Source organism: Vigna angularis, chromosome 8 (assembly GCF_016808095.1).
Source record: "Vigna angularis cultivar LongXiaoDou No.4 chromosome 8, ASM1680809v1, whole genome shotgun sequence".
In the NCBI taxonomy this organism is placed as follows: domain Eukaryota; kingdom Viridiplantae; phylum Streptophyta; class Magnoliopsida; order Fabales; family Fabaceae; genus Vigna; species Vigna angularis.
This window is the reverse complement of record NC_068977.1, coordinates 15395303-15458919: the sequence shown is the minus strand read 5'-3', so window position 1 is coordinate 15458919 and position 63617 is coordinate 15395303. Positions and strand designations below refer to the sequence as shown.

Here is a 63617-nt window from a genome sequence, read left to right as displayed (position 1 = left end):
TTTTCACTATGTGAGTTCGATAATTAGTAGAATTTGGATAATCTTCTTCAGAGTTCTCATTCAATACATATCTTATAATCGTTCAACATAGTATTTTCTCCTTGGATATAACACAAGAATTAACGTAATAGCTAGCTTCCCTTGCTTGGGCTTGGGCTTTTATCTCAAGTAAGCTCCATAGACTTTACCACACATAAGATATTTTTCTTGTACAAAGAAAACTCAAATCAATTATCTAAACATATTCTAATGATCACATATAACAAAGATTCATCTAGAATCCAAAAAGAGTCACATGAACAAAGTTCCCATAGTAATAGAAACCTCCCTAACCACCAAGAGCTTACAAGAATACGGGTGTCATATATGAAAAGTGGCCTAAACTCACATATTTTAAGCCTTATCTAGGTTATCTAGGTTTTCGAAACCTTATATTATGAAGGATTTTGATCAATTTGGATGAACATAAGTCAACACCCATGGTTGAAAGTAAAACACACATTTAAATTATCAATAACTTCCAAGATATCTTGGGTGACAAAAGATAAACTTTCAATATAAATATATATATATATATTATAATAATAATAATAATAATAATAATAATATTATTATAATTATAATTACAAATAAACCAATTTGGTAGAACGGTTTTTTTAATGCCTGTAGTTTGACCTTTGTAACTGAATTGTTTTAAAAAAAAAAATCGACGTTTTTATTCGTAATACGTTAGAAGAATTTAACATACCAAAGGATTCAATAAATAATATTAGTATAAAGGTATACAAATTTAATTGTTTTTGATTTATAAATTAAATAATTCATTATTTGAAATGGAAAAATTAATAAATATAAGTTTAAACCATCGTTTGGTCCTTATATTTATATGTCAATCTCAAATGAGTCATCAATTTTTTTCGGTCTCAATCGAGTCATAAAATTGTAAAAATGAGTCAAAATTTTTATAACTGAACTAATTTTCTGTGCACCACGTCATCACAGGAAACCGACATCAGTAATAATTTAATGGAGTGAGCTTAATTGGTTCATTTTTACAATTTTATGTACTCGATTGAGATCGAAAAAAAAATGATGATCCACTTGAAATTGACACACACATACGAGGATCAAATGGGGTTTTTAAACCATAGATATATTTATTTATTTATGTGATTCGTTTTCGAGGAAAATTTTAATTTCCTTTTTTATTTTATGTTTTTAGAATTTTATTTAAAGAGGATAAATCACATTATAGTATTTTCGAGTAAGTTTTTTAATATTAAAAAATTATGTGTTATATATAAGTAATAATATTTTGATGTTTTTATTTCCTAATAACTTATAATTTATATAATTATTTTATGCAAAATTTGTTTTGTTGAACAGTTTATTAAATTTATTACTTTTTTAAAAGATATTGTAATCTAAAATATTTATAATTTAATTGTTTTTTATTGAATAATTTCGCCTAACACAAAAATGGTATAAAGTAGTGTTTGATTTGACCATTAAATCTCGTTTAAATTATGTACTGAAAATACGTGTTCATATTTATCTAGAGAAATCAATTTGAGAATTAAAAATTACAAAAATGAGAAAAGTAGGGAACCTACCGATGAAATTGTCTTGAAGGAGGATTAATTAAAGTTGTTTTGAACAGTTCGGGTTTTATGAGGAAAAGTTAATAATGCATAAATAATCTTAGGTGTTTGTTATATTATTAAAATTACAATTTTATTCACCTAAATCACTTTAGACAATAAACTTACGTACTGTATTGTTATTATAAGATTTCAATAAGAATATATATATATATATTTCATAAAGTCAATTCAAAATAGATTTATATTAATTATTTTTAGACTAAATCATTCTTAAATAAAAATATGAATGATAAGAATAAATAAAAAAATATAAATGTAAGAAAAATTATTATCGTTAATTAAAGTAACTTTTTTTCATACTTTGATAATTTAAGTTATTCGTGGTCAAAACCTATCTCTATTACAATGTTTTATTTTTCTAAATGTCTCTTGTAAAATAATGAGATAAACATTTTTCTCTCTCTTATCAGAATTGGAAAATAAAGATGGCTACAAACTACACAATCATCTGTTTCCAAACATAATTAGTTAATTAATAGATGAGAAACATTCAAAGAAAAAAATGTGAAATTTTAAATTTTGAAGAATAATCAAATTTTTTAGTAAAAATAGTGCTGATATCTAAATTTAAAAAAATTAAATTAATTAAAGAGGTGTTATTTTTTATAAAGATGTAAGAAAAAAATAATCAAGTTTTATAAATATAATGAAATGAGTAATATCTAAAACATTATATGAATTATTTCATGCAAGCTGTAAATAGAAAATTGTATAATTATTTTTCTTAATAAGTAGGATTTCATGTCAAACCCATATGCTGACCTCTTCATCCTCATTATTAGTTACTAATTATTATTACTTAATAATAGGATGTTTTTTCTTTTAATTAATTTAATCATGAGTTTATGGCTTTCTGAAGGTGGGAACTACGACTCTTCATAGCCAAAAAGTTTGAGGGAGTCAATTTGAAAACTTCAATAAAGGTAGTAATAGGGAGTTTCAACTTTTCCTTGTTCAACATAATTTCTTAATGATAATTAATCACACTCTTAATTTCTTTCAAAATGAGGTATGCATAGTCTATTATCATTATTGTTAGTAATTGCTCTATCTTTTCGTATAATTGAAAAGTCTTGTAAATATAATGTTGATAATTTCTGTAATGATATTAATTGAAATTGTAAATAAAAAGTTATATTAAATAAGATAAAAACATATTAATAATATTAAAAAATAATTCTCTTTCAATTGTAATTATTATTTCGTTTTGATTGGATTCTATGTTTGGATATGAAATATTTTGAGAGCGAAAATACTGAACGAAAAATAAGGAACAAAGAGATAGAATGAGTAATTAAAACATTGATAAATTGTTCAGTTGTTTAGTTTTAGAGATGTAGAAAATAAATTTAAGAAAAAGTGAATATACGTTACAAGGACATTTTTTTTATATATTTAAATTGAAAAGAGAAAACATTTTTGTAATATTCAATAATAAAAATTCTCTTTGGATATGGAGAAAAGAAAGAAGAGATCAAATTTGTTAGAACCTATCTAAAATGATCAAGTTGTAAGTTTCTTATCTCTTTTTTACATCATAAAATTTTCATATATTAAAAATAAATATGTTTTTATACGAAAAACTTGTGTTTCTATTCTTCTGTTTAATCAAATTAGTATAATGTTATTTAATAAGTTGTAATGATGTTTTATATTGTGTTTAGATTTGGATATTGGTTGTGGTATAGTCATAATAAGTTTATAAGTTTACGAAATTTTTAATCATGTTTTTGAAAAATTTTAATCTTTGATACGTCTAAGTGACTCCTAGATTTGGAATGTTATAGTGTGTATGTGTGAATATATTTTCATCTATTACCTCTCACTAATGAGAATCTACACTTAAAAAACATCATTTACTCTCGTGTAACACATAATCATCATAGATTAAAAAAAAATAACACAAACCATATAAACAAGGTAAACTAGTATTCTTTTGAAGTATAATATTTATAGAGTCACAATCACACATTTTTACATCACATTCATCATCTAATTAATATCATTCAATAATTAAAAACATTTAATCATCACTAACAATTGATTATACTTCAAGAAGACTCTTAATTAAGCTCAAAATTTTGTTTCATCTACCTTCACTCAGAGAGTTACATATTAGGAAACTAAATCTTTCTCATATGATAGGATAAATTCCTTTTGACCTATTAAGAACGATTATTTTTTACACCACAAGCTAGGTCACAAGAACGTCTGTCGGCTCTCATCACCTAATGTTCTTTTTTTGTATGTGAGTTCAATATTAATAAAATAAAGATAAACTTTGATTTGGAATCCTCATTTAATACAAACTTTTAACATTGTATTTCCTTTCTGGAAATAACTATGTTAATACACATAAATATTGAATCAACAACTGAAGTATATTATGGTTATACTCTTAAATCTACACTCGACCATACATAACACAAGATAACTTTTCATAAACTAGGAAGTCTTTCAACTTGTTTTATTCGATTCCTTTGTATTTTTGACAAAGTATAATTATGAGTACTATATTTCTAATGAAATTTTGCATAGTTTTAGATATTTATTAATGCAATTACTTTTATATATCAATTTAATTTTTAGGTTAAAACCATCAGTTGGTCCTCGTATTTGTTTTGAAATCTCAATGGACGTGGAACAAGCTTGAGGAGCTGTAGAATGTGATGATAATTAGATAATGAGATTAATGGTTAGGTTTAGGGTCAAGTTTGACTTGTGGTTGAGGTTGGAGCATGAGTGAGTGTTGGGGTGTACCTATGTATGTGGTTGATAAGCATGAGAGTGTTAGATAGGTCTACTAGTTGTACCTAGTAAATCCTCGTTCTATCTACGAATAGGTGCTTCCTTTTGTCTTGTCTGCATAGGAAGGGTTGTTCAAGTATTGAACCTTCCTTGTGCGAAGGTGATGGTGTTTTCCTTGTCCTTGTGTTGGCAATACTGAAGTTTCATTGTAAAGTAGTATTAATTTGATAGCTTCGACGACATCGTATAACACCTACCATGCGTAAGTAACTATGTAGGATGACCACATACGCAACAATCTAACAACTCATTAGCTAATGAACCACTACAAACAAAAAACTTAGTTTATCGACAGACAATATCCATCAGTAATAACAAAAATCTTTCGATAATGCTAATTTTTTGACGAATTTCCGAAGGCCAAAAGTTCGTATGTAAATACCTTCTCGAAAAAATTACCGATGGATAATGGCCCTCAATAATTATCGAGAGACTTACGCCGTCGATAATTATTGAGGACCATATTCGATCGATAATGTTTGCAGGTTATGGTTTTCATTACCGATGGCCATCATTCGTCATTAATGAGGTTAATAAATGTCCTTTACCGACAAACTAATCCATGGGTAATTTCATCGATAACGTCCAAGAAAGGCTTATGTGCATATGGTAACATTTGTTACCCACCTCAATAAACCTACCAAGAAAATACTCAATGCACACAAAATTCTCAATTCAAACAATGCAATCAATTGTGACAATTCTTACAATTTAATCATGAAACATAATCCATATCATTAAAATGCATAATTATTGTATCATACAAGTAGAAAATAAAATAAATAAGTCTTAAAATAAAAGCCTACATAAATGTTTGTAAAAATAGTTCATCAAATCCTAATAATCATTATAGTCATTTGAATCATGTTCTTCTTCTCAATGGTGTTGAGGTTGTTGTTGGGGATATGGCTGCACTAGGTGGACTACATTGATGTGGACTGATTTTGTCCTTGTTGAGGCAACAATGTCTTGACCAGGTTTTTGAGATTCTCAAATCTTTAAAAAAGTGCATCATAAGCCTGGTCACGAGCTTATAGTTGTTGTCTGAGGATGACATTGCTCTATTTAGAAGTGTTGGTTGCAGATGGTTGGTTCTTTAATATGCCTCTTCCAGCATTATAACTGGCAGCATCATTTCTTCTTTCCACCGACGACATCAACCCAACATTGTGTTTTAATGATGTCATCGTCATCAGCATTTACTTCTGATGCAACATCAAGAGTAGATCTCACCTCTGATTTGGCCTATGTGAGTTAGGCAAAGAAATCTTCCTATTAAATAATATACAAAGCGTTAGTTACATCAAATTAAAAGTTTAAAAGGAAATAAATAGTACAAGTTTCAATTTTGTTAAACAGTTGCCTTACAATAGTCTTCCGAGACCTCTCATCAACATATGTGTAAAATTATAGAAGTTATATATATATATATATATATATATATATATATATATATATATATATATATATATATATATATATTATATTTCAAAGTACATAAATTATATCATAATTGATAGAAAATGAAAGAAGATTTGTACTATATGAATGGCATGCTCATATGTGGTGATTGAACCATCTATGTGTAGTACACCACCGTTTTTTGAAGCCCTATTTCTTTGGGTGGTAATCAGGTGAATTCCAATATGCCAAAAATAAAAAGTTTCATATGTGCTCCCCTATCCAATAAGGGTGTTTTCCTGCAATCCATGCATTTGTCAACATTTCTAGTAGTCTGTGAGATGCTTTACTGTGGAATTTTTTCTTAATTACATCTTCATGCTCAACTCTTTATTGTACCTTTTGTTGTTACAATAGATAATGTTAAAATAAAGGAGATGGACTTCAAATTTGAAATGAATAGAACATGATTAACTAACATGATGTCTTACCTTAAATATTTGCCATAAGGGTTCCTTGTCCTATGTAGGGATTTCTCCCCATGATGGCCAAGGCTAAAGAAATTTTTGCGTAATAAACCTTGTGATGTCCTGTGAAACAACTCTAGAAGAAAGAAACCTGAATACAAATACAGGAAAGTTATGAATCTACAGGCAAAGTAAAACAAAGAATGTAATGAAAATTAGTTAGGAAGAAGATTTAGTATTACCCTTGACCATAAGGTTCAATGGTAGGTCGATCATGAGGAACAAGATCAACAAAATCAGTAGGATCATTAGATGGATGGTGTACATCTGGATATGGAACTGAAGATGGCATGGATATATAAGGAGTGTGATCAGTAGATGGTGTCGGATCCAAAGGAGGATCTGGTGTGGGCCCTATAGTAGGAAGTGGTGGACATGATGGCCCAACGTTAGTTGAAGTAGGGGCACGTGGGGTTGGTAGCATGTAAGGAACCCTTATAATGTATCGGGCCTACCTCCTAGGCTTTTTTACAACCTTTCCTTTATTAGTGTGAGAAAGACCCTTTCCTGACATTGTTGCAATATGAAAGTCTAAAAATAAATGGCAAAAGACTGTAGATGATTAATTAACGCATACATACAAAATTGGTATTTAATACATGATTGTATTTGATTTTTTTAGTGTAGGGTTACAACAATGTACTTTCATGCTTCTGTACATGTTTGAATTTCAATTTGTAGTGATGGCATAACACAAGGTTTGTTCTAATTTAATAGTCATTATCGTCCTCATCATCATCTTCATAGTCGTCTTCTTCATTATCCTCAAGTTCTTGTTCTTCCTCTTCTTCTTCATCTTCTTGTATTTGTCCTTCCAACTCTTCAACATTACCATCAAAGTCATGCAATGCAGAACACCTTCAACTTGAATAATTTCATTGACATATGACATTTCATCAACTTGGTAAGGGATATCCTCTTCGACATCATTTGACTCAATGTGACCTCTAGGCTTGGTTTGTATTGCAGCACACCAACCCCGTTTGTCAATTATGTGAAATGCTGGATATGGGACATAATATTTGAATGGATCAAAAGGGCGGTATCTTAAACTTATTTGAATTTCAACAATATTATACCTAGGATCCACTCTTGTTCCACTTCTAGAAGCATTAAACCATTACAATAAAAAAGAACTACTCCAGCTCATAAATTTTATGAATAATCCCATAGAAATCATCACAACCACCCTCTGTAAGGCCTTTCACGAACATACCACAATTAGTTGTCTTCTTTCCTTTGGACCATGCATCAATGTGGAACTTGTACCCATTGACAAAATACGTGTGTCATTCTTTGATGCATCTCATGGGTCAATTTGACAAATCCCTTAAATCTTGAATTAAAGGACCTATGAACCTACAAATACGTCAAACGAGCATCAGTTACAAGTATTATACCAATTAGTTATAAAGTTAACGAAAAAATATAGATACTTGATATCTAAACCATTGAGCGAACTCAGAGTGTATTCTAGCATAAGCGCTTCCTTCTGCGACTTGTTCAGCCACAAGAAATGACCTTCTAAACAGATACATAAGTCACTAACTATAGATATATAATGATTGGAAAGAACAATTAAGGTTCAGAACATACTCAAGGTACGATTTCACTTCAGTGCAATTGATTAATACGTGCACATGACTAGAATTGAATTCTACATCAATTAACCAATAAGTGAACTCATTGCTAGCGTGACGTCTAATTTGTCAAAACACTGATAAAGTTGAATGACCTACTTTTACATTTATCATTTATCCCAAAAAATCAGCTAAAATATTTTTCTTAATTATCCGAAAATTTCATTCACATTACGCGGAAAGAAAATGAAGAATCTAATTAGATGTTCTAAATTGAAATCCAAAAGAGAGGTTAAGTGCAAGAATTAAACTCTACGCGTTATGAAATGTGTGGGCAATGGTGCCACATGAGTGATGACGTTCCCTTTAGAATTTTAGAGATCGTAATCTCAAACCCCACCACATGATTCGGAATAAATTCCGCTAAAGCTTCCTATTTTTTAATTCAACAAGAACTTTGTTGTCTTTTTACTCCCACCACACTAATCTTACTAATATCTCTCCGTTTTATATTTCAGATTCTAGGCTTGTAATAAAAATAAACAACAATCAAATCATGAATTTGGATTCCTTTCTAATTTTTTGGGGTTATTTCTTTTTATATTTCTTTAAAATATATTACTTTTGAAGATATAATTTTTTACACAAATAGGATACTTAGATCTAAAATTTACTGAGATAGCATATTATGTGCGAAATATTTATATAATTAATTCGATTTTATTTTCAGGTTAGAATTTGATTTTGAAGATCCGAATTCTGGATTATTTTTTACATTTGTTTTTTCAAAAATCTCTTCTTCTTTTTAATTGAAAAGGAAAAAAAATTAACTTCAGTTTAGAATTTGATTTCTCGATATTTGAATATTTTAACTAATTTTTTTCTAATCATAGTTCAAAATTCAGCTGCCCAAAAATAAAATTTCAATGAGAAAACAAGTATACTATCTCCATAAATATTTTCCAAAGTCTACTAGCTATATAAATATTTAATTCATGCGTTATTTTGGTGAAAAGAAAAATCTAGAAACAGGTACCAGAAAAATTTTTTACAAGAAAAGCCTAAACTCATTAAACACACATCATTTTTACTCGGAATTTCTACAATTTTTTTAGTTTAAATCATATATATAATTGTATAAAATGTTGTTATTTTTGGGAAAAATCTAAATAATAAAGTACACCGTGTGGGCCCCTCTGAGTTATAGCCTACGCCTAGTTGATTATAAATAATATTATGACAGAAAAATATAGAAAATGGGGTTTGGATTGCAATGGAAGGCTTGGAAGCTCTTTATCTTGTCCTTAAAACTGTTTGACTTTTGCTGAACGAAACACAACCAAGAAGCAAAACCAAAGCATGGTATGTGTGTGTGTTGTGTGTTCATAATAACCCTAAAAATGGGTGACGTTTTGTGACGTAGAACGTGAAAGATGATCCTGCTTCTATGCTTGGTCCCTAAGGAGCATATGAGGAAACATCTATGACCTAATTAATACCTAAGACCATGCCTCCTTCATTCAACCATTCTCCACCCTTGGATCAGCACCATGTGATGTCATCAACCACATCATTGCTAATATGTTTTTTTTTTATTTGTTAAGACTATTTAGATGACTTTAACTTTTTCATACAGCTCATTTTCAAATTAGATAATAAGAAGTAAAGTTTAACTTTTTCATACCCATAAGTTAAAAATGATTTTTTTTTTCAAAAAAAAAACTTATGAAAGAGTTTTTATTAACTAATTTCAGCTTATAAATAATTTTTTATTTTTTTTTCCTCTTAAAAGGATATTATAAGAGAAGTTTGTCTAAATATTTAATCCATATATGTGGCAAAATTGCACAATACATCCTAGGATGAAGGTTTTGTAACATCATTTTCTATATGTTTGGAAGAGTGTTTTTTATAAGTACTTTCGATCCGGAAAATAAAATAAGTTTCTCTAGTTAAAATTTACTTATGTACAAGTTAAGAAAATAATAATTTAAAGAAGCTATATAAGAGAATATTTTATAAATTAGTTTATAATGTGATTCTAGTTTTGGAAGAGGTTATGATTTTAATTTTCCTTCCAATTTTTGCTTTCTAGAAGTTATTGTGAGAAACTCATTTAAACATATAATTTATTATTAAATTATAATTCTATGAATCAATATGATTCTAAATTGTATTTGGTGAGGATAAATTTAACTATGAAAAGTAAACTTTCTGATCAATTTACACTATTTCACGTATATTAAGGGTTAAATAAATTGTTTTTCCTTTTTGAGAAGTAAGGTATCGTTAGATTACATATTTAAAGATCAGATAAATTATATACCTTTTCCTAATGAATTCTTTTTTACTCATAGTTTATGGGGTTAAATATATTTTTAATCCCTTAAGTATCACACGATTTTAGGTTTAGTCCCTACTCGAAACTTTGACTGCTTTTAGTCCTCATAGTTTTGAAACTGTTATAAATAGTCCCTAATTTTGGATGGCGTTAATTTTTGTTTGACGTGGCTAACGGCCAGCCCACGTCTAATGTCAGATATGAGTTTATTCTCTCCCACGTTTTCTTTTCTTTTTATTCCAAAATTGCACACATGTCCCTGGTTTCTAATGTTTACACTTCACATGGCAGATCCAAAGGTACCTCTCCCAATAAGTTTTCCTTTTTGCCACTGGTTTTTCATTGGGAAGGGTTTCGTCTTAGCAACAGGAAGGGAAAACTGGCGCATTTTCGCAGACGCAACAAACCAACAAGGATATCCTGTTTGCAAGAATAGAGTTCGCTCAAGGTCATTACTGTGTTTCGACAACAGGTTTGATTCACAATTAAAGAGGGAAAAAGGCACAAGCAATAAAGAAAAAGGAAGGGAGATCAAACTACTTGTCGTGTATCTTCATATGATAGAAATGTTTCCCAACCCTCATTTGCCATATAATCACGTCGAACAAGCTCCACCTCCTCTGGCCTAATTTGGTGGTGAATATCTTACAGAGAGATAGAAAATGTTTGTGGGTTGCTCCAAAATGGTATCAGAAAATAAATTGTGTCAGCAGTCTTTGTTACACAAAATTCCCAAACAAAATCAGCTCTGCACAATAACCTGGATTCCAACTTCCCTGGTCCGAACATCACGACATTTCAATCCCAAGTCTTCCATTTGAGCTAATGCTAGCTCCCTCAAATTCCCTTTCTCAACCCCGGAGGTAACCAAAGGCATAGGAATATCCCGCTGAACTCTATAAACATGTGTCCATGGTCGTACCATTGCAAGGATCCTTGCTATGATGTCCACAAGTTGCTCTGGTGGATAATTTCTATACCTACAATTTTAGTAATGATTTTTTATCTTCTACAGAACAGTTGAATTTTTTAAAGAAAAAAGAGAAATTAAAAAGTTTTGGAAAAAGTAGTCCAATAAAAATAAATATTTGAAATACCTGCCAGTTTTCCAAAGCTCATAAAGCCCTGTTCCACGTCTATGTCCTCCACGTGGCTCAGCTTCCTGGAGCGCGTCGACTTTCTGGCGCCGTCGAAAAACCAGGCGGAGCGGGTGTGCTTCCTAGCGTGGGACACGGTAGATGAGGTGGGAGAGGAGGATTTGCGAGTGGCCGAAGACGACGACCAGGTGGCGATTTGCGGAGGAACGAGAGAGCTTCTCTCTCGCGCACGGCCGACAACGATCCCTATGATGATTGGTGTCGCCGATGACGCCTTGGACTGAACGGAAGGTCCGACACGGCGGCTGGTCCGATGAAGGCTAGGCTCTGTCGGAGAAGACGAACGAAGTTCTCAAGCATAAGCAATGTGACAGAGAGTGAAGAGACAAGCTGGCATAAGATGTGACTTCGCCGTTTGCCACATCTACTAAAAGTTAATGTCGTCCAATTTTAAGAACTAATAGTAAGAGTTTTAAAACTATGAGGACTAAAAACCATCAAAGTTTCGAGTAGGGACTAAACCCAAAATCGTGTGATACTTAAGGGACGAAAAACATATTTAACCCTACTTTATGATAGGCTAAAATTTATTATAAACCACAAAATTATAAAAAAAAACAATTAAATAATAAATAGAACTCATTTTTGAACTTCTATAATATTCAATCAATAAAAAAAGTGTATTAGGAAATATATCACTATATTTTTCGGATCAGTTTTTCGTTAATTACAAGGGATGAATCTAATCCTTGTTTCTTCAAGTTAATATAATAAATTTGCGGGCATTATAGGTAGTGGGTAATATAGTTTTGCTATAAAGCCATCCAATTGCTTAAATAAGTGTCTTGAGAGAACTAATTCATGAATTAATTAATGGAAGATCTAATTTGAGTGTATTAATTAAACATTACATGAAGGCGTGTTGGTATTAATATCTCTTAATTATGAACAATTTTCTTTTCTAAGTTCCTTGATTACGGCCTGTTAGCATTTTCTTTAAAGTTATAATCGAGAAAAAGTACACTAGTAAAAAAAGGGGATTGGAAAGCGCTATATACGCTTCGGTTTAAGCAAACCCGAAGCGTATAAAAGCGCGGTGGCAGAATCGTAAATAAAACTTACATATATGCCTCGGTTGCTCCAAACCCGATGCCTAAAGCATGATACTAACTCGGTCCTGCACCAAACCGAAGCATAAACCTACCAGCTGATGTGACTTCCAACCTCTGATAGATGTTACTAACTCGGTTTCCACGAAACCGATGCCTAAAGGAACCTACGAACTCGGTTCTAAGCAGAACCGATGCATATGTCTCTGCTTCAGACCTGCCACCCACCTGCCAGACAAGACTTGCCATGCTACTAACTCGGTTCTGATTAGAACCGAGGCGTAAAAGTCTGCTCCACTGCCAACCTATGACGTACACGGTTTGTGCTTAGCTACTGATGGAATGAATCCATTTGGTAATTTAAGTACCAATCACAGTTGTTGGCCCGTTATACTGATAATTTACAACTTATCTCCTGGATTGTGCATGAAAAGAAAGTACATGATGTTGTCAATGTTAATATCTGGTCCAAAGCAGCTTGGAAATGACATCGATGTTTATCTAAGGCCACTAGTTGAAGACTTGAAGTTGTTGTGGGTTGATGGGGTTGAAATATTTGATGCCTTTGCTTCAGAAACTTTCATGATGCATGTCATGTTATTTTGCACTATTAATGACTTCCCAGCTTACGGTAATTTGTCGGGGTACAGTGTGAAGGGTCATAACGCATGTCCTATATGTGAAGAAAACACTGCAGCTCAACAATTAAAACACGGAAGGAAGACAGTGTATATGCGTCATCGGTGATTTTTACAATCTAATCATCCATATCAAAGGTTAAAGAAAGCATTCAATGGAGAACAAGAGAAAGACAATGCACCCATTCCACTTACTGGACTTGAAGTTGTTGAGAAAGTTAATAGAGTACATCATATATTTGGGAAAACGTCGAAGAAGTCTTCTGTAACGACCCATTGGAAGAAGAAATCAATATTCTTTGATCTTCCATATTGGTCAAAGTTAGATGTCAGACATTGCATAGATGTCATGCATGTTGAGAAAAATGTTTGTGATAGCTTGATTGGTACACTACTAAGCATCCAGGGAAAAACAAAAGATGGAGTGAATGCGCGTTTGGATTTGGTTGACATGAAGATCCGAGAAGAGTTGGCACCAAGAGAGATTGGTAAACGTACTTATTTGCCCCCTGCATGTTACACAATGTCCAAACAAGAGAAGATAAGTTTTTTTCTTTGTTTAAAGAGTATCAAGGTACCACAAGGATACTCTTCAAATATCAAGAGCTTAGTGTCAATGCAGGACTTAAAGCTTGTTGGACTGAAGTCTCACGATTGCCATGTCTTAATGCAACAATTGTTACCAGTGGCAATTCGTGGAATTTTGCCCAAAAAAGTTAGGCAGACCATAACTCGATTGTGCTCATTTTTCTCGTCAATTTGTAGTAAAGTCATCGATCCTACAAAGTTAGATGAACTTCAAAGCGAAATTATCATCATCTTGTGTCAGCTAGAAATGTTTTTCCCTCCATCCTTTTTTGACATCATGGTGCATTTACTTGTTCATTTGATCAGAGAAATAAAGTTGTGTGGACCAGTATACTTAAGATGGATGTACCCTATTGAGCGTTATATGAAGATTTTGAAAGGGTACGTCAAAAATCAATATCGTCCAGAAGGTTCAATGATTGAAAGATATATTGCTGAAGAAAGTATTGAGTTTTTCTCTGAGTATATGACTAAAGCAAATCCGATAGGAGTCCCTCAGACATCATGGTTGAATAGATATTCTACAAGTAAAACCATCCGAGGTGTGAATGTGGTGACGAAAAGTCGTGAAGAATTTATGCAAGCACATCTGTACATATTAAACAACACAGATGAATGTATTTATGTTTTATTATAATTTTCATTCAAAATATACGTTTCTGGATTATTCTGGACTGTTCTGGCTGTAAATATATATGCAGGTCTGTTTCTGTTGTTGGGAATGTTGCAGAAACAGACCTCATTTTTTTAAAAAAAAAACAAGGATATATGCCTCGGTTCAAGTCAAAACCGAGATAGAAAAGCACCTTATGATCTCGGTTATAACCACACCAGAAGCAGAAAGTTTTGTGATGAGAAAAAAAACGGACTCTACTGCCTCAGTTCAAGCTACAACCGAGGCAGTAGGGTGGGAAATACGGCCTCGGTTCCCCTAAACCGAGGCATATAGTCCTACGAAAAAAAATAAAAAAACCAAAAACTCTACTGCTTCGGTTATGGTTGAACCGATGCCAAATCCTCTTCCTTTATGCCTCGGTTCACACCCGAGGCCAAAAGTATTACACTTTTTGCCTCGCCTGAATATGTCTCGGTTCGAGAACCGCTGCCTATAAGAAAAAATGACCGTTGTCATTTCTCTTGACTATACTAGTGGTAGGGTATTTAATTCCAGCATGTGATAGTTTAAGTGGGAAGGGCTTGAATTATTTTCCAAAAATTTATGTAGGCAAAGAAAATACTCTATGATAGAAATCCCACAAAAATTAATCGAAGTTTAAAAACAATATTTGTCAATATGCATTTATTTTAATTTTTGAAGAAAACAATGTTCCGCATGTAGGCTTCATTCATTCTTTTTCTTAAATAGGTAAGCATGCTTTAAAACAACTTTCTATTTTTAGGGTAAGAAAATAGGTCGAGTAAATAATAATTGATTTAAACGAAAACTTATAAACTTCAAAATGTTTATTCAATAATTTAAAGATCCTTCTATTTGTTGTTCTAGGGTCTATATAATATATATATATATATATATATATATATATATATATATATATATATTTAAAATTTTGGATTTGTCATTTATCTTTTTTATGATCAGCTTCTAAGTACCTTGAAAATTTAAAATTTAAGAAATCAGACTTTTATAGTATAAGCCTTTTTTATTATTATCCTGGTTCATTAGCCACATTTCCATCTCTCTCTAGACTTAGTTTTCCTTCTTCTTCCTCTGCCTTCTCTTTACAATCCATTCCCACTGAACCATTCAATCTTTGATCAGTAGGTGCTCAAGCGTTCACCGCGCAAAGGGCTCCATAACTGACCGAACAATTTCTTCATTCTCACCAGGTAAGCTGTCTTACTTTCTCCTCCGTGATTTTGGAACCTAGGGCATGCATCTCTTCTGGTTGCATGTAACTAGTAATATTCCTTTCCATTTCCTCTGTTCATTCTAGCTCCAAGAGCTGTTTTCTATCACCAATTTGGTGAATGTAGGGTGTTGTGCGTTTTGTTGTGAGAGGTTCTGTGGATTTGCTGTTGTGAGTTGTACTGTGAGAACCCTAGGTAAGGGGAGCTGGTTGTTTGTTTGATTTTGTTTTATAAATGTGTATGCATGTTGAATTCTGAACTAGTGTGTTGTTTGGACTGCATTTTTTGGTTTTAAGCATTTGGGTGTGATGGAACTGTGATGATTGGTGTGTGGATGAACTTAGTTACTGTTAATTAAGCTTGTAGGAAGTGTTTCTGGGTAAGATTTCTGTTGTAATCTTATTTAGATAGACATTTTAACAATTAGGAAGAATTTTAGGTCATTTTAGTGGAAGTGAGGTAGTGAATTTGAGAAGGTTGGTCTCGGTTTGTGTTCTTGCATAGCGATCTGGGGCCGCTATGCGAGAGGGTGAGGTCTGGTACCTCTGCGAGTTAATTCGCATAGCGAGACAAGTCGCTATGCGAGGGACTTCGGGTTTCGCCTTGCGATTTGGGTGCGCAGAGCGAAAGGTCTGAAGCAGTTGCTCTTTAATTACTTTGTATTGAGTTTGATTAAACTAGTAGTGGTATGTATTGTGAATTATGTTTGAAGGTGGATATTAGTATATAATTGAGTATGATTATGAATTCAATTCCATATAAAAGTATGTGATTCAAAGTGGTGAAAGTAAGTTTCATGGCAAAATCTCTTGGTGAGATTCTAGGTTGTTTAGAATGAAAGTAGGAGCTCAGTATTGGGGGTCATCCTGAAACTCCAATGGTCTATCATTCTCATGTAGAGAGGATTGAACCATGTCGTGAGGAGTAGTAGGAGGTCTTAGTCTTGGGAGCTTCTAGTATGCTTCAAGGCCCGGAACAAGCTAACCTCGTGAGTGTGGTAGGGTGGGGAACCCAGGTATCATAAGCCACCATGAGTGCAAGACTCGTCATAGCTCGACTATCATTCTAAAGTTCGGACGAGTCAAGTGTAGTACACAACATGTTAAGATGTATGATTTAGCTTACTTTGATTGAAATTGAATCTAGTATGTTATACACTGTTATATTATATGTTTCGTTTACTAGCTCACCCTTCTGCTTGTTGTTGTGTCTACTTGTGTGTGGTGTTTTCTGTTGCAATTATCATCCACTTGGATGTGAGCAGAGGTAGATGAGGTCCCTCTAGAGCATGCCTTGGAGGGAGATGATGGTGCTACTTCAAAGTTCCTTAGGACTCCTTAATGGGCTTAATATTATTTTAAAAAGTGTAGTTAGGATTTCATATCCAACTCTTTGTATTTTGGAAGACTTTTGTGCTTGTAGTTTAACTTCCTAGTTTTTGAAGGATGACGATAAAATCTTAATATGCTATTACATGTCATAATTGTTTTATTATATTATACTTCATGACGTCTTATTATTATATATTCTTGCTATATAATTGGGATGTCACAATGAAGGCCAATCATACATATAATCATGGTTGAGGTAAGTTCTCACAAATGATTTTTTTTTTCTCTTTTCTTGTGTTTGAGAAGAAAAAATTATTTTTCTTTAGATTAAGCTACTTGTGATGTTTTAATTAAGGTTTGTGTTCTGAAAAACTCATTGAACATTTTTATGTATTCGACTTTCAACAACTTTTAGTCCTCACCGCACGCACCAACTTGTCTATCTTGAATTATACCACCAAAATCATAATCAATATAAATTCAACTTTCAACAATTTTATCTAAAGTTAAATATGAGAAAAAAAAAATAAAACATTCAAGAGACTACGGATAGTAATTATGAGAGATATGGAAACACATAAACAAGATAATATTTAGGTAAGGGAATGTAGACAGAGAAAAAATTTCGTCTAGTACAATTGAATGTTTAGTTATGGATGAAATATAAAATACTTAGTATAACACTTTTATAATGTAATTGATATTAATATCCAATGGAATGTTTAAAATCATTGTGAAACAAAGTAATTTGGAAATATCTTTAATAAAGTGTGTGAAATTTGTAATGCTACCTGCATACTACGAGTATTCAAATAGTACGGTTTCTGCCAAAGTTGATAAATAAAACATCCCTTTGAGTATAAATGTAATTTCAACCTATATAAGCATATTATATAAATGGATTAAAGCACCCTAATATTCTATTTATATATATATTCTGCTAATAAAAAGAACTAAGTGTAAAAAGCTAGATGCAATGGGTACTTACAAATTATGTTTAGATATTTACAATTATTTGGAAATGGGTTAGATGTTTATTGATGAGTTAATTTATAACTTGTGTTAGTGTGTTAGGTTTGTAAATATGTAACTTGAGTGCTAATTTGTTATTCGAACACGATGTTTAAACTATAATATTTATTCAAACATTCAATTGGTTGACAATGTTTAACACTTAAGCTATAACTTATAACTCGAGTGAGAAAAGACACATCATTCTCTCTCTCTTTAAGCGTCTTATCGCTTAAATATTACATTGTACACTTAAGTGATAATAGTTCGTGGTGATTCTCTTCCATTTGGAATCATAACCTTAAGTGTCCTATTCGTTTATGAAGTCCTAAGATCATAACTAATGATGACAAACAAATCTTCTCTTTTGGATATTATTCAAACTCGTTAAAATTTGATGAGTAGTCCTTACATTGTCAAAGCATAGGTATGGAGATGAATATGAGTATGTAGATATCATCTTGTCTTAATTTTTAAATTATTAGTAGCGAATTAGCTCAACAAATTTATTACCGAAGTGTCTACTACACAAACAAACAAAAACAATAAAGAAACCCAAAAAAAATAAACAGTAGAACTAAACGTTAGAGGAAGAACAAGAACGAATCACATAGATATAACATGGTTCAATTGAAGTGTTAACGAAGTTCAATCTAAGTCCATAAAAGAATTCACTATTTTTACTCATAATTATTATGTCTAATTGTTATTTGGAAGAGTGTGAGGATGAGTATATATACCCATTATTTGACAAGGATGAGAATGTGATACAAATTTCATACCTAGTGGAGATATGAATTTTTATTTCATGGATGGAGACAAATATGATCAACCTCATACCTATATTGTCTCATTATCATCCTAATAATAACTTGAGTGAGGGACTGATAGTAACATTCTCTTCTTCGATTAATAAGGTTACTTAAAAGAGAGTTTCTTGCTTAAGTGATATGGGTTTGTTTACTTATAGTTATTTCATTTTAAAGGTGTAAAGTTCATGTTTATGAAATGTATATGATGGAATTAAATGAATTTTAGATTAATGTCTTATTGAAATAAATGAGTGCCTTAATTTGAGATATGCAATAATGTATTGAGTGGATGAGAAAATACAAATACACAAAATGGTAGTCAAGCTAAGTTTTGATTTGTAGTATTTAATATAAAAAGTTATTATAATGGGTTTGGGTAAGAAAATTTGAGAGAGTAATTTATTTATTTGGTTAATTTAACTTTTTTAAAGCAAAAATGAGTTGTTTAGACGAGGAATTTAAAAGAAAATTTAAATTTAATTTTTTTGGAAATGTATTTCAAAAACTAAAACAGTAGAATTTAAAACTCACTTAAAAAAAGAAGGAAATTGAAATTTCACAACTAGTCACTCCCTTTCTATGTGTCAATTTGATATATGGCCCATGAGTCAGACCTAATCTACTCTTAAATAAGTCCCATTTTATTTGCCAACTCTGCTCCACCCGACTTGACTTGAGCTTCGATTGGGTTGACTATACTCGACGATCAAATTGGACTAACTCGAATCAACCTTCGACCCTTCTGGCTTGGACCAACTAATTTGGACCTTTGCCCTGAATCGGCTCAACCTTCACCCAAGCCGACACAACTTGACCTCCAGTCTAGTTCAGCTTGACTCGACCTTCGATTTAGGTCGACTCGACTCGACCTTCGACTTAGGTCGACTCGACTTGACATTCGATCTAGGCCACCTTGACTTTTTAGCCAGAGCTGGTTCGATTCAATCTTCAGCTCTGACTAAATTGGTTAAACTTTCAGCATGCATTGACTCAACTCAACTCGATTCTTCAACCCGACCGACTTGACTCGATCGACTTAACTCAACCTTCAATACGAATGGTTTGAGCTTAACTTTTAGCCCTTGTTCACTTGAATGAATTTGGGGGAGAGTGATTGAATGAATTTGAGAGGATTTGAAAGTAAATTTTGTTGTTATTTATTTGAATAGATTTGGAGGTAAGTGAGAGTGGATTTGAAAGTAAAGTTTGTGAGAATTAGTGTAGGATTTGATTGATGTGACATATTAAAAAAATTTACTTCTAAATTAATTCCAACATACCTCCAAATTCACTCAAATAAACAACAAAAAATTTACCTTCAAATCTTCTCAAATCTATTTAATCATTCTCTCCAAATCCATTCAAATGAACAAGGGCTCAGTGCGATCTTAATATTTTAGCTTTCGTTACTCTTTTGGTTTTGTGAGCTTTTTCTTACATGGATTTCTTGACGTTATTAGTTTTTCTTTTCTCCAACCCATATGCATTAGAGTCAAGGCTATGGGCTACGTTAAATCCATAACTCTACACTCTTTTCATATTTAAAAAAAATTAAATTGTTAAATATTATTTTAAGATTTAAATTTAACTAATATTTTCTATAAATTTTACTTTTAAAATACATATTTTTGAAATGAAGTTTTATTTTAAAAAAACTTTAATTACTTTTTCCACAAAATAAAATTAAAATGTAAAATATTGTAATCACTCTGTTCAAATAAAATACTTAAAAAATAATTAAAATTTAATTACAAGTAAATATTACGTGTTTTAATTTTTTTTATTGGTTGAAATCTCTCGAACAAATACAAGGTTAAGGAAAAGACATATCTCAATTTTATCAATAATCTAAATCATATGAATTGAAATATCAAATGTTGAGGTTGAGAATAGATGAATAAGATTATTGCAGTTTTATTTTATGTAATGAAAAGGATGGCCTTCATGCCGTAGAGTTGAGTTAAATATACTACCATAAAGACTTCGGCAGTAGATATTAGTCCCTATGACGCATGTAAGACGTTAAATTATTTTTATTTTGATAATGAGATTTAAACACCAATAATATTTGGGATAAGTCAGGTATATTGTTTTTGCATGATATAAGATGATTAGATTAATAATAAGAATTCATGTTGATATTTTATATTATATATATATATATGAGGAAATTTTTTATTATAATTTAAAATCATTGGTCTATTTCTAATTTTGTATTATTAAAACTACACAAATACTATAATATTTTTTAAAGAGTTGTAATTATTTGGGTAGGGCAATAAAATACAGCGTTTAAGCAGCGTATAGAGCGCAGCAATATCTGAATGGCAATCTAATGAGCAGTGTGGGTCCTTCATCCTCAAACCAAACACACTGTTTCATACGTTGAGACAGTTGGCTCTCGTTCAGACAAATAACATTATTAAATGTTTTACTTTTTCCACAAGAAACCTTATTTTCTGCTATTCATGATCACCTCCTAATTCACAAAAGCTTAATCACCTTAACCTTTTCCCTTTTGTTTAAGGAACAATACCAAAACTAGCATATACTTTTCTTTTCTTTTGACTAATACCTCTCAATTCTTTTTCCTTAAAAAGCTTATCATCCCAACATATATGGACTAATCGTTATAATGAGCAATTTTCATATATATATATATATATATATATATATATATATATATATATATATATATATATATATATATATATATATATATATATATATATATAAAATTAAAAACAAATTTCTCATTAATAAAATATTCTAACAATAATATTCAATGAATTTTTTTATCTACAAAAATTGAAAACACATAAAAGAAGAAATTATAATTATTTATGTATTCAATTAATTGATGGTGTGCTTACTATGTAAAATAAGTCATAAACCATGAAAAAATGATATTAATACTAGTTGTAGAAAACATTGTTTTAGTTCAATTTTTAATTTTTTGATAAAGATTGTGATAAATAATATTTTCAGACTTATACGTGTTAGTTTTTAAAAGATACTTTTTTTCATAACTGTTAGGTATCAATATGTATAATAATATTTTAGTTAAATTAATATCTTGAAATATATTAATCATTTATCATTACATAAAAAATATTATTAAAAATTAAAAACAAAAACAACATAGTAAATTTGGTTCAAAAGTTTAAAAAAATTCTAAACATAAAAATTTATACCTATTATAAAAAAAAATCAAAAGTAATCCTACATGGAATAATATCATATTATTTATAATGAGTTTTAGTTTCTAATTTTAAAGAAATAACTTATCCGCTTATAAATATAAAATTACTATTATATACCAATATTAATAAAATTAAATACCATTTAACCCAATGGATGCTATTGCTATTATAAGTAACACATCCTATATAAGAATCTAAACTATCAGAGTGTAAATACCCTCATCTTAACAAGTACTACACCACACGAGATCTTAGAATTGAAATAAACTTTATTAGCACTAAATTAAACTATTTTATCTCTACTAAATTATTATTGGATTAGATTCTTAAAAAAAAAAAGATTAATTATGATGAGAATGGATGAATTAAGCTAATGTGAAAACATGGGACCAAAATTCAAAGATCAAACATATACTACTACCTAACGAAGCTGCGCCTAATTGGTGGTTACTATCTCTACTACGTAGCTTAAAACCCTACTTTAGAGTATATACAATAGTAAACGATAAACCCTAGAAAGTAACAAAATGGATCAAACGTCGTTCTCAAACTCATTATAGTTAAGAAACTTGTTTGTTAACACAAATATGATTACTCATAATTATATTTTAATGTTCTAATGAAATCCAAAAGTGGCATGCCACGCCTTGGGAGTGTGTCATTCATATCTGTATCCGTGTGAGAGTGGGAGTAAAACTCTACTTTTTCTTATTCAAGTCAAGAAGAAAAAGTCTTGTTCACATTCTCACACGAGACTAAACCATGTTGATAATATCATAAAGAGAAAAAAAAGAGAGTGATGTTACTCATGAAAATTACTTTTTTTGTTCTCATACAAAGCAATCATCTTCGAATCAGTTAATTAGCATTAAAGAATCTAATAAAGTTTCTGATCTTTGAAGTTTTTAATTAATTATCTGAGTATAGGTACCTTCAAGAACCCAATACGGAAATATAATCCAAAATTTATCACTAAGCATCCAAATACGTGATGCAATACAACTATACAAGGATCAATACCTTTTGCTATTTATCTTGGTTTTCAAAAATGAAAATAAAAATAAAATATAGGGTGGTGGGGTTGGTAATTAATGTGCTTCTTTGACACAATATTCAAATGATTTGATTTTACTATTGCCAGATACCATGGAATATTCAGCAGTCACCATTAAATGTATTATTTCTACGAAGACTTTTATGCTTTTAATTACATAATAATCGACCCCGAATCTAAATTTTACATTAATTATAGTGAAAATTAATAATTTCTTTAGTTTTTTTAAATAATTAACTGATATATGACCAAATAATGTATATAAATGAAAGATATTCTTCACTTTTTAAACTATCTTTCATAATTGACGGACAACCAAACTGAAATATTAGTAAAATGATGTTCATAGTTTTGAGGTAACTTGTTATTGCGTTATTATTAAATAATTTAGAAACATTTAAGTCTACAAATTCTTCGAAAATGTATTAAAAATTTTACGTTTGTTCTGTTTTAAAAATTAGATCAAATCGGTCTATGGAACTGGTGAGTAAGTGAATTTACGGTTCAGGGTTCAGATAATCAGTTAAAAGAAAATCATAAACCAAGTATAAAGAATAATAGGTAGAATAGAATAACTGGAAAAGTGATCAAAGTAAAACTAATAAAAATGAATTAATTAAAAATATTTAATAATATTTAGTTTTATATTCTTACTTAAAAAATTAAAATCAGCCTAAATTATTTTTATTTTCTTTTCATTCTACACATAAACTTGTTATTAATAATAAATACTAAATGCATTGAAATTTTAATTTGAATAATGATGACATATTCTACTTTAACTTTTAATTATAGGGATTTTAAATGTTAATAACCTGTATAAATTTGTGTTTAATTTTAATTATAGAAATATGATATTATATTTTTATATTATTTAATTATTGTAATAATTTTATTAATATCAGTTGGATACTGATTAAATAATTGAATGTTGAAACAGTGTTTTAACTAGTGCAAAAGACCATGCTTTTTTAATATATTTGTAATGTGAATAATTAAAGTAAAATACATAAGAGCATCTTGATACGAAGAATTTCCCATTGGGATTCTCAAGTGAGTAACATTTGTATATTTCACTTACTTTTATTAAATTCAACTTAAACATTTCATAAATCCAATCTAATTTTTTTAATTTCAATATCTAAAATGTCTCTAATCATTATATATTATTAGTTATTAACTTATTATTTCAAACTTACTTTTTCTATTGTGGTTAAATCCATTTTGATTTTATCATTTTACAAATGTAAGTTTAGTCTTTATACAAATGTAAATATACTTTTAGTGTATACTAATGTATAATCCAATTTGTAATAAAAAAAACATTAACGTATCCATCAATACTAGGAATATTTTAATTTTATTCACGTAGAATATTATATAGTAATTTTAGATAATGTCTTTTAACGTTTGTTACCACTGAAAGCACCTTTTTACATTTTTTAGTTCATGTTTCGGATGTGTAGGGCTGTGTTGTTCTAAGTCTCCCAGTCTTCCTGCGATCTTGCCTCAGTGGAGGATCCTCTTCTCGAACTTTATCTTTCCTCTTGATTCGGAGGGGTGGAGACCTACAAAAGATTCTCCGATGCCAAAGTCAATTTCAGAGCAGTGGCTATTTTTTAGTAGTAGTAATAAATGTGTATTCAATCTAACCTCTCTACCACTCACCGTGAACCTGTATTTATAGTTTTCGCTATGGGCTTGGGATTAGTGAAAAGTTAATCACGGCCCAATCAGCCCAATAGCTTTCTAATTTCTACTTACCTCTAAACCAGGTTAATTTACTTAGGTCACAGCGATCAGTGGTTTGGCCGGCCATCGTGATATGGGCGTCCGCCCAAGAGATACGGGCGTCCGCCTTACCCACGGATGACTCGGGAACCAAATTGGGCGGACGATCCTCTACGCGTTCGTCCGATCCTTCTTGATACCAGACGTTTTCGTCTCTCTCAGCATCTTCAGGGGCGACCCTTCGTACGGCGTCCGGGACCTCCTAATACTTATTGTGAGCATGGAAAATGCGGGGTGTGGTATGGGCGTCCGCCCGTGCGAGCTCTCGGATGTTTCTCTCACAGAGGTTCTACCCATTTGGGAGAATTCATTTCGCTGTGCAGCGCCCGGTGCTTGCTTCGCCATTAGGGGAGAGTTTATACGGTCTAGGTTCAATCCGTACCTTCTTGAGCGGTCGAGCATTTATCCTTCCGGGTGTGGCCTAGGCACCGAACCGGCCGGACGGCCTTTACCAGGGGCGTCCCTCGTATGCCGTTCAATACTCCCTGGCACACAATCCGGCACTCTGGGCGTCCTTTGTATGGCGCCCGGCACTTCCTGGCACACCATCCGGCCCTCTGGGCGTCCTTTAGACGACGCCCGACACTCCCTGGTACACAAGCCGGCCCTCTGGGCGTCCTTTGTACGGCGCCCGGCACTCACTGGTACACAAGCCCCCCAAGTCCTAGTGCACATAGTGAACGTAGGATTTTCGGATACGGCGCGCGTTGGGTCAGGAGCTCGCAATTGGGCTTTATCTAGTGGGCTTTTTGAATTTGGATATTAGGCGGGAAAACACGTGGCGCATTCCCATTGACGAGAGGTGAAACGTCGCCAAATCTGCGGCGTTGATCGTGCCAAATCTAAACGGCCAGGATACGTCTAACGGTTATTAACTTTGTCCTATAAATAGTGGTTTAAACGGGGTCATTTTCACCTATCTTCATTACTCAAGAGTTCAAGATTCTTTTTCCCTCAGGTAATAAATGGCATCCGTGTCCGTTGAGTCAGGTTCTGTGTCGTCGGGCGGTGTCCGGGAGGGGTCGGCGCGGGGCGACAGCGGCGATTCTCCTAGCTCGGTTTCTTCTTATTTTTTGGAGGAGGCGGTTGGGTCTTCCGGGGGAGACCCTGAGTCACCGGTTTTGACCAACGACCGTATCTTCCACGGCGTGGCACTGTTCCTGCTTAAAGGCGGTATTCGCGTAGTCGGGTCACCCTTCGAGCCGGATGGTCAAGGGACGGTGGTATCTGAGTTGGCACCCGTCGTTCCCAGCCGGTATGCTTCCTGCTATGCTTATCGCAAGGAGTTAGAATGGAGATTCCGCCATACCCATATCGTCCGGGATGTGGAGGATTCGAGGTTAATTCGTGCCGGGGTGACTTTATTAAACGAAAGGGTCTTTCATGATGGGCGGTCTAGTCCATATGATTTCTTCTTCATGTACGTGACCTTCTTCACCCATCTTTTTATCCGGGTGCCCTTTACTGAATTTCAAACGGCCGTTCTTCGAGAAGTTAATGTGGCTCCCACGCAGCTGCATCCCAATTCATGGGCGGCTGTGCAGGCGTTCATGGCGATGTGTTCAGCAGTGGGTGTCACTCCCACCATCCCGGTCTTCTTTTATTATTTCGCAGTCCGCCTTTCTCCTTCTGGCGGTTGGGTATCGTTTAGGTCGGTGCGGGACAGGACCCTTTTCCGCCCCTTCTCCGACTCCTTCAAAAATTTTAAGCAACATTATTTTAAAATAATCGTTGACAAAGCCGGCCTCCACGAATTTTCCGATGGTGAAGGGAGGCCGCTGTTCCCCTTCTATTGGACGAGGGACCCTCGGCGCATAAGGGCGACTTCTATCGGGGATTTGACAGCACCCGACCTAGAGGCCGTGCGTACCATTAACACCCTCCCCCGCCGGATCTCCGCCCGTCACTTAGTTGAATGCCTTAGTCTTGAGGATTGTGGACCAAAGGCGTTCGGTATGGTCTTGTCACATTAGGTGTGCTCGTTTTTCGCATACTGACGTTAATTTTTCTGAATTTCTTTGTTTTTTGCAGAACTAATGACGACTCCGGGCCCCCGCAAATCCAACTTCCTCACCATCAGAAAGAAATCCGGGGCCAGCTCGTCGACCGCCCGGCCAACCAATGTTCCAAAAGTGTCGCGCCCGCCTCCTGCCGGCGCTTCGACTGGACGGGTTCCCCCCACTGATAAGGCCGGGGGTTCAGGCGTGAAGGTTTCGGGTTCTAGCCTCCCACCTGAAGTGGCGGCCGTCCAGGTAGGTCCAACCTCTGGGGCGGCCATGACTTCCGCGGATCCTACTCGAAAGAGAAAAGATCCTACTGCTGAGGGACGCAAAGACAAAGAGGGTTCTTCGTCTCGGTCAGCTTCAAAGAAGGCCCGGAAGGACAAGGGCAAAGAGAAGGATCGGGAGAGGGTATTGGCCGTCCCCCTACCTGGCGGCGTTTTCAGCCCGGATTTCAGCATGAGCGACCGGGCAAAATTCCACATGAGCTCTTCTCAACGGGCGCTCATTGAACCCCTCTCCGAGCTGGAGCTAACCAACGCCATGCTAGAGATGTCTACCCGGACTTCCGCTCTGGCCTGGTATCTGAGGAACTTTGCTGATCGCCCTGGAGTGGCGGAGGTCCGGGCCGAGCTCGACAGGGAGAAGAAAAACGCAGCCTCCCTTCAGGTTACCTTGGAGCAGATGGTCCTCAACCAAGACGAATATGATAAGAAGATCGAGCAGTTAGAAGCCGATCTTGAGAAGGCCAAGAGGGAGGCCGCCGAAGGTTTGTCAGCCGCCCTGGCCGAGCAAGAACGTATGGCGGAGGAAAGTCGTCAGCTGAAGGCGGAGGTAACCCGCCTAAAGGAGGCCGAAGCCGAGCGCATCAAGACAAACGAGGAGCTCACTCTTGAAGTTGCCAAAGCCAGGGAACAAATTGTTGAATTAGAGTCAACAATTTTGTTTGAACATGAGGAAGGGTTCAACAAAGCCCTTCGCCAAGTAACTCTTCTGGCAGGCGTACAGGATCCGTTTTCTTTGGGCGTGGATATAGAGAAGGACGTTTTCAACGGCGTCCTCGTGGATTTGAATGCCGCCGAGGAAAACGAACCGACTGCGGAGGCCGCCGGCGGGGGAAAGAATTAGGATTTCTCTTTTTGAATTTTTTGGACGTGTATCTTTCGACCGTCCGTCCAACATCTGGGGTTGTCCAGATGTTGGCCGGGAGATCTTTTTGTAAATCTTGGCGCCTTTTTGCGCAAATGATTAATACACAGTTATCTTTCTAATTTTGCATGTCTTTTTATGCGGCTTTACTCTTGTCAAGTTTTCATAATGGGCCGGCCGGGGTGGGGATTGCTCTTGCTTTTCCCGAGCGGACGGTCCTTCGCTTTATTGCCCGGCCAAGCTGAGTTGATCTCTTTGGAACACTTTTTAACCAGCTTGGTCTTACTAGGAGGACGGTCCTTCGCTTCCTTGCCCGGCCAAGCTGAGAGTCGTTCTCGTTGGAACACTCTTTTTCACCAGCTTGGTCTTACCGGGATGGGCGGCCCGGCGCTTTGATGCCCGGCCAAGCTGAGAGTCGTTCTCTTTGGAACACTCTTTTTCACCAGCTTGGTCTTACTGGGATGGGCGGCCCTTCGCTTTGATGCCCGGCCAAGCTGAGAGTCGTTCTCTTTGGAACACTCTTTTTCACCAGCTTGGTCTTACTGGGATGGGCGGCCCTTCGCTTTGATACCCGGCCAAGCTGAGAGTTGTTCTCTTTGGAACACTCTTTTTCACCAGCTTGGTCTTACTGGGATGGGCGGCCCTTCGCTTTGATGCCCGGCCAAGCTGAGAGTTGTTCTCTTTGGAACACTCTTTTTCACCAGCTTGGTCTTACAGGGATGGGCGGCCCTTCGCTTTGATGCCCGGCCAAGCTGAAAGTCGTTCTCTTTGGAACACTCTTTTTCACCAGCTTGGTCTTACTGGGATGGGCGGCCCTTCGCTTTGATGCCCGGCCAAGCTGAGAGTTGTTCTCTTTGGAACACTCTTTTTCACCAGCTTGGTCTTACTGGGATGGGCGGCCCTTCGCTTTGATGCCCGGCCAAGCTGAGAGTTGTTCTCTTTGGAACACTCTTTTTCACCAGCTTGGTCTTACTGGGATGGGCGGCCCTTCGCTTTGATGCCCGGCCAAGCTGAGAGTCGTTCTCTTTGGAACACTCTTTTTCACCAACTTGGTCTTACTGGGATGGGCGGCCCTTCGCTTTGATGCCCGGCCAAGCTGAGAGTTGTTCTCTTTGGAACACTCTTTTTCACCAGCTTGGTCTTACTGGGATGGGCGGCCCTTCGCTTTGATGCCCGGCCAAGCCGAGGGTGTCTCGTTGGAGCACTTTTTCGATTAGATGTCTACAAAACGAAGTTAGCTTCATAGGAGAACATAGATAACTTGATTCATTAATCATGGGGGTACATTACATCAAGTCATGGAGATTAACTGAAGTAAAACTTTAAATGCGTGGCTTTCCAAGTGTTAGGGATGGGACGTCCGTCCATGCGCTCCAGCCTGTACGCTCCGTTTCCTAGGGCCTTCATCACTCGGAACGGCCCTTCCCACTTGGCGGCCAACTTTCCATGAGCTGGGTTCCGGCGTGCGTCTCCCGCTTTTCTCCATACTAGATCCCCCTCCTAGAAGCTTCTTGGCTGGACCTTGGAGTTGTATTTTTTTTCCACCATGCGCTTGCATGCTTCGGCCCTCAGTGTCGCCCGATCTCGTCGTTCATCTAGAGAATCTAATTCGATTCTCAGCTCTTGGTCGTTGAGACTAAGGTCTTCGACTTGCCGCCTTAGGGATGGCTCCCCTAGTTCTACCGGTAACATGGCATCAGTACCATAAGTTAAGTTGAAAGGGGTTTCGCCAATGGTTCCATGAGGCGTGCATCTGTACGCCCATAGGACTTCTGGTAGCTCGTCCACCCACGCCCCCTTCTTTTCTCCCAAGCGTCGCTTGAGCTCCGAGACTATGGCCTTGTTCATTGCCTCCACTTGTCCGTTCGTCTGGGGGTGTTCAACCGAGCTGGTGACGTGCTTAATCCCCAACCCTTTGAAGAACTCAGCCAGTTTCTTGTCGATAAACTGCCGGCCATTATCTGTGATGATCAATCGAGGGAGGCTGAAACGACATATTAATTTCCAGCAGAACTTCTGAACTTGGGCGGCCGTGATGGTGGCCAGTGGTTCAGCTTCTACCCATTTGGTAAAGTAATCCACCGCTACCAAGAGGAATTTCTTTTGTGCCTGTCCTACTGGAAACGATCCTACGATGTCCATACCCCATTGGGCGAACGGCCACGGGGATGTTATCGAATGGAGGCCGTGCGGCGGTAGGTGAGAGTTGTTGGAATGCTCTTGGCAGCGAACGCATTTTTGGACGAACGCCTTCGTGTCCGCCTCAATGGTAGGCCAGTAATATCCTGCTCTTAATAGCCGGGCTTTTAGTGTCCGCCAACCCGTGTGCAGGCCGCAAATGCCATTATGGAGCTCGTCCATAACGTAATGTGCTTCTGCATCTCCCAAGCACTTAAGGAGAGGGGAAGAAAATCCTCTGCGGTACAGGTCGTCTCCCACCACAAAATTCCGGGCGACCTTCTTGGCTTCGCGAGGGCCTACCATCCGCCCTTCATCCTGACGGGTCATGATTTCTCTGATTTCTGTTCGCCAATCTTTTCCCCCGTCGGACACTACCGAACACTCTACTGAAGGCTGAAGTAGAACCTGCCGCACGACAGTAGTCAACTGTCCCTTTTCTTTTCCCGAACTAAGCTTAGATAGTACGTCCGCCCTCGTATTCTGTTCCCTAGGAATGTGCTGTATGTCCACTTTATCGAACGCTTTTGCGAGGTCCGTTGCTCGTTGGAAATATCGCAATAAACGTTCCTCTCGGACCTGGAAGTTGCCATTCATTTGACCTACCACCAGCTCTGAGTCCGTCCGGCAGGTGATTCTTCTGGCTCCCATGTCTTTTGCCAGCTCGAGGCCGGCCACCAGGGCCTCATATTCGGCCTGATTGTTGGATACCTTGAACTTGAAGATCAATGAATGCTCCAGCAAGAATCCGTTGGGGCCTTCAAGCACGATGCCGGCCCCGCTGACCGATCGACCTGACGCTCCGTCCACATACAAGCTCCATTCGTCCTTGCTTGACGGTGGTAACTCGGCCGCGAAATCCACCAAGTGTTGGCCTTTAACCGATCCTCTCGGCTCATACCGTAAACCAAACTCTGAAAGCTCAACCGCCCAAGCCACCATCCGTCCGGCTAAGTCCGGCTTCCTGAGGATCTTGGAGATAGGAAAATCCGTCCTGACCACCACTTGATGGCTTTGGAAGTAGGGGCGAAGCCTTCGGGAGGCGTGCAACAAAGCTAAGGCCACCTTCTCTACTCGTTGGTATCGGGTTTCGGCGTCTAGGAGCGTGCGACTCACGAAATAAACTAACCTCGGCTGAGGCCGTTCTTGCATTAGTACGGCACTGATGGCCGTTTCTGACACTCCCAGGAAAATGTGCAGATCCCCTCCTGGGACCGGGCGGTTCATTACTGGTGGGTTGACAAGGATGGTTTTTACGTCTTGGAATGCTCGTTCGCACTCGTCATCCCAGGGCGGTCCGGCCCCCTTTTTCAATTTTCGCAGGACCGGCCTCATCCTATCCGCCAGGTTGGGGATAAAGCGGGACAGAGCGGTGAGGCGTCCGACCAATCTTTGAATTTCTTTAAGGGTGGTCGGACTTTGCATTTGTAGTATAGCTTCACATTTATCCGGGTTGGCCTCGATCCCCCTGGAGGTCAACATGAAGCCCAAGAATTTCCCGGCGGCTACCCCAAATGTACACTTGGCGGGGTTTAGGCGCATGCCGAACTTCCTTACTTGTCGAAACACCTCCTCAAGGTCTCTAAGGTGTCCCTCTCCATCTGTGGACCGGACTACCATGTCGTCCACATACACGTCCATGCACCGGCCTATTTGTTCCTGGAAAATCCTGTCCATTAAGCGCTGGTATGTCGCCCCGGCGTTTTTCAGGCCGAACGGCATGACCTCATAACAGAAGTTAGACTTCTCCGTCATGAAGGTCGTCTTCTCGACGTCTGGCCCGTACATGGGTATCTGGTTGTATCCGGAGTATGCATCCAGAAAACTTAATATCCGATGTCCAGAAGCGCCGTCCACAAGGGCGTCTATACTGGGTAGGGGGTGTGAATCTTTCGGGCAGGCTTTGTTCAGGTCCGTGTAGTCAGTGCACATGCGCCATTTTCCGCTGGCCTTTTTCACCATAACCACATTAGCTAACCACGTCGTGTACGTGACTTCCCGAACAAATCCAGCTTTCTTCAGCTTCCCCACTTCCTCCTCCACAGCTTGTCGTTTTTCTTCGCCCATTCTTCTTTTTTTCTGAGCCACTGGGCGGGCGTTCTGGAAAAGCGAAAGCTTATGGCACATTACTGCGGGATGGATGCCCGGCATATCAGCTGCCGTCCATGCAAACAGATCCCGATTTTTCCATAGGAATGCCCTCAGCTCCTTTTCCACCTCCGGGTTCAGCTCCCTGGCGATGAGGGTGGTCTGGGCGGGCTCCCTTCCTATCAAGATAGGTTGGGTTTCTCCAATAGGCTCCAGACGATCCTCAGTATTCGTCCTTGGGTCGAGGTCCGCCATGGCCACCTCAGAGCCGGCCGCCCGTCTCTTTACTGGTCAGACGTGCAACTTCAACCCCGCCGCGTAACACTCCCTCGCCGTCTTCTGGTCCGCCCGGACCGTACAGATTGTTCCCTTTTCGGAGGGGTACTTCATCGTGAGGTGAGGGGTAGAGACGATCGCCCCAAACGCGTTAAGACATGGCCTTCCGAGCAGTACGTTATACGACGTGTTAGCCTCTACCAGCAGGTATCGGACCCTTTTCTCCTCGCTGGAGCGTCCGGTTCCCAACCTTGTTCTCAATTCCACGTATCCCCTAGTATCGACCCTTTCTCCCGCGAAGCCCACTATCTGCCCATCATAAGGGACGATGAGGTCCTCCGAGATATCCATCTGCAGGAAGGTCTTCCAATAGAGGATGTTGACCGAGCTTCCTTGGTCAACCAGAACCTTACTGATCCCATACCGCGCTATCTCTGCCGTTATGACCATCGGGTCGTCTTGGTCAGGATCAGGGGCGTGAAAGTCCTCGTCCGAAAAGGTAATGGGTGGCATGGAGCGGCGTGGCTTGTCCACTAAATGCACGGATTGGAGGGCCCGAACATGTCGTTTACGGGCGGAGGAAGACGATCCTCCTCCCGCGAATCCTCCGGAAATAGTGTTGATATGTCCCCTCAAGGGACGTTCACGGCTGCGGCTTCGACTTCGGCTTGGTCGCCTCTCTGAGCGGGGTCGTTCCGCTCGCGCGCTCCTCGGCTTCTCCTTTCGGTACGTCGACCTTTGAGCAGGCCGTTCGGTTGATTGCGGCAGGCGCTCCTCACGTACGTATTTTTTAAGCTTTCCCGCCCGGATGAGCTCTTCTATCTTATCCCGGAGGGTCCAGCAATCCTCGGTGGTATGACCCATATTTTTATGGTACGCACAGTGTTTGCTCCAATCAGCATTCTTCGGAGTCGGGTTCGCTTCCCGCTCCGGTATCAATTCCGCACTCAGGGCCTCTCGGAGAATTTTCTCCCTCGAGGCATTTAGAGGTGTATACTGTGGGAAACGGGGCCCCTTTCTCTGCTCCCGGGGCCTAGGATCGGACGTTTTTCCCGTCGAAGAGCCGGGCTTATTACCGTCCGTCCTTGGTTCTCTGGCTTCTTGATTCTCTTTTCTGTAGGAGAGTTTCATCTCTTCCACCCTTATCTCGTCCGCCGCCCGTTCCCTTAACTCCTCCATTGTTTTGGGCGCTCGCCTGCAGACGCTATCCTTAAACGGTCCTGGCTTCAGAGCCGGCAGGATATAGTGAAGGGCGAGCTCTGGCGTCAGGCTCTTAACGCGTCGAACGGTCTTCTGATACTTGTCCATAAACGTCCGCAGCGTTTCATCCTTCCCCTACTTGAGGGTCATTAATTCGAATACGGTCAAGTCCTGGGTACTACTGGCCGCGAATTGTTTAATGAACAGTTGCTTTAACCCGGTAAAGTTTTCTATTGAATTAGGGGGGAGAGTATTAAACCATTCCAATGCTTCGTCCTCTAATGAGAGCGAGAACGCCCGACACCAAATGGCTTCATTGCCCATTCGGAACGCCATTGCGTTCGAGAACGTCTGGATATGGGACGCAGGATCCGTTGTCCCGTTATAAGTTTTGAACTGCGGAGCCACAAATTGCTCCGAGATTTGGACATTCATTATGCTCTGGGTGAACGGAAGCAACAAGGCGGATGACGGCTCCGACTTGACTACCATCCGCCCGTCCTCGGCGGCGCTCTCCGCACGCACCGATTTCGCCTTGCTTCCTTCAGCTTCGGACCCGGTAGGCCTCCAGGTGCTATCATGCTCGGTATCCCGGAGTGTGTGTTCTCCCGCCGTCGCCGCTTCCTTATTCTTCGCTCGCTCCTCCCTGCCGTCTGTCTTCCCAACCTCCCGGGCTATCCGGGCTTCACAATCGGCCTTAATGGCCGCCAGTTCGTTCTCATGATGCTGCTGCATTTCATCCATTTTTTGCTGCAGGGCTCGGATCATCTCAATGGGGTCGTCTGTGCTCATATTTCTCGTGGTCACCATTGGGTTTTTAAAATCACACGGCCCCACGGTGGGCGCCAAATGTTTCGGATGTGTAGGGCTGTGTTGTTCCAAGTCTCCCAGTCTTCCTGCGATCTTGCCTCAGTGGAGGATCCTCTTCTCGAACTTTATCTTTCCTCTTGATCCGGAGGGGTGGAGACCTACAAAAGATTCTCCGATGCCAAAGTCAATTTCAGAGCAGTGGCTATTTTTTAGTAGTAGTAATAAATGTGTATTCAATCTAACCTCTCTACCACTCACCGTGAACCTGTATTTATAGTTTTCGCTATGGGCTTGGGATTAGTGAAAAGTTAATCACGGCCCAATCAGCCCAATAGCTTTCTAATTTCTACTTACCTCTAAACCAGGTTAATTTACTTAGGTCACAGCGATCAGTGGTTTGGCCGGCCATCGTGATATGGGCGTCCGCCCAAGAGATACGGGCGTCCGCCTTACCCACGGATGACTCGGGAACCAAATTGGGCGGACGATCCTCTACGCGTTCGTCCGATCCTTCTTGATACCAGACGTTTTCGTCTCTCTCAGCATCTTCAGGGGCGACCCTTCGTACGGCGTCCGGGACCTCCTAATACTTATTGTGAGCATGGAAAATGCGGGGTGTGGTATGGGCGTCCGCCCGTGCGAGCTCTCGGATGTTTCTCTCACAGAGGTTCTACCCATTTGGGAGAATTCATTTCGCTGTGCAGCGCCCGGTGCTTGCTTCGCCATTAGGGGAGAGTTTATACGGTCTAGGTTCAATCCGTACCTTCTTGAGCGGTCGAGCATTTATCCTTCCGGGTGTGGCCTAGGCACCGAACCGGCCGGACGGCCTTTACCAGGGGCGTCCCTCGTATGCCGTTCAATACTCCCTGACACACAATCCGGCACTCTGGGCGTCCTTTGTATGGCGCCCGGCACTTCCTGGCACACCATCCGGCCCTCTGGGCGTCCTTTAGACGGCGCCCGACACTCCCTGGTACATAAGCCGGCCCTCTGGGCGTCCTTTGTACGGCGCCCGGCACTCCCTGGTACAGTTCATATACGATAAATTAGTATTGAACTAAAGCTGTTTATTTTAAAATTAGAGGCCATTAAACTTTTATAAGACACAAAACTAAACAAAAAAAATATGTCTGAAAAAGGATTTAAGCCTATTGATTATATACACAATATTTATTATTAAAATTGATTTGCTACGACCCACTATGTACAGAACCGATTCTTAAGTATACACTTAAATCTTAAGATGATTATTTAAAACTATTATTCTGATTCAATGATTACAAAAACAATTTTTACATATCAATATTTTATTCAAAGCCTAACAGAAAACAACTCAGCAACGTAGAAAAAGAAAAGAATAAATAAATAATAGGGGTCTTCAGAAACTGATAAGTGCAATCATTAACAAGGGAAATGAGAACAAGGAAGTGATGCTACTCCTCTTCTTTTGTTTTTTTGTTTTTGTTTTTTTTCCCGAAAACATGGAAGTTTTACTAATGCAAATTGAAATTAATCAATGTTATAGTATATATATATATATATATATATATCCTGAACCCTACTGAAAACAAAAACAAAAACCTAAGACAAACAAAATTTCTGATGACACCTTCATGTTAGCAAAGCTTGTTCTAGGTTTCAACCAAGTAATTCAATTTTACTTTAATGGGTAAAATTTTGGATTGTTCGAGGATTCTGGTATTTTACCTGAATGGTAAGGGTTTGTCACATTCATATATATTTCCTTATAGAATTGTCGGATGATGTAATTTTGGATCTCGCCACAAATTTATGAATTTCTCATATTATCATATTCTAAGCTTAAGTTTGGTAAAATATTGCATAAGAATAAACATGAAGTAAGAAAAAGACAAACTCACTTACCATTTATTTAAGGATTTGTTTTTTCTTTTTTTATTTCTTTTACGGTATTTATATGGAAGGCTTCCAAGTTAAAAGGAGTGGAATCTCAAAGTTGATAGTCTCCATAGTTGGTTGTCGAGATGTTGGAATACATGGAAGTCTTAATTGAGATTTAAGAAAAATTAGATTTTTGGATTTTTCTTTTTTATAAAAGGTGTTAATATTTCAACCTCAAATAAAAAACAATATATGAGATATAGTTTATTTTGGAATCTAAAATTCCTTATCGATTTTTTCTTTAAAAAGATATTTTGAAAATAAAAAGAGAAAAATATATTTAAATTCTATGCGAAACTATTAAATATTTAAACACTTTTATATAATGTTAATTATTTAATGGTCATAATCATATATTGTGTTTTTTAAAAAAAAGTTAAGTCGAAGATCAAGCCTCATAAATCATATTGTGTTTTGTCAAAAAGAATATGAGTACTGTAGTTATGAAATTGGATAACACTGTATAATAATAATAAATAAAAAATCCAACATGACTAAGTGCATGCATTAGAAAACACTATTTTTCTTCAGTTTTTTTAGATTTATGCTTTTCATTTCTGATCTATTTTTGGCCTCTTCAAATTTTTGAATTTTTTCAAATCTTAAATATCGTGTTCAAGTAATAGTATAACTTATAATAATTAAGTTTTTAGTCCATATTATGTCATCAATAGTCTAACGAAATAATTGCATATAATTTGTTATTACTAACTAATCCCACGTTTTGCACTTATATAAACCAGAGAGATTAAAAATAATCAACAAAAAAATAGTCAAACTTATTCTTGATAATGTAATAAGTCAGTATATAGGGTGTTCTATCACTAGTAAATTCAATTCGTTCACAACAAAATTTTTAAATGCAAATCGAATTTTATTATCAGCATCCAATATGAGGCCACAAAATGTGGATAATGCAGATTAGAAACTGTTCACTTCCGATTAGAAAACAGATTATACTAGTTTTAAGTGTGAAAGACAAATAACATGTAGCACTTACGAATCATGAGATAAACCCTAAACCATAATCAGCAATGAAAAAACTCTAATGGGTTTGAATATTATTTGAGACTAATATTAATTTAAGAGAAATCAACAAACTTAACTTAAGCCAATTTTGTAATATATTTTTTATATTGATTGATATTTGAATCAATACAAAAAAGATCATTATATTAATTGCTGAGGAAACAAATATAGATACTACAATTAGTTTTTCTTATAGTCGATGTAATATTTATTTTTTCCATGTATCCAAAAGTTGTAAAAAGTTGTTAAAATAGGACATGTTATTTTTCAAAAATAACACTTTATCATATGCTCGTTTCGTTTGATGTTGTTTGTTAAACTTCAAAACATATGAGAATGTTTAAATAATTTAGTCTAATAGACAATCTTATCTTAACAAGTAGCGTATCAAGTTGATATTATGATTGTTTAGTATAAACCAGGAGTGGATAAAACTTAACTAGTCAACAAAACAAATGTTACCAATATTGACTACGTCTAACCAAGAGTGATGTTAATACTCAATTCTTCCTTAAAACACTATATTAGCTTTGCTAAAATGCTTGAAAAACTATTTATCTTTAAACATGTGGGTTAAACAGTGCTTTACAAATCAAGTGTTTAACAACCTGTGTAAACCGTCTAATCATAACTAAAGTTGTTAAACGTCTTTTGGCAAAATGTTTTCCAAAATACTATTCAACACCTCCCCCTCTTTAGTGTTTTCCAGTTTTTTTATTTTATATATACATGTTTTTCCAATTCAAGTTAGTATTTAATTTCCATGTTAAATACTTGATGTTGATTGTTCCAATGCTTGATTTGTGATTCTTGAGGTGTTGGGAAATATCTATAGAATCTAGACTTGAAATTGAATGCCTAATGGATGCTTGTATGTAGGAATGGAACTTGGTTAATTAGTAATCTTAGAATCTTATTTAATGTATGGTTGCTTGTTCAGGATTCAAAAAATTGAAGCTTGTTGAGTTATCATAGGCTCAAAGTCACTAGGGATAATATTTGAGTATATTGGTGAGTTAATTTTGACTTGAATATGGAATTGAGATATTTGTTAATGCATGAGAATGAAGTGGATGAACTCTAGTATTAACAAATTATAAATAATCTGTCACATTTCTTTGCACACCAACTATTTGATGAAAATATAAAAAAGCGTTTCTGGTATTTTTGTTAACTTTGTGGTCTAATTGAGTTCAAGTGCAAAATTTGTCAAGTGTTGCACAAGTCTCTTAAGAGAGAATGAAATTTATCACTTGTTATGCTGCAACTAGTGCACTTACCGTTTGTTTTGCAACCAACAATGAGTTGACGAGTTGATCCATTACCCACAACCCATTTTATCATCCTACATTTCGGTGAATAACTACGATCTTGTTCACTTTTGAGAGTGCACAATTTATGAGAAAGGAAAAAGACATATGCACGTTGTTTACTTCAACTAATTTGCATGGATTTGTGAGTACAAATTTGAAGGAGAAAGATTAAAAATTATCTTCACTAAGATGAGAGGATTTAAGGGGATGAGAAGCAAAATTAGGAAACAACACTGCAGTTCTATCTTTAACCTCCCAAATCTTTCAAAGGAAACAACACTGCAGTTCTATCTTTAACCTCTCAAATTGTTCCATTTACTTTTTCAAATCGATAACCAAAGTGAACAAAACTTAATTTCTACATTCTCTAATACAAAGCATTCAACTAATTAAATTAACATTAACTTTCATATTTTAAATAATCTTCCCTATTAATTATCACCACAACACTTTATTTTATATTATAAGTTAAAAATATTTCAGTTCACGTGATGAAATTGTTAAATAATTAATATGTCATAATAATATATTAATAAAATATGTTTTTATTCATTATATTTGAGATTTTATTATATTTATAAATATTTATTTATTTTTTATTTCTTTATTAGACATACAAAACAAAAATATAAAACTTTAATTTTTTATTTATTTTATATTCCCTATTAGATTTAAAAATATCAAATTTATAATAACAATAGCAATATTATAATATAGTTTTATACTTTTCATCCCTCTTTAATTAAAATTTCATAATAATTATAATAATTTTCATTATAAACTAAATTGAAAAACTGAGACTATATACTAAACTGTTTCTATAATTTATTTAGTTTTAAATTATTTTTTATTTTTCCTTCTCCCAAACCAAATGAAAATTAAGTTAAACATTTTACTTATTTTTTTATATTTCTTTCCCCCTCCATTGTTTTCTAATCTTATAAAGAAATAGAATATTTTTAATAAAATTCAGTTTACAACTAGTTTTTCATCTTGAAATCCCTGTTTCACATTGTAAATTTTACATCCTAAACTTCAAATTCTCATAAAAAAACAGTGTGTATACACGAATAACAAAATATAGGCTTTTACTTCCCGTAACCCCACAATTTATTTACGCACGCTCCAATATTTTCTCTAAAAGTGTTTCTGGATTATGTTTTGGAAATATTTTGAAACAATCATTAAAAAATGGCTTAATTATTTGGTCCCTACATTTAGAGGATTTTTTCTGTTTAGTACCCACTTTTAAAAATGTTTCTATTTTATCCCAAAGTAGTATAAATTGTATCAATCAAGTCCCTTCCGTTAAATTGACATAAACGGAGTTAACTTTGTTGACGTTGCTATGAAATCTGATCTTTTTTTCTCTCTCTTCTGCTCTTCCTGCAAGGCCCAGCTTTTTCTCTCCTCACAAATTTTTGATATCATTTCTTCATCCTCCACCAAGAGCAACAACATCGTTTCTTCTCTTCTTCTTTCTTCTTCCCCTTTCCATTTCTAAGTTCTAGTTCTTATCCCTCTTTGTTTTTTTTTCATCTTTGGGAAAGAATAAACTAATCCAATAAAAAAAGAAAAAAAAAGCATCAACAAACAAAACATGGGGTAGGGTGCTTTCTTTGCTTATTTTCTCAATTAGTCATCCTATGATTTTTCCCCCTTAGATCGACGTTGTTTAATCCAATCCTGTTTTGAAACGTTGCAAAAGGAGAAAGAATCAACACTCAAAAACACACACATTCTCCTTCACTATAAGATAAAAACCAATAGTGAGCAAAAAAAATTTGGTTCAGACACGGTAACAGTGTTCTCTCACCAAAGAGGTCGCATTCTAGAGTCGTCAGTCTTCAACTCCCACCACGTCGTTTCCTGGAAGAAGAATTGCGTCCCTCGAATCTCCTAAATCGTCGCGGATCTCCAATCGCCAAAACGAGGCGACTCCATCGTCGTCGAGACCGGCTTCCCCACCTCCTTCTTCGGGCAACTCTTCACCACTACCGCCGTCACAACCTAATCCTTGTCTCCCAAACCCTCAGACTGAAAAGAATTTCGTCGCTTCGGTTTCAGATCAAGTTGTAGAGTGCTCTTTGAATGTTATTTTAGTTGTGAAGATTCTGATGGTGCTAATTGTGGTAACGAGCGTGAAGAGGCTCACCGTTGGAATCACCATGTCGACATTCGCGGTTCTGCTTCTAGAATACGTGGGGCGACGTGTGGTTTTGGGTTCTGTGGTGGAATCGTGCTTCTAGAAGGTTTGGGTTGAAGATGGTGAAAAAGCTCTTGCCTAAGAAGTTTCGTGCACCTAGGATAAAAAAAGGATAAGGGGAATAAGGAAATTAAGTATGAATCGGTTAATGAAGTTTCAAGTGTTGTGGAAGATGATAAGTTACCTGTGTTAGAAATAGAAGAGGGAGAAAAAGCTAGGCGTTGCAGGAAGAGCAGAGGAGAGAAAGAAAGAAAGATCAGATTTCATAGCCACGTCAACATAGAGTGAACTCCGTTTATGTCAATTTAATGAAAGGGACTTGATTGATACAATTTATACTACTTTGAGATAAAATAGAAGCATTTTTAAAAGCGGGTACTAAACAGAAAAAACCCTCTGAACGTAGGGACCAAATATGCAATTAAGCCTTAAAAAATTTTAGAACGAAATTTCTGAAATAAGATTTCTGAAATAAAATTTCCAAAACACATTAAATGCATTTCAAAAGAAGCTTTTCCAAAAAAGATTTTATAATACCTTCTAGAATAAGTTTTTCGAAATATTGCTCCATAAAAAGTGTAATACAGAAACTAGTGTTGTTAAAATGGGTTGTAACCTGTGAACCAATTCGGTTCATCACAAGTTTCAGCCGGGTTGGGTTTGAAAAAAATGTAATTTTTTTATGTGGATTAGTTTTCAACCCAGTTCACCGGATTGAACCCGTGGTAGGTTGGCTCACAAATCCAACTAATTTAATTTAATTATTTATTATTTTGTTTTTCAATATTATTAGTTAGCATTTTTTTATTATAATGTAGATGGTGATAAAGAAGAAGATATTTCAAGAGAGAAATATATTATACATTTATCTATTCAAGATTCTAATATTATAAATGGATAAGTGATACAAAAATTATCCATATTAAAAATTTATTTGTTTGTCTTTTGTACATGTTTTTAGAATTAAAAAAAATTATAGTTTTTTTATTTTAAAAAAAGTTATAATTAAATGAGCCAATCTATTTAAAGCATCAACCCATTATAGGTTGGGTCGATTTCAAACTTTTTCAGTTAACTAATAAGAGAGTCGAGTTAAGTTAACTCACTAAATAACCAATCCATAATAAATTCAAACGGATCGAACTGAATTTTCCATTTTTATATAAAAAACAAATTTGAAATATAAAATATGTTATTGAAAGAATTTGTCAGAACAAATTTTTTTTTTTTTTTGTTTTTTAGTATTCTCTTTTTTTTCCATACAATAGCTGTGATGATAGAAACGAAACAGTTACGATACAGTACATAACAAAGGGTGTTTAAATATTTTTTATTATAAAAGCGCAATTATTAATTAAAAAAGGATATTATATATATATATATATTTACTAGTTTATTTATTTATTTATTATTATGTTGACCTATTTTAAATTTAATAAAAAATTGATATATACATTGTATCAAAGTGTTATTCTTATTAAAAAATATTTTAACACAAAAAATTTAATAATATTTTGATACATTATACATATAACTTCTCACCATTTATTATTATGTTAACGTATTTTAATTCCAATAATAAAAATATAACAAATGTGTTATTTCAAAATATTATAAAAAATTTAATATTGATATATCATCGTTATGATTAATTATAAGGATATTGGTCAGGATTTTTATGTAACTTCCTTTAATAGATTTATTTAAAGAAAAAACACAATGAACATTAAATATGTATTTAATAACATATTGAGAAGCTAAAGATCCAAATTGAGCAGATGTATTCTCGTAGATCGTGCCCACCAATTACCGTTTCTTCCCAACTGCACACTCTGCAGCAATAGCAGACAGCAGCATTCACATTTCACACAGACTACCTCTTTCTTCATCACTTTACCACATACCAACACCGAATCAAACATTTCTCCATAATTAAAGCCCCGTTTTCTTGTCCTCTCTCCAGTACTAACCAAGTTCACTCATCCCTGATCCTCTCACACAATTTTAAATATTTTTTCCAGATAATAATATTTTACATCATTTTAACATCATCTATATGTCATTATGTATTAATTCAAAATTATTTCACAATTCATAATAACAATTATAAACATTAATATAGATCAATCACATGATAACACATAGATCAATCATATGATAACACATAAATCAATCCCATGATGACACATAAATGATGTTAAAATATTGTCAAAATAATATTATTAAAGTATCATTATTTTTTTTCAAAACAATTTTATATTATTTTTATATTTTCAAATTTAAAATATTGTTTATATACTCGTTAATGTTGTAACGAATTTAAAATATTTTTGCAAAAACGATTACCTTCGACAAGGACATTAGGAAATAACACATCCTAAGTGCCAGTTGTCGGAACAGGTGCTAATTATCATATTTAGTGATCGCGAATCACATTTAGGTGTATCATCCACCGGGTGCTATGAAATGCTGCTTATAGATATTGTCTCCTATTCTTAAAATACAGATAAAGTCGCATATAGAATAAAATAAAAAGAAACATAAATTTATATCTATTAGAAAAGACCTTTTGAAATGATATAAAAGCAAGAGTTTGACTTAAAATAGATAATATCTTATTAATAACTTATTAATGTAAAATCTTATTGTGTTGAAGCTCCTTCAGTAATTGCAATTTAACTTTTGGTTGATATTTAAGGTCTTAAGTATCAAGTGTTTTAGAGAATAAGAAATAACTTAAAAAGTAAAGGTTGAAAATTTTGGTTGCAATTGAAATTTTTATAGGATAGAATTATGTAAAAACAAATGTGATAAAAATAAAATAACAACCCATTCAAATATTATTTAATCCTCCAATTAAAAATAATGTAAAATGTATTATTAATATTTCATTAAAACTTTTTTTTATTACATTTTTAATAAAATTATTAATGGTCTTCCATTACCAATAACAATAATAATATTTTATATTATCTTTAACACCTGTTATTTTTTATACATTAAAAAAGTACTCAAAATACTAAATAAAACAATAATTATGTTATTTAATTAAAAAATAAATAATAAAAGTTTAATTGAAAAATATTAAATTTTAATTATTAATAAAAATTAATATGAATATCCTTAAAAATATTTAAAATTTAGTGTAATTAAGTCTTATTTATATAAACATTTTATCCATTTGAAAAATATGACAAATTTTAGATAGATGAAAAATAAAAGATGCAAGTTCACTTTGTTAAGAAGCTATTTTGTCTTAAATCCCAAGACAAACTGTTTCCTTCAATGACTCAATAGTTTAATCTTCTTCGAGAAATTCGATGATTTGAAAAATTATTCCTACCATTCATGAAACACTAATTAATTACCTATATTTATCTAGTTTTGGTTTTAATGTTCAGGTTATTTAAGCTAAATCCACTATTTAAATAGTTAATATATATTAATAAACAATTTAAAAATATAAAACTTTATATGATTAAATATATTTTTCTTTTGGCTTAAATTGTATTTGTTTTCTGATTAATTTTTATTTATGACTTTAATTTCTTTAATTTTATATTTTAAAAAATCTATAATTCTAAATCAATATTCTAAAAAAAATTTATATTTTATTTGTTACACTCTAAAAACTAATTATCCACCATACTATAAATCTAACAAATGTTTCGTAGAGTATATAATATATTTCAAAATACAACTATTAAAACACACACAAAACACATACATTTATAAAAAAAAAATAAAAATAAAACACATTTACAAAATTTACAAAATTGAGTTTAAAGGAAAAGTCTCTATTATCATATATTTTGACTTATAGTCATAAAAGTTCATCAATCAAACAACTAATCTTTAGAAAAGCTATTAGAAATAAATTTCTAATATATAAAAGGAACAATTTCATTACAAATTTATAAATAATTTAATTTCAATTAATAACAAACATACAATTATATAACTACAATTAACCTATAAATTCAATAAATAAAATAATAATTAATATCTTTCGAATATTTATATTAAGTATGTCATGTAAAATACAAAGTATAACGAATTTTAGTAAACTTATTACATTTATATATATTATATCATTTTGTGTAATAACTCCTTCATCTACTTTTGATAACAACATTATATTTTAGTTTACATTACTTAGATAACCAATCAAATAATGATATATTTATTATATCAGAAATGTCAATACTTAATACACAAGTTAAATAATAATTGATATATTATTCTAAATACATAATAATAATGTTATATAATTCTCATTAATCTTAGAGATAATTTGTAAACTGACATGCAAATCCTATCCATCTTAGTAAAATTATTATACAATATAATTCATTTAAATAATTTTTTTTATCATAAAACATAGAAAAATATTTGAAATATTAAAAGTTAATTTTTAATTTTTGACTTTTTTCGCAATGCAATAAAAATTTACCATTGTCAAAATATTTAAGGTAAATTTATTTGAATAAAAATATTAAATTTAAAAACTGAACATTATAATATTAAAAAGTGTTGTAATAATTTAAAACTAATCTTCATTTTTTCTTTTAAATTTAATTTATTTTAATAAAAATATTAAATTTAATAAATGACTGTTATAATATTAAAAAGTATTCTAGTAATTTAAAACAAATCTTCATTTTAAAAAAAATATAAATTAAAATAATTTATATAAACTATAGTGAATTATAAAATAAAGAACAAATAAACCTCAAGTACAGAAATTGATTCCAAACACATGTTTTTAACGAATGAATCATTCCTATAAACAAAGTGGGGAGGATTAGGTAGGGTATTTCTATTTTTAATTTAGTTATTCCATAAAATGCTATTAAGATTATCATAATAATAGAAAAATAATTTTTATCATGACACATTATATACATTATACTGTACTTGTTAGAGTTTGCCAACTTTTAATATTTTTTTTTGTTCATCAACTCTTTTAAAGAGCACATTGGTTGCTAAGACCAGTACAAAATTTTCATCAGAGCTTTGACCACGACAAGCCTCTTCCTCCACCTCACATAACACCTCAAATCAACTTCTTCTTCTTCGTCTGTCTCACCACTTTCTCTCTCCCATCTCTTCCAATCCTCAAAAGCTGAAATCTTTCTTTGTTTTTTCCTCTTCTACTTCATCTTCCAACTTTTCTAGCCCTTCTCCATTGTTTTCCATTCTGCAATCACACTACACTGCAACAAAAACCATTCTTTTTCTGTTTATAGCACAGTGGCTTTTTCTAAACAAGCTTTGATGGCTGTGCTCATCATTTTTCACCTGCTTGCAATGTTTGTCCCTGCTTTGGGAGGTAAATTTTTCTCTTTTCTTCCTTCTTTGTTTCCGTTAAGCTATTTTCACTTTCTATTTCTGTGTTCCTTTGGGTATTCCTTGACCTTAGTCAACCTACATGAATATTCTCTAATGGGTTTTTCATGTCTAATGACTTTTATTAAACAATAGCTTCTCTCTCTATATATATATTTACATTGTTTTTTATTCATCATATGAGCATTATGCAGTGTACTCATTTTAATTAAAAAAGTTGTGTTTTTTATTGTCATGCTTAAGATTCTCCATGTGGGTTTACAACTCTTTCCCTCTGTTTTATGTGGTGAATGTACAACTTTTTGAAAAATATTAGCAACTCATTGTAACATAGCCCATTATGAACACTATTAATTGTGAAATTCACATGAGTCACATTAAATGAGTGGGTCCCTTTATATTTAGATGGGTGTAATTTACAGATTAGTGAAATCACATAGATTTCAATGTATGGAAGAACCATTAGACAGAGATTGTCTTAAAAAAAGAAAGTGTTGTTTTTCAGCAGTTTTGCTTCTCTTGTGGCTACTCTAATCATTATTTTTAGCTCAACTGTTTATTAAGGCTTAGCCTTGTTACCTGTAATTACATGAAAATGACAAAGCTGAAATAGAAAGTTTGGGAAATATATTTTTTCTTTGTGCAGAATCTACGCTCTGTCCTTCCTGTCTTTTAGTGGGATTTTGGGAATAATGTCATTGCGTACCAACTCATCACACAGTTCTTTTGTAGTTGCACTTAACAACATTTTTGTTAAAATAGTAGTGGCATAGACTTATATACCCTTAGTGAGGAATGGTGGTGATATTACGTGAATAGAACTCAGTATTTGTTTCAACTTATTTGAAACAGTAATTATTTTGAGCATGTTTGATTTTCAGACCCCTTCTGTTTCTTTTTAATTTTTTAGAACAAAAGGGTTATTCAAACAGACCCTCTTATTTGCTTTAACTTTTTACTTTTGAAAAATACGTAAAAATTTCTCTACACTTAAGCTAAATAAAACATGCTAGAAATAACATTTAGGCCTGGTTTCCATAAGACTTGATAATCAAAGTAGATCATGGATTATTATAGCCTCTGCATTTAATCTGTAAAATGTAAATTAACTCATCTTTAACTTTAAATTTGATAAGGAAAGTGATTTGTTTACACATTAACAAGATGAATAATTAGACAATCTATCCCTACATTATTGTTTTGTTCTTAAAGTTTCTGCCTCATGGTCTCGTAGTATTTTGGCTGTAAGATAAACTGTGGAAGGATTTAATTCTTCACTGTTTTTTTCTAGCTGCCTCACTTGTGGAGCTGAAAATTATAGCTAAATGTAATAGCTGGCTGTCTTCACTAGTAGACAGGTAAATTGACCTGGATTCTAAAATTATTGAATAATTCTCCTTCTTTTCATGAACCATAATATTCTTAGAAGATGTTCACGTTCATTCTTAGAAGATGTTCACGTTCATGGATTGTAATATTTTTAAATTGGACTATGATATGTGAACAATTATTTTTAACAACTTTTTGACAATAGATTATGTGTCACTATTTTATTGGTCTGTATATTTGAAACAGATCAATCACAAGTTATCACATAGACTGTTGTAAAAATGTTGTCAAGAAAAGTTGTTAAAAAAACATTTTCCTTTTATATTTGTGACACACATTATACCTCTGGCCAGCTGATTGTGTCACAGATTACTAGAACAAAAACTAGCCTAAAAGTGGTTGTGTGGGATTTCCTTTGTATTACTTTTTGGTATAAAGCCATTTCCCAGAAAAGTTATGCTATGTGGTTGGAATATTTAGTAAACAAATGAAATCTACTGCCAATTCACATTGAAAACCAAGAGTTATGGATCCGTTGTTGTTGAATATAATGAAAACTATGTATGAAATTAATTTTATTTATAATAAAAGAAATATGGACTAAACCCAAAATACAAATAAGAAATAATAACAAACTAACTAAAGATAAAAGATAAATATAAGATAAAAATAATATACATAACACTATCCCTCAACATGGTGCATATACAAATCGTATGTACCAAGGTTGTTAATAATATAATAAAAATGACTCAGTGAAAATATCTTCTTCTACACTCGAGTGACACCAAATTGTTAATGATTTGCGAAGACAATATAGAAGATGAAATACAAACCTAGACGACCTTTCCTGAACGACAAATCTGGGAGGTTGCTTTATATAAATCTCTTGCAAATTGTCGTTGAGTTGACATTTAGTGGATAAAGAGTTCATTGTTGAAGAGCTACTACGACTATATATAAATTAATAAAAGCCATTTTTGCCACGGGAGAAAAAGTATATATGGACGAGTCAAACACAATGGTCTTAAAAGAGACATCAGCGGAAGAAGCCATTGATGAATAGGAGAGAGAAACTTTAAAAATATAAGATTCTCCAATCAAGGCACCTGAAAGAGGGAAACGAGTGACCTCCATGCTCTGAATAGCTTCTTGAGAGGAGACGAGACGTGCAACCACGCACGACGAATCTGAAAGATGAAGTAGAGCGACCTCGACGTTTGCCTAAAAGGGACGAGACGTGCCACCACACACGACGGAAAAGGGAGTAGATCCATAATTTCAAAAGGTGCTGAGAGTGCGTAAGAACTGTGATGAAGGTGTCGTTGACGGCACAATGGTTGTCTGGCCGAGACGATCAAAATTGTGTGATCGTCGATTGAAACTAGAACTTCAGTAATGATGATGGGAAAAAGGGCCAAAGACAATAACAACTCAATAAAGAGTAATAACGCACCAGAAAAAACAAATCCCCTTTCTTGTAAGAATCTGCGAGGAATACAAAAAAACAAATAGAGCAAAAACAGAATCCAAAACACAACGAAACAACTATTTTAACGTGGAAAACTCCTCAATGCAAGGTAAAAACCACGAGTTGTTCAGACCAAAGAAAAGTTCACTATGATCAATAATATGGTACAAAAGGGTTTAGAAAAAACACCAAATGATGTTTTCAATCAGCCAAACTAACTAAGCATGAATGTTTACAAATGAGAACAAAAAATGAAAATTCTCCAAAATAGAGCTACTGATGCGAGGTTGTTTTCTTCCAAACTAGACCTCCGATTGACGTTCCAACGGTCAAAATGAAGAACCATATATCTGAAACCGACTATCCAAAAATCAGTCCGATCCAACGTTGAACGACTGCACAACAATAAAAACACCAGTGCAAACTTTGTGTTATGGGAGAAAAGCTTTCTCTCTTCCTTTCTCTCTCACTTGACTTTTTTCTCTCTGCAAATGACTCTTGTGTGCCCTACTAATCTGACTCCTCTTCACTAAAGCAAAGTGAGACATAATGATCCACATTATTTGGGCCTATTTCCACATAGGAAGGAAGCCCAATAACCCAACAAGTGGCAGCAGTAAGCGACGACGTCGTCGATGGCAGTAAATGGCGTTGTCGCCGACAGCGGCGAGTGTAATGGTAGAGGCAACAAAATTTTTTTCTTAAAAGAACCTGGTTCTATATACCATGTTGAATATAGTGAAAAATGAAAAACTATATGCAGAATTAATCTCCCTTATGTTGGATATTTACATAGGGTATTGTATTTTTAATAGAAGAAATATAGACTAAGCCCAAAATACAAATAAGAAATAATAAAAAACTAACTTAAAATAAAAGATAAAGATAAGATAATGATGATATATCTAACTGTTGCCAAAACTAATCTTAAATGGATGGATTTAGTGTTTTGAAACCCCCCGAAAGCAACTTTTCTTGTTGCACCAAGCAAGGTTCAGGCCAATGAGGGGGAGCAAAAATAAGATTAAACCATCAATTCTCTCCTAAAAGGTCCATGAAATGAAATTATGGAATAGCAGTCTCTAAAGTCAGGCTACATAGTCCCTTCAGTAGTGAAAAGTTCTCCAAATTAGTCCTTCAATGATAGTAAAATATGAGAGAGAGTGATACTTTTGGAACCAAATGGTGTACTCAAAAAAAGGCTTCCGATATGAGATAATTAATACCTTAGCAATCCAAGGGGATAGAATTAGGGGCTAGTAGTATAATAGTACTAGTAATTACCAAAATTGGTCATATCAATAGGTAGATCTGTTTTGTTTTTGACATTTCTTTGAATTTGTTTCAATGTAAATGTGTTCTTTAAAGTAAATTTCTTTCACGGTTAGTCTTTGCTAACAAGGCTATTACTTGAATTTTTCATTTTTAAATAATTTTCACTTTCTCCTGTATTATATGACCAACTGGTCATGTAAGAGCTACGTGCTTTAAATCATGGAAGATTGGGAAAAGAAATCCTTTTACACATTTAGATTTGCTGTAACATGGACAAGTGCAATTTTCTTTTTGTGTTTCTTTAGGGTGGTGCTGCATTTGCATTGCATTACTTATAATAAATCCAATTCAGTGTTTTATTTCATCATTATTATGTGGTAACTTTAGCTAACTCTTCTGAAAATGAAAGACCTATTATCTGTTTGTCAAAAGGGCTTCATGTGTTGTTGTTCTCTGCAGATGCTTTTATCGGTGTGAACATTGGTACAGCTGTGACTAACATGCCAAGTCCAACAGAAGTTGTGGCCCTTCTCAAGACTCAAGGTATCCAACATGTTAGACTATATGATGCTGACAGAGCCATGCTTCGTGCACTAGCCAATACAGGAATCCGTGTAATTGTTTCTGTTCCCAATGACCAGCTTCTCGGCATTGGTCAGTCCAATGCCACTGCTGCCAAATGGGTTGAACGCAATGTCATAGATCATGTTCCTTCTACCAACATTACTGCCATAGCAGTTGGTTCTGAAGTGCTGACATCCCTCCCAAATGCAGCTCCTGTTCTAGTCTCAGCATTAAAATTCCTTCAAGCTGCTCTAGTTGCAGCCAATCTTGATCAACAAATCAAAGTCTCTACTCCACACTCTTCTTTTATCATCCTTGATTCTTTCCCACCCTCTCAGGCATTTTTTAATAAAACTTGGGATCCTGTCATGGTTCCCTTGCTCAACTTTTTGCAATCAACAGGTTCCTATCTTATGCTCAATGTGTACCCTTATTATGATTTCATGCAACCCAATGCTGTAATCCCTCTAGACTATGCTTTGTTCCGGCCCTTGCCTCCTAATAAAGAAGCTATAGATTCCAACACCATGCTGCATTATACTAATGTCTTTGATGCTGTTGTTGATGCTGCTTATTTTGCAATGTCATATTTGAACTTTACCAACATTCCTATTTTAGTCACCGAGTCAGGTTGGCCCTCCAAAGGAGATTCATCCGAGCCAGATGCAACTATTGATAATGCTAACACTTACAATAGTAACTTGATCAGGCACGTCCTTAACAATAGTGGGACTCCTAAGAAACCTGGAATTTCAGTTAGCACTTATATTTATGAGCTTTATAATGAAGACTTGAGAACAGGTCCAGTGTCTGAGAATAATTGGGGTCTGTTTTATGCCAATGGAGCTCCAGTGTATACCTTGCACTTGACTAATGCTGGTACTGTATTTGCAAATGATACAACAAACCAAACCTTCTGTGTTGCCAAGAGTAATGCAGATACTAAGATGCTTCAGGCTGCACTTGATTGGGCTTGTGGACCAGGGAAGGTGGATTGTTCTCCATTGCTGCACGGTCAACCCTGTTATGATCCAAATAGTGTGGCTGCACATGCTACATATGCTATCAATGCTTATTATCAGCAGATGGCTAAATCTGCTGGGACCTGTGATTTCAAAGGAGTTGCCTCTGTCACCACTACAAATCCAAGTAAGGAGTCTTTACATATAACTTTTTATGAGTCACATCTACATTGTGGGATAGAAAAGTATCAATGCAGCTATTGAAAATACATCAAAAGTGTGGACATAGAATCTATTTGAATACAAAGTTAGAAGTACTTGTTCTGGCTTCTCTAGTGGAAAAGCTCCTTGAGGTAGAGAGGAAGGTATGCACTAAACAGAATGAATGAAGTGACTGTATTATTTTATAACAGAAGAAAACAATGTTTATATACATGAGATACTGTGACTGATAAAACAGTAACAGTATAACAGGAAACCAAACAAAACAGTAAGTTTGAATTACAACAAACTTCAATATTCTTCCTTAATTCAAACTAACTAAGAGAAATCACACCAACTCCTCTTTTCAGAAATTCGAACCTGTCACCAGCCAGTGCTTTGGTTAACAGATCAGCCCATTGTTTTTCAGTTCTACAATGTGAAATTTCAATTTTCCCCTTACTTACCATGTCTCTGAGGAAGTGAAATTTCACTTCTATATGTTTACTCCTCCCATGATTCACCGGATTTCTGGCTAGATTGATAGCAGAAGTATTGTCCATTTCCAGCTTTACTGGACTCTCCATTTCAATTTTCATCTCAGCAAGCAACTCCTTGAGCCAAACTCCTTGGCAAGCAGCATAACACCTAGCGATATACTCTGCTTCGCAACTCGACAGTGCAACAATTGATTGTTTCTTAGATGACCACGAGATTGGTGCTCCATTAATGAAATAGATAAAACCAGAGGTGCTTTTCCTCTCCACAGTATCACCTCTGTAGTCTGAATCACAAAACCCTGTGAGTTTTAACTCATTCTCCTGACTCCCATAAGGAAACAATATGCCATCAGTTGACATGCCTTTGATGTATCTCAGGATGCGTTTAGCAGCGTTCATATGACTCTTCTTGGGTTTGCACATAAATCTACTGATCAGACCTACACAAAATGTCAAGTTCGGTCTGCTGTTACACAGATATCGCAAGGATCCTACTATCTGCTTGAATCTTGTTTCATTTACCTCCTCTTCAGCTTCATCCTTTCTCAATTGTTCATTCACTTCTAAAGGGCTTCGGGCAGCGTTGCATTGATGCATCTTAAACCTTTCCAGCAGCTCCTTTACATATTTTTGCTGATGCATAACAAGCCCTCTTGCTGAACGAGTAAACTCCACTCCTAGGAAATAGTTAAGTTCTCCTAAGTCCGTCATCTCAAAGTCGTTCTTCATTATCTCCTTGAATTTGTCTATATCCTCCATCTTCGATCCTGTCACCAAAAGATCGTCGACATACAGACAAACAATCAGCAGGTTACCTTCTGAATTCCTTTTCACGTAAACTCCATGTTCCACTATGCATTTCTCAAACTCGTGAAGAGTCAAAGATGAATCAATCTTCTTATTCCAGGCTCTGGGTGCCTGTCGTAGACCATACAATGCCTTTTGTAATTTGTATACCTTCTCCTCCTTATCCTTCTCTCTGAACCCAGGAGGTTGCTGAACATAAACCTCTTCTAACGTCCCGTGCAGAAACGCGGATTTAACATCCAACTGGAAAATCAGCCATCTGTTTGCACATGCAATCGCCACAACCAGGCATATGGTTTCTAGTCTCGCTACAGGTGCAAACACCTCATCAAAATCGACTCCTTTCCTCTGCAGGAATCCCCTGGCCACAAGTCGCGCTTTGTATCTGGAAATAGTGCCATCTGGGTTTAACTTCTTCTTGAACACCCACTTAACACTAATGCTTCGTTTCCCAGGTGGAAGATCTACCAGCCTCCACGTGTTGTTTTTCTCAATTGAGTGGAGTTCCTCTATCTTGCTTCTGATCATCAGTAACTCCATGCACCAGCGTCTTCTCCGGGCTTGCATGCATATGATTCCAATCCCAGGATTCCTTCTCCAAAACAATCGCATCTCTGCTGATGATCATCTTCTGTTTCATCGGATCATATAACTTGTATGCCCCAGTAGCATGATACCCTACGAACACCATGGGCTCGCCCTTGTCTTCCAACTTGGTCCGCTTCTGATCTGGGATATGAACAAACGCCAGTGAACCAAAAACTTTCAAATGCTTCACGGATGGCTTTGTTCCTGTCCAAACTTCAATTGGCACTCTTCCTTCAACACGCTTAGTGGGACACCTGTTAAGTAGATAAACAGCTGTCGACACAGCCTCAGCCCATAGGTTCCGTGGCAAGTTCTTCTCTTTGAGGAGACATCTGGCCATGTTCATAATGGTCTGGTTTCTCCTTTCAACCAAAGCATTATGCTGGGGCGTATACGGTGCAGTAACCTCATGTGTTACGCCTTTGCTCTTACAGATCTCTTCAAACGCATGTGAGGTAAACTCCCCTCCACCATCAGTTCTTAAGACCTTCAGAGTCTTGCCACTCTCTCTTTCTACACAAGTCACATATCTCTTGAAAACCTCCAGCGCTTCTCCTTTTGTCTTGATAGTATACACCCAACTCATTCTGCTAAACTCATCCACGAAAACAATGAAATATTTGCTTCCTGCCAATGATGGAACTTCAAGTGGGCCACAAATATCTGAGTGTACTACTTCTAGACACTCTCTTGAACGCATCTTTATCTTTGACTTGAAAGATTTCCTGGATTGCTTGCCTGCCAAACAAGACTTGCATGCATCAGCTGGTAAAGAAATGCGGGGTATACCTGAAACCATATCCTTTTCTTCAAGTTTTTGCATGTCTCTAAAATTTAAATGACCGAGACGCTGATGCCACAACCAACTCTCTTCAATCTTCATAGTAGACAAACATTGCAAGTTTTCTACTGCATCTAACCTTACTTGAAACGTCCTATTCTTCGAAAGTTTGCTGGTCAAGATCAACCTTCTATTACTGTCAAACAATTCAACTTGATCATGATTTCCCATGATCACCGTGTATCCCTTTTCAATCAGTTGTCCAATGCTGAGAAGATTGCATTTCATACCAAGCACGAACAGCACGCTGGAGATTGAAGCTTGCGAACCGTTCTTCCTGTTGATTATCACATCACCCATTCCTTCAACCATTAGTGTGCTGTCGTCTGCAAATCTGACTTTGCTCTTCTTTGTATTATCAAAATTAACCAGCCACTCTCTATTGCACGTCATGTGATTCGAGCAAACCTGAGTCAAGATACCAACCTTTATCCAATGACTTCATACCTTCAGTAGTTGTCATTACCATCAGGATTAGTGGCTCTGAATCTGATTCTTCCTGTGCAAGATGAGCCTCTTTGCTTTGAAACTTATTCTTTTTCTTCCCTTTGCCTGAGAAGCATTCATATGCAAAGTGCCCGAATTTATGGCAGTTAAAACACTCAATGTTTCTTCTATCTTTCTTCTTCGAGCTCTTCTCAGGATTCTTCTTTTCTGCAGAATCAGATCTTTCATCTGGTTCTTCTGCACTGCTGCTTTCTTCTGCACTGCTACTTTCTTTCTTCCATTTTCCTTTTCCTGATTTCCCTTTCCATTTCTTGAAATTATTTTTCTCATTACTCTTAGAATGTTGAACTTTCAGTGCCTGCTCGTTGAGTTTAATAAGATTTCTTTCACTCATTCTCATCTCATGCGCCTCTAATGAGCTTTGGAGTTCTTCTACCTTGAGTTTTTCCAGGTCTCTTGACTCTTCGATTGCTACCACAGTGTGATCAAACTTCTGTGGTAGTGATCTCATGATTTTCTCAATCAACATAAGGTCTGTAATCGTTTCTCCACAACCTTTCATTTGATTAACGATTGACAATATTCTGTTGAAAAACTCACTCACTTTATCTCCATCATCCATCAACAAGTGCTCGTACTGCCTTCTTAACGATTGACAATATTCTGAATCTTTTCAAAATGCACGTCGTCCACGCATTGATGGATGATAAACAGAGCTTTATCATCTTTCCTCCTAAGCTCCTCCTTCTGTTCCTCTGTGCCACCAAGATCAGGTTCACATCCCCTCTCTTCCACAATCGCACTGACACCTTGATAGCGAAACAATACCTTCATCTATGCACTCCACCTGTTCCAATTTTTATCTGTGAGAACAGGGAAGCTTGCGGCAGGAATATCAGCCATGACGCCTTCTCTTTTCTTGTTCAAGAACTGTCTTCTTGACCACCTTCAACCGTCTTAACCACACCCTTCAGCCACTGCAGTGACACCGTGAAGAAAGATTGAAAATGCACACCCCCAGGTTTCTGCAACCTGGCTCTGGATACCACTAATAGAACAGAGAATAGAAGGTAGAGAGGAAGGTATGCACTAAACAGAATGAATGAAGTGACTGTATTATTTTATAACAGAAGAAAACAGTGTTTATATACATGAGATACTGTGACTGGTAAAACAGTAACAGTATAACAGGAAACCGAACAAAACAGTAAGTTTGAATTACAACAAACTTCAATAGTTTCCAGTAGAAAAACTCCCGAAAGCTATCAGAGTTTCTTCAAGAGTGAGAGAGAAGGAAAACAAAGATCAGAAAAATAGAGAAAGATACAGAAAAGGAAAATTTTCATTAAAGGAAAAAGAGGGAATACGTGGATATCTAAACCCCAAAAAGAACAGAAAAAACTATCATATACTAAACAACCTAAACTAACTTAATAAAAGAACTTATAGATTATATCCAAAACAGGCTTGTGATGGAAATACATGTTTACAGTTGGTACCCTTCCACATATAACACAACATAACTAGATGTCATGAATGATGGAGATACAAGCAGTTTGGATTTTTATGAAAAACTTATGTTATGATTAGTACCAAGTATTTGGGAAACCCACCCTCAAAATCTAATATTAAGAGGGGAGAACCAAACACTTAAATACTCTACCAAACATCTCATTCTACTTGGTTTGAGACCTACACACCACATAGTATCCAAGTTTCTGTAGAGTTATTTGGGGGAGAGTATTTTAAGAAAATGTATAAAATTGTGAAATTCAAATATCATGAGATTGTCTCAAAACCATCTTTGAAATTATAGGTGACAAAATATGGCCGTTTTCTCTGCCTTTTTATTCTCTTGAGAACATATTAGGTGTGCTTGGCTACCAATAGTGATTAGCTTTAAGAATTCTAATAGTTGTTTCCTTAATTCTAGTTACTTAAACACACGTGATTGCATTCTTTTACCTCATTTGGCTCAAGATTAAGTCTCTTAAAATTGTCAATTAATTTTTACCATTTTAATTATTGTTGCTATTTTTGCAGCTTTTCCCTTTGTTGACCATTTCCGTTTGACTCATATCTGTTCTGCTACACAAAAGAAAAAAACCCTGCATGCATAAATGTTGTTCATCATTTGAACATACCTGATCTATTTTATTTTCATTGTTACAGGTCACGGTTCCTGCATATTTCCTGGAAGGTATAAATTCAAGCTTAGATATAGTTCTCTTTGTTGCCTTCTCTTTTGCCTGACACATTAATAGTCTCTTTTTCTTTAGTTTTCAGTTCTCATTTCTTCACAAAAGAGCTGAAAATTTAATGTTTCATATTTTTATGACTTTTTTGTGTCTCTATATTTTAATAGTCATGGAAAAAATGGTAGCAGCATAAATGGGACATCATTGGCTCCATCTACCAATTCCACAAATTCAGGGTGCTTGTCACAGAATTACAATGGTGGATCTTTAACAAGCTCTCTGATTCTTACTTTAATTTTGAGTGTAGCTGTCTTATAAAACTAGGCACATTACCTGTTCAGCATTTGAGTCTTGCATACCCAATTTTGTGTTCCTCATGTAGAGTATTTAAAGGGTGGCGAGGTTGGTCAAAATGTATATTTCCAATTGTAACGTGAGTTTATTATTCAATTTTTGTACAAACAAACCAGAAGAATTTATTTAAACCGTTGATGTAATTACCTGGTTAGCACTAATCTTTTTATGATGAATATTTTAAAACTTGGATCGATTATTAACTCAAGAAAGACACTGGGTCAATAAGTTAATAGTTGAAGTATAAGGATTGGTATAATGGTAAAATAGATAGTTATACACATTATATATATTAAATTTATTATTTATATATCATTCTTCACTCACTTTATTGCCTCTACTTCCATGGTGTTTCTTCGCTAAGAAAATATGAAAAGCATTATGAATCTTGGTTTTTTGGTTAATTCTAACCTATAAGCAACATCTCTAATTTTGTCCAAAATTTGAAATGACCCATAATATCTATTAGCCAATTTGATTAACCAATTTGTTTGTACGGTTGGATGGTTAATGTAACATTATTAATTAAATGTTGTCTGCATTGTTGAATCTTTAAGAACAACCCATCCTCAAATGCAAACTCCTTTTTGGATTTTGTTGTCAGTATAATTGTAACAGTGCTAGAGTACAAAAGAATTGTAAGGTGCTTTTGTATTAATAAGAAGAGAATAAGATCTTAAACAATAATAAAAATTTATTTGACAACAACAAAAGAAATAGAGGAATGAAATAGTGGAGACAAAGCAATGAAATAGTGATAGCAAAGGTCATCATAATCTATGAAATGCTAATTTAGGGAGAAAGTCATTCTTGAAAAGAATTTTTAGAAAGAAGGGTTAGGTTAAGAAAAGGGGATAGAGAGAATGGTAAGAGAAAAAGATTGCAGAGAGAAAAATCATACCACACACGTCTTCACTAAATGAATCTCCTCAATTTTGTGCTCTCTCTCCCCTTACATGAACTTTTGCACAATTCATTATTCTTTGTACTACTTGCCATGTGGCTATTACCTTTACCCAATTCTTCCATGAGTGTGACAATACTCCACCCTTTAACAACAACTTTGTCCTCAAGGTTGAAATTTGGATAGGAGTGTTGTATTTCTTCCAAATCTTCCCACATCTTCCCATGAGTTGTCAGTTGTACTTAATGATTCCCATTGCACCAATCTTTGTTCAACCTTCTTGATCGAAGCAAGTTCCAACTTCATGCTAGATCAGTTCCAATTCGTAGAATGAGGCAGCAAAATGTAATGATGCAAGAGGAATTGGGCATGCAGGGTGTTTGATGGATGGTTCAGTGAGTGTATGATGAGTGTTTGAGGTCTCTAAGCTCAGAAGGCCTTCCAATAGGGAAGGAAGCTAGAGGAGAGTGTGATGAATTGTCACAAATAGGTGATCCAAGAGTATAAAAGTCTGGAGAAATCTCAACAGCAATTCATTTATACTTCAAAGTTGGATTTTACAAAGGGGAGGTTCTTTTATTTATAGGTGAAGAAGGACCTCCATTTCTGACTTGCATTGCATCTAAAAATAAAAAATGAAGTGTGTTGGAGAAACTAAGGAGCTTGGAGCGCACGTTTCACCCAATGCCATATTCAAAACGTGCCAATTTAAAATTCTGGTTCGCAAAGGCTAGGCGTCTAGAGGTCTTGGCTAGGCGCGACATTTGATTCTGAAGGCAACTTCCTTTGCATTTTGAATTTGGAAGTTATGCTACCAATTCCGGAAAGCACTCATTTTCCTCCTTCTTTTGCTTCCTTTAGCTTGCCAAGCTTCCTATATTGATTATGCATGGTCTCCAACCTTTATTTAGGTCCTACAAAATAGTACAAATGTATTTAACAAAGAGAAGAAGGATTTTAATAAGTGATTCTCTATAGGAGTAAAGTGTTGAGTGATCCTTCTTCTTCTTGTATCTTTCTTGACATGGCTCTTGTAAGAGGGCCTATGCGAATCTTAGATGGTCTGCCATCAGTCCCTTGCTCTTGAAAGGATCTGTCCTCAGATCTGCTTTGTCCTGTTGATTATCTCTTGTGAAAGGAAATAAGTCACAGATGTTAAAAGTAGGACTGACACCATAACTTTCGGGAAGGTCTAATATGTATGCATTATCATTTATTTTCCGAATCACCTTGAAAGGACCATCACCTCTTGGACTAATTTTGGACTTTCATTGAGAGGGAAATCTATCCTTTCTCAGATGAAGCCAAACTAAGTCACCTTTTTTAAAAATTAATTTTCTTCTCCCTTTGTTGCTGTATTCAGTATGTTTTTAGTTTGTTTTTCAATATGGGTTTTAACCTTTTCATGTAATTTCTTGATAAAACCATAAACAACCTCAAAAGGAGAAAGATTAATAGTCTTGTGGATTACTCTATTGTAAGCAAATTCTATGTGAGGTAGATGATCATCCCAATTTTTATGATTCCCTCTTATCATTACCTTTAATAAAGTAGATAGAGATCTATTTACTACTTCGGTCTGCCCATCAGTTTGTGGGTGACACGTGGTAGAGAATAAAAGTTTAGTTCCTAGCTTGACCCATAAGGTTTTCCAAAATGGCTAAGGATCTTAACATCTCTATCAGAAACTATAATTTTGGGTAAGCCATGTAATTGTACTATTTCCTTAAATAAAAGTCGAGAAATATAGATAACATCATCGATTTTATGGCAAGGTATAAAATGAGCCATTTTCCTAAAACGATCGACCACTACAAAGATAAAATCAAACCACTTTTGAGTTCTTGGTAAGCCTAGGACGAAGTTCATACTTATGTCCTCCCAAGGGGAACTAGCTATTGGAAGAGGAAGGTAAAGTCCATGAGACATAGCTTTAGTTTTAGCTTGTAAGCAAGCTATACAACTAGAACAATGCCTTTGAACATCTACTCTCATGTGTAGCCAATAAAATTTGCTTTTCAAAATATTTAGAGTTTTGTCAACTCGATGATGGCCCATGATTCCTCCTCCATGCCTTTCTTTAATAAGAAGCTTTCTAATGAATCCTTGGAGTATACATAGTTTTCCTTTATTATAAAGATACCCCTCAGAAAGATAGAATCCATCAAATGGTTTCTTAAGACATGAGGAATAAGTGGATGCAAATGTATCATCAGTTTCATATAGTTGTTTGATGTCATCAAAACCTAATATTTGTGACCCTAGGGTAACTAATAATGCATGAGGTCTAGATAAAGCATCAACAACAACATTAGTATTCCCCTTTTTATGTTGGATGACATAAGGAAACTGTTCGAGGAACTCCACCTACTTTGCATGTCTTTTCTTTAATTTGCCTTGCCCTTTAAGACACTTGAGAGATTCATGATTAGTATTTATAATAAACTCGTAAGATACCAAATAATGCTCCCAAGTCTTTAGTGCTCTAATAAGGGCATATAATTCTTCTCATAGGTAGGATAGTTTAAAGTTGGTCCTCGAAGTTTATCCCTAAAATAAGCAATGAGATGACCTTCTTGAATTAGAACAACTCCTATCCCTACCCTAGATGCATCACATTCTAGCTCAAAAGTTTTGGAAAAATCAGGCAAACGTAGAATGGGTGCATGTGTTAACTTATGTTTTAAGGTTTCAAAAGCTAAGACTTGTTTTTCACCCCATATGAATGACACATTTTTCTTAACAAGTTCATTGAGGGGAATAGCTATAGTAGACAAGTTTTCCATAAATCGCCTATAGAAATCTGCTAAACTAAGGAAACTTCTTACTTCCCCTACTGTCTTTAGAGTTAGCCATGATTCATCAAGCGCATGAATGTACTAGGAGCATTGGTCAAGCCAAAAGGCATGACTAATCATTCATATAGGCCAAATTTGGTCTTGAAAGCGGTTTTCCATTCATCACCTGCTTTAATTCTGATTTGGTGATATCCGCTCTTAAGATCAATCTTGGTAAACATGTTTCCTCCATGTAATTCATCTAACATGTCATCCAACCTAGGAATTAGGTGCCTATATTTAACAGTGATGTTGTTGATGACCCTGCAATAAGTACATATTCTCCAAGATCCATCTTTCTTAGGGACCAATTACATTGGCACAACATAAGGACTAAGGTTGTTTTGGATCCACCCTTTATTCAATAAGTCATTAACTTGGTTCTCTATCTCTTTTGTTTCATTGGAGTTGGTCCTATAGAATGTCCTATTTGGAAGGCTTGCCCTAGGGATTAAATCAATTTGATGTTCTATTCTCTTTAGAGGTGGTAAACCACTTGGTACCTCTGTAGGAAATAAATCAGCAAATTCTTTCAAAAATATTTGTATCCCCTTTGGTAGAGAATCAAGTTGATAATTTACTGAAACAAGTGCCTCTTTGTAGTAGAGAATAAAATGAGGTTGTCCAAGAAAAATAGTTTTAGAAATTTTTGTGTGGACAACATTTTTGGTCGAGGCACGATCTAACAAACTCATAGTCTTCTCTTTTGTCACTTTTTTAGTTTTTTTTTCTTTTTTCCACATCCAACTTCTTTTTTAAGAATTATTTAGTCCTTTCTCACTTGTAAAGGTGTAAGAGGACGCAAGACAATTTTCTTTCCTTTGTGTTGGATGGTTTTCCTATTAGTGACTCCATCGTGCAAGGGTCGTCCAAGTAGGATGTGCCCAACTTTCATTGGGACTGTATTACAAACAATTTGATCTTCATATTTGTGAATGGAAATGGGTACACTAACTTGTTCGTTGAGTACTATCCCATCATCCTCTTTGATCCACTAAAGTTTATAAGGGTTTGGATGAGTAGTAGTAGTTAAGCCTAGCTTATCGACCATCCTTGAGCTGTAACAATTACAAGAAAAGCCATTATCCACAATCATTGAACAAGTTTTTTCTAAAACTTTACATCGTGTGTGGAATAGATTCTCTTCTTTGTGGAGTCTCATGTTCTTCATCAGAAGTAGAGGACTCAGACTCACTAGAGGAAGAATCCTCACTATCTCTCTCATGCTCCAGCATGTAGGTTGACATTTTAGTACAACACTCAGATGAATAGTGTCCCCTTTCCCCACATTTGAAACATTTGGTCTTCTACTCTTATTGTCCCGTGAAGACTCTTTGTGGGTCTTTTCTTTTTCTTTTCCTCATTCTCTCTCTCTTTCTCTCTTCTTATTTCTCTTTCTTTTCATCTTACTCTCTCTTTCTCTTTTTCTTTTTCTCTTTCTCGAGGTTCCTTACACCTTGATTGACTACCCTCCCTCTTATAATCTTTTCTTATACATGGAGGTGGTAAGGTAAGTCTTTTTAGTGGAAGCTTTCCTTCTAAGTTGTTCTTTCACTCTCACACAGTTGGATAAAGTCATTAAGATCTAGATAAGGTAAAAGTTCTGCCTTATCTCTTATATCATAGTTGAGTCCACTTTGAAATCTAACAATTGTGACTCTTTCTTCTTCTTTAATTCCAGCTCTTAATATGAGTCATTCCATTTTTTGTCGATACTCTTCAATACTTATGTTTCTTTGTTGGAGTCTATGGAGCTTGTCCAAGATCTCCCTCTAATAATAGGCTGGAACATGTCTTCTATGCAAGGTTGCTCGAAGTTCATTCCAATACTGAATGGTATGTTCTTGTTGCATCCTTTGGTCTCTATTCAAAGATGTCCACCAATATAAAGCAGCGCCTTGAAAGGTCAAAGTTACCAAGGTTACCCTTCTTTCATCATCTATATGGTAACACTCAAAGATTTGTTCAACCTTCATCTCCCATTCAAAATATTGTTC

The 63617-nt window shown here is 35.3% G+C and overlaps 3 protein-coding genes across 4 annotated transcripts; 1 reads left to right on the top strand and 2 right to left on the bottom strand.

Moving 5' to 3' along the window:
* Positions 1-29473: 29473 nt before the first annotated feature.
* Positions 29474-32494, bottom strand: LOC108320944 (uncharacterized). Its single transcript, XM_017552540.2, has one exon. It carries the CDS (start codon positions 32492-32494, stop codon positions 29474-29476), a length of 3021 nt encoding a protein of 1006 aa, XP_017408029.2.
* Positions 32495-32530: 36 nt separating this feature from the next.
* On the bottom strand, positions 32531-33823 carry LOC128193731 (uncharacterized). Its single transcript, XM_052867817.1, has one exon. The coding sequence runs from the start codon at positions 33821-33823 to the stop codon at positions 32531-32533; it is 1293 nt and encodes a 430-aa protein (XP_052723777.1).
* Positions 33824-45960: 12137 nt separating this feature from the next.
* LOC108343825 (glucan endo-1,3-beta-glucosidase 3) lies at positions 45961-58033 on the top strand. 2 transcript variants are annotated; one of them, XM_052867593.1, is made up of 5 exons: positions 45961-46325; positions 47634-47700; positions 50877-52130; positions 57500-57527; positions 57693-58033. In XM_052867593.1, the coding sequence occupies exons 3-5, from the start codon at positions 50918-50920 to the stop codon at positions 57841-57843; spliced, it is 1392 nt and encodes a 463-aa protein (XP_052723553.1). In that variant the 5' UTR covers positions 45961-46325; positions 47634-47700; positions 50877-50917; the 3' UTR covers positions 57844-58033. The 2 variants fall into 2 exon arrangements, with proteins under 2 accessions (XP_052723553.1, XP_017437710.1); XM_017582221.2 differs by lacking the exon at positions 47634-47700.
* The last annotated feature ends 5584 nt before the right edge of the window (positions 58034-63617 follow it).

Excerpts from the sequence above, each read along its gene's own strand:
- LOC108343825 (XM_017582221.2), top strand. The coding sequence starts at position 46,271 with ATGGCTGTGCTCATCATTTTTCACCTGCTTGCAATGTTTGTCCCTGCT. Across the intron at positions 52,131-57,499 it reads TGTCACCACTACAAATCCAA|GTCACGGTTCCTGCATATTT; the intron begins GTAAGGAGTCTT and ends TCATTGTTACAG. Across the intron at positions 57,528-57,692 it reads TCCTGCATATTTCCTGGAAG|TCATGGAAAAAATGGTAGCA; the intron begins GTATAAATTCAA and ends ATATTTTAATAG.
- LOC108320944 (XM_017552540.2), bottom strand. The coding sequence starts at position 32,494 with ATGGCGGACCTCGACCCAAGGACGAATACTGAGGATCGTCTGGAGCCT.
- LOC128193731 (XM_052867817.1), bottom strand. The coding sequence starts at position 33,823 with ATGGACAAGTATCAGAAGACCGTTCGACGCGTTAAGAGCCTGACGCCA.